This window comes from Lolium perenne, chromosome 5 (assembly GCF_019359855.2).
Source record: "Lolium perenne isolate Kyuss_39 chromosome 5, Kyuss_2.0, whole genome shotgun sequence".
Taxonomy (NCBI): Eukaryota; Viridiplantae; Streptophyta; class Magnoliopsida; order Poales; family Poaceae; genus Lolium; species Lolium perenne.
The window spans coordinates 121,282,060-121,354,148 of NC_067248.2; the positions used below are offsets into that span (position 1 = coordinate 121,282,060).

A 72,089-nucleotide genomic window follows, 5' to 3' on the forward strand; every position below is an offset into this window, starting at 1 on the left:
AGTCAAGAGGAAGAGAGAAAATGTGATACCAAATAGAAATGGCTTTTAACAACCACTTCTTGATGACACCGAGTGCATGCCCTCAAAGACAGTGGTCATCGATCAAGGATAGAAGGCGCCATCCAGGGTGCCCAGACCACTATACTCGGACTAGCTTACCCAAAACATCAAGTAATAAATCAACTCTTGAACTCTCTCTCTCCTCGAAGATCCTCGCCCTTGTTCTCCGCTATTTATGAACATGCCACTAATCTCTAGGAGGAAGTGGAGGCTATGTTCGCATCGCGAATTCGTTCGAAGGTGATGAACCTGAGAAACGTGATTGCCAAATCAAGAAATTAAACATGACAACCCCAGTTTTCTTCTCCAAGATGTTGAGCATTGCCGATAACCTGCGAATGCAGGAAATCCGCTAGATATATGATGAGGAGCTCGTCTCCTTCATATTAACTAGTCTCGGCTAGGATTATGACAATTTGGTCAGCACAGTTGGCCTCTTAAATACTCCCCCCCTCCATCAACGATTTGTTTAGTTTTGAGTCCTCTGCCAATACTGTCGTGCGCTCTCGCATGTTTTGAGTCCTCTGCCAAATATCGTTGATGGTGTTTTCAAGAAAATGGTGATGATGAGAAGGAGATGCATGCTTATGATGTGGACAATAACTGCTACTGTGATACCGGGGCTAGAAGCCACATTACTAGGGAACTCAATAATCTCACGTTTCGTGATAGGTACAAGGGTCGTGACAAGGTGAACACTGCAAGTGGACAAGGTATGCATATTTTTCATGTTGGTCATTAAATAGTTCGTACCCATGATCAAAACTTGCATCTTCGAAATAGCTTGCATGTTCCGATGCATCCAAAAGCCTTGTATACTGGAATCAGTTTCTATATGATAATCGTGTCTTCATATAATATCATCATTTATTCTTTTCCATCAAGGACCGGGTCATGAAGAAATAGTCCATATTGTACGATGTGTATGTGGTCTTTATCCGCTTATTTCGTCCATGGTGTTTCTTAGGAAGAATTCTTTTGTTGTTGTGAAGCCATCTCAGGCAAAGTGGCATAGTTGTCTAGGTCATCCCTCGATTGAAATTGTTAAGCAAACTATCCATAAAAATAAACCTCCATTTGTTAGAGATTTCAGCATAGAGTCTATTTCTCATTCCTGCCATCAAGCTAAGGGTCATCGAGTCATGAGTTACCATAGCATATTTCTGTGAGTGTTTCCAAAGTTTCTCTTCGGTTAATCTTTTCTTCCTGCTTCCACTTTTGTACGTTCAGCATCACAATTATTATGTAAGCTATATTGAGTACTATAGTAAGTTCTCATGGACATATCATATCAAAAATATGTATGGCATTTTTCATGCCTTTATCAATTTCCAAAAACTTGATAGAAAAATTGTTAAGGTTCAATTAGATTGGGGAGAAGGATATGTGAACTTAAACTCTTCCTTTAAAAAACATGGAATCTCACATCATGTCGCATCCCCCCACCCCACATGTATATCAACAAAATGGTTTCGCTGAACGCGCACACATATATTTGAGGTAGGTCTGGCTCTTCTTGCAACTGCTTCTATGCCTCTAAAACTCTAGGATAAGACTAACCCAACCACCTTGTTTATGGTGTAATAATTCGGGTGCTACCTAGGTGTCAGCAAATCCTTTTTGGTTCGCACCCTCTCCTCTACGGAAGTCCTCTTTTAATCTATTTATGTTCCTATGTATATCGCTATCGCCCTATTCTCTCTCAATTAAATGAGGGGGTGTATCTTTTCTTGTACCAAGTTAGAAGTACCGTTTCTTTTGCCCAAAGAAAAACCCACTCTCTCATTCCCGCTCGTGTTCCCGGTTTGGAGTATAGCCAAGTGGTAAGGCATTGGTCCGTCATGAAGCTCCTAAGGATGTGTTGATGGATAGGTTGGGCTAGGCCACGGCTCGAAACATCCCCCAATAGTCTCTTTTCTCGGCTTAAAACCAATATGGTAGGAAAGGGCCTTTCATTTCAATGTTATGTCCTATACCTCTCTTTTTTGCATCTTGTTCGACTAGCTTGCTTTCCTCATTGAAATTGTTAGATGGATTCCAATATTACTAGGTTTCTTCCTTGTTATGATGATGCTTTCAAGATGATGAAGAAATTTTAATAATGGAGTCATCACTCCAGACCTTGAAGCTATAAAGTCCAACGAATGTTGAATATCTCGAACTTTTGTGATCTTTGAATCCAGGAACCACGAACTGGTGGTATTTCCCTTTTTCTTATTGGCAGGGCTGAACATATTGAGATAGATTTTTCCTATAGGAGAGAAAGGATTTCAAATAAGAAACTAGAGATTCGTTTTGTTCCTTCAAAGGATTAAGTTGGAGATGGATTTACATAACGTCAACTTGACCAAGTTCTAATTGAGGGAGGGCGTTAGAAAGAGAAACAAATGTGATATATGTATATATGTACGAGTCGGTATAGCTCTCCTATATGTGTATGTTTCCTCCATCGACCATGTATCATGCCATTCCCCTCCTATACGCTAGTCCCGCAAAGGACACCTTATAAATAGAACGCAAAGACTCCCGGGTTGAACACTAAGTATCAAAACAATATTATCGTTTGACATAAATATCTAGTTATATTAGTTTGGTGTCAGCAAATACTATATTTGTCAAAGTTTACTTGTGGATATGGCCTATGGAACGATTGATTCTTCTTTTTTGAAAGAAAGCAAAGGACTTGCATGAGCCCCATGATTTCAACGCCTCGTCGGGAACAGCCGGCGCCCTCAGTCGATGTCGAGGGAGGTGGCATAGGTGGTGGTTTCGCCGCCCGCTCAGACGTTGAAGGAACCTCGTTCCTTGCCGCACATCTTCCTCGGAAGGCGAGGGATTGGCGCCAACAGAGAAGGCCCCTCAGATTTGTGCTACCATCCCTGATTTCTTTCAGACATGATTACTCATCTCTACCCCGATAACTTAATCGGTGTGCGGTGTTTTCTGTTCTTGCAACATCACACCGGAATCTTCCAATAAGAGGGCAAGGTTGGCCCCAGCAACATTATCCGAGGTATCCGGGGTGTCAAACTTGCTCCTCCTATCCTCTTTGGATGTTGGGGATGCCTGAGAAGTACCCGTGTCGGTTACCGCGAATGACTGGCGACAACAAGGTTCTCCCTCAGCAGCCCGGACAACCCTCGAAGATGCCAACCTTTCGTTATTCTTTTATTTCCGCCTTAGAGAGATTCTACCATAACACTATGCTTACTTTCCTTGATCTGTGGGCTCATTGGGCATCCGGCTCCAAGGACTTGGACCAGGACCCCTCGAGTAGCGATGCAAGTGGTCCATTGATACGTCTCCGACGTATCGATAATTTCTTATGTTCCATGCCACATTATTGATGTTATCTACATGTTTTATGCACACTTTATGTCATATTCGTGCATTTTCTGGAACTAACCTATTAACAAGATGCCGAAGTGCCGATTCTTTGTTTCTGCTGTTTTTGGTTTCAGAAATCCTAGTAAGGAAATATTCTCGGGAATTGGACGAAATCAAAGCCCGGGGGCCTATTTTCTCACGAAGCTTCCCGGTAAGTCCGAAGGAGAGACGAAGAGGGGCCACGGAGGGGCCACACCATAGGCGGCGCGGCCCCCCTTGGCCGCGCCGGCCTGTGGTGTGGGGCCCCGTGCCGCCTCTTGACCTGCCCTTCCGCCTATAAAAAGTCTCCGTGACGAAACCCCCGCACCGAGAGCCACGATACGGAAAACCTTCCGAGACGCCGCCGCCGCCGATCCCATCTCGGGGGATCCAGGAGATCGCCTCCGGCACCCTGCCGGAGAGGGGAATCATCTCCCGGAGGACTCTACGCCGCCATGGTCGCCTCCGGTGTGATGTGTGAGTAGTCTACCCCTGGACTATGGGTCCATAGCAGTAGCTAGATGGTTGTCTTCTCCCCATTGTGCTTCATTGTCGGATCTTGTGAGCTGCCTAACATGATCAAGATCATCTATCTGTAATTCTATATGTTGCGTTTGTTGGGATCCGATGAATAGAGAATACTTGTTATGTTGATTATCAAAGTTATGCTTATGTGTTGTTTATGATCTTGCATGCTCTCCGTTACTAGTAGATGCTCTGGCCAAGTAGATGCTTGTAACTCCAAGAGGGAGTACTTATGCTCGATAGTGGGTTTATGCCTGCATTGACACATGGGACAGTGTGAGAAAGTTCTAAGGTTGTGTTGTCTTTGTGCCACTAGGGATAAAACATTAGTGCTATGTTCAAGGATGTAGTCACTAGTTACATTACGCACCATACTTAATGCAATTGTCTGTTGCTTTGCAACTTAATACTGGAGGGGGTTCGGATGATAACCTGAAGGTGGACTTTTTAGGCATAGATGCAGTTGGATGACGGTCTATGTACTTTGTCGTAATGCCCAATTAAATCTCACTATACTCATCATGATATGTATGTGCATGGTCATGCTCTCTTTATTTGTCAATTGCCCAACTGTAATTTGTTCACCCAACATGCTGTTCGTCTTATGGGAGAGACACCTCTAGTGAACTGTGGACCCCGGTCCAATTCTCTTTACTAAAATACAATCTACTGCAATACTTGTTCTACTGTTTTCTGCAAACAATCATCTTCCACACAATACGGTTAACTCTTTGTTACAGCAAGCCGGTGAGATTGACAACCTCACTGTTTCGTTGGGGCAAAGTACTTTGGTTGTGTTGTGCAGGTTCCACGTTGGCGCCGGAATCACTGGTGTTGCGCCGCACTACATCTCGCCGCCATCAACCTTCAACGTGCTTCTTGACTCCTACTGGTCCGATTAAACCTTGGTTTCTTACTGAGGGAAACTTGCCGCTGTGCGCATCACACCTTCCTCTTGGGGTTCCCAACGGACGTGCCAACCACACGCATCATCCATCATTAGGGTACCCACTACGCTCTTTAATCTAAAAAAATGAACTAACTTTTATCAATGACATCATCAAGTTAGTTCATCTTTTGGACCAAAAGGGTAAAGGGCGTACCTCAATAGTGGACCACTTCCATCTGTACCCTCCAGGCTCGCATGAAACGAAAGGGTCCGGCACCCCTCAGACACACCACCGCCAGCGGGGACCACACTAGCCCCGGCTACTCTTGGAGCAATTTAAGGCTCCGCTGGTGAAGATGCACCGAATGAGTGATCCATGTTTCTGCAAAAGTTTTAGCAAGGAAAAGAGCTCATCTTTGTGAAACCTCGGATGGACATGTCTCTGCATAAGTTTCTCCCGTGCCAACGCTCCTGTGACGAACTTAGTAGGTCATTGGTTCACGATCACCGTACAACTAGTGTTACAAGAGTTGTCACATGTTACTTAGAACACTTAGGCCTTGTTTACTTATAGTGTATTTATGTAGATTGGAGGGGATTATTTCAAATCCAGGAAAATCCCCACTTGTCTATTACTTCTCGGTTTGAACAAAATAGTCCCAAGATATCCCATCTCATCTCCACATTTTTTCCTAGATTAGAAACTCTCCATCATACTAGTGTATTTTTGAAGAAGAATATTTGAGGGGAAGTGAGGGGATGTGGTGAACACTAAATCCCCTATTATATATATCCCCATATCCATTGAAGAGAAAAATACGAGAGAGGTAAACAATGCCTTATTGTAGTACACGGTGGGGTGGCTTTCCTTCGCGGGTGTAGACGTGGTGGGTTAACGTCGGATGTGAGGTCCATTCTGCTTAACAAGGACAAAGGCATTAGGTATTGTTAGCAGAAAAAAGCAACATTCCATTGATAGCATAGATTTGAACATCCCTAAATGAAGTAGAGCGTTTACTTGTAACAGAATACTAACAATTGATAGAGCCAAGATTAAATAATTTTGCAACCCACAATGATTTAAGAAATCACTTAAATTTCCGGTAATCCCCATTTGCAAAATTGGTATTGATATGAATATATCACCTAATTGGCAAGCCGTTGTTTTGTGCAGGACGTGGCTGAAGTCGCGGCGGCACGGTGACAATGCCAATTCTGCCATGAAGGTGGAGGACTAAAAAAACAACAACATAGGCGTAGTTAGGCCTCGAGGTCAAGGGCTAAATGGCAAATTTGTGGAGATGTTAAGCGCTAATTTTTTTTAGTGCGCTCAACTTTGAACTCCCCTAGGGCGCTTGATGGGCCGTTTGAATGGTGTCATGATTGTTTGAGGTCTGTGTCTTTTAATATTAGCGGAAATACAGATGGAGACTAATAAGTTACAATATGACTGCACGGTCGTGTTGTTTTGCAAAATGCCGCCGAGGAGTCTGAAAATTAACCCAAAATTTGGTAAATTTCAAACGGTCCTACGTCTTACATCATCACAATGTTTTTAGTTTGGCACCTCCAAAATTCATAAAATAACCCGCAGTTCCCATCGTTCTACATCCATCACCACCCGATCCCCTCTTCTCTCCTCTGAGAGACGGTTCAAACATTAATCGCAGGAGACTCGCACCAGCGGCCGACGTGCGGCAAGCGAGGTCGAATTTGAGGATGCCATGCACACTAGTAGAAAATAGGTCTTTTCTTCGGACCTGCTTGGAGCACTACTCCCTGTTTAAACGGCTAGGACACCGAAAAGTTTTAGTCCCGGTTGGAGACACCAACCGGGACTAAAAGGGTTGCGGCAGGCCCCGGTGGTGCGAAACCTTTAGTCCCGGTTTGCGAGACACCAACCTGGACTAAATGTTTTCTTCGGTTTTTTGGCCCCACCCCCTCCCGCACCTCGATTTCCTTTTTAGCATTGTAAAATACAAAATGAAATGATAGCAAATTCAAAATTCAAAATCCTTTTAGATGTACGTAGGTTCGCTGATCTAGTTGTTATGAAAAATAAAAAACATGAACTTTGATTTATTTTGCAAAACACTATATTTTTTTTTTGGTAAAATGGGAATATCTTTTGCATACGAACTCGAAAAAACATATTTATTCAAGATTATTATTACATCATTATTTTTGTTTATTAAAAGAATTATTTGGAATTCAAATAATAAAGAAGTATGACATCGTGATCAAGAGGTTAATAGGATTGGTATGATAGTAATATCAATAACATGCGTGCAAAGCACTTAGAAATGGGACGGGAGGAACTCGGCAGTTAAGCTTGTTAGTGATTAAATTTTGAATAGAGATTAAGTGTAGTTAGAGACTAAATTTGTCAAATAACTAAAATACTATAAATTCTGGAAAAAAAGAGTGGTAAAAAATAGAACAAAATTAGAAAAAATGGATATAAAATAGACGTAATGGCTTTTAGTTCCGGTTGGTGTTACAAATTGGGACTAAAAGTCCTCCGCCGATGGGCGCCAGCAGCCCACGTGGAGGGCCTTTAGTCCCGGTTCGTAAAAGAGTGTGGCTTTAGTTCCGATTTCGTAGTCCCGGTTAAGAAACCGGAACTAAAATCTCTTCCTAACCAAGACAATAGGACCATTTTCTACTAGTGGCAGGTGCCGGCATTGGAGCTGCAGCACCACCTGGGCTTCTCTTCTGTATTGTGTTTTTGAGCTTGCTGGCAGCTTAAAGATACGGCTTGTACACTGCATTTCAGATTGCTAATTCTAGGTTTGTTAATCTTCAGTTCATTTAGCTATACGTTGTTTTTAGGATGCATTGGTTATGCTCTACGATTATGCTACAATTTTTGTCAAATTGATGGTGATTCTGCTATACATTTTGCTACTGCTTTATTCAAAACAATTAAGGAAAACTCAGTCATTTTTCATTCTTATTGTGGTTATTGCGTTCGTTTTTTGTTCTATATTTCAAAAAAAAATTGAGCTTTTGGTATGAGTTATCCGAATTTCGGCCAGTTAAGGTCAGGCCCAGTAAAAAACACAAAACGGAATCCAAAGTTTTGGTCACACTACTCTAATAGGAAGGAGCACTTTCATATAGGAAATTAATCATATATATTTCGTTGGATGTTTTACCTTTGAGAGGGATATGTGACGGTACACTACACTAAAAAGAAGGTGCACTTTCATATAGAAAATTAATCATATATGTTTCTTTGAATGATTTTTCTTTAAGAGGGGACATGCGATGTTGAGCGAGGTAGAGGAGGAGGATAGCATGTTCTCTTCTTGCATAGGTGTTGGACGAAAATGGAGGAGTACAGTGAAATCCGAACGCCGTCCGTGAAATAAACGGCGTAAGATATATTTGTATGCCTTTGGGACAAGCTAGTATATAAATAAATAATAAGAACTCCTTTGATTCATAGGATTTGTATATGAATTGCGTAGAATTAGGATACTATGAATTTTTTTCTACAGAAGCTATTTAATTTAAAGGAATATATCTTATAGGAACAAATTTCTATAGAAATCTTACGGTGTAAATCCTATAGGAAAAAAACATTATGCCAGATCCTCATACAAAAATCCTTTATCACAATCAAAGGCACTTAATTTTTCCACAAAATTCATGTAGACATCATTCCAAGCTAGGTCTTTCCTATTCGTATGCTCTTTTAATCCCATATATTAAAGGTACCCTAAAGGTATATAACTATAGATACACATTGATATCAAGTGTAAGACGGCATCATATTGAAGCTTGAGTGGGTGGCCGGCTTCTCGTCGCCTGCCTGCGCCGCGGACCCAGTGTCCTCGAACACCCCATCGGTGCCGGATGTTGAAGTCGCGCCGGCGAGGGGCGCCACGACCATAGCGGCAGCCAGCAGCAGAACAGCCAGGACAAACGCGCGAGACATGTCGATCGTCCGTTTAATGTTAGCTCGCGGCACTCGTGGATGTGGTTTTATTGTTGGCTGCGCGGCCGGGAGGCAGGAATAGCATGTAGTCGCGCGCGATCGGAGGAACCTATCGTCTTGTGTGGTGGACATCACACACACACGCATGGATGCTTCGACAGTGATTAGACTACCCACAATGGGAGTATCATAGGTAGTATCATGCATTCCATGCATGCAAAATGCTGATGTGGCAGTGCAATTAAGGATGGGAGAGAGGATACTAGTATCATAGGTAGATACCATATCATAGCACATACTACTAGAAAAATTAATGTCAAGTAAATCTTGTACATATATTTGCATTGAGATTCTACAAAACAATTAATATATAGAGACTATGATACTAGTATATGATACCATGCATTGTGGAGATAGTAACATGTAGTAGTATCATACGCATGATACTTCTATATGATACTATGCATTGTGACTAGTCTTAGACTAAAATTAGACACGGGGAAAAGATTTAAGCAAGTCGGATTTATCTTTTTCTTAAACACCGAGCGCATAGACGTATACAAACTAGAAACTATACATGAATATTATTATGCATGAGATGAAAGAAATATTATCTTCCAACTGAAACACAGGCTATGCCAACTAAAGCGGAGCTTTCAAAAGTGAAGCAAATCTCTGCGTTTTGATTTAGGTGGATTGTTGGTGTTCGCCACTCTCTGTGTACAAATCTTTCACTTAAGACTCTGATTGCATTCTAGACCTCGCTTCCTCTGTTTCTTCTTTTGTGCCTAAATCAAAGTAGTCATATATATTAGATAAAGATCCATTTGAATGTCTCTTTTACTCGGTTTTTAAGGGTGGCAAGATGGGAAAAATGGTTGAATTTGGTAGAATGTTTGATGCGGGTTCAACTTAGTGATCAACATGATATTTTCTACAGAAATTTAACGGCGTCTGAAAGTTTTCTGTTAAGTCTCTATACACAGATTTCATGAGTGGGCATGCTGGGTTTTCAAAAAATATTTGTGAAAGTTAAAAGTACCACTGAAAATTAGAATCTTCATGTGGTTCTTGTATAAAAATATTTTACTTACTAAAGATAACTTGGCAAAAAGGAAGTGGTCTGGGTGCACTAAATATGTGTTCTGTGATTCTAGGGAGCCGTTAGAACACCTCTTTATTACTACTTTACTTTGGAAAGTAATCTATTTTACTTTTAATATGTCTGCTCCAACAAATGATAAGAACATCTTTGGGAACTGGCTAAATGGTGTTGACAAACCATGTTAAAACGTGGATTCATGTAGGAGTCTGTGCTTTACTCTGGACAATATGGAATTGTCGAAATGATGTTGTTTTTAACCGTGGCGCTCCTTCTCAATTTTTGCAGGCTATCCATTGAACTATTTACTGGATCAACATGTGGTCCTACGTTCTGCTCGAGGATCAACATGGACATATGGATACTGGGTGCAATCGTTTGATGGCGGTCGTTCGGGCTATCTTCAACAAGGGTGGTTGACATCATTTTAATAGAATACAAGATGCATAGGCAGATTTTGTACCCCGGTTGATTCATGTTGCAACTTTAGTGGATCCATGATCTTTTTGTACGGATATCTGGATATTTGTTTTCACTTTCTTAAATGATGCAATAAAAGGCTGCGTGCATCCTATGGATGCAGAGGCTGGGATTTTACCCCCATTTCAAAAAAAAGATAAAATTCATTTTAGATTTTTGGAATAAATAATCATATATTGTATAAATCCTATGCCTAGGGTTGTTAGGGGATAATAGGCTTTGTGAGGTGGGTCTTATTCTCTTCAAGCCCCTGTTTTACCATGCTATTGAGGTCCTATTTTATTACCAAATTGGTCCAACTAGTGCTTTACAATTTGTGTCGCTCACTATGCGCCATCCTTGCGTGCCACTAGTGTCGACCCACTACTCGGCAGGCTGCATCGCCACCTCCCTGTCACGGCCAACACGCTGAGTACCGTGACCCCTCTATTGATGTCACGCCTACCTTTGCAGACTGCAGCAGCCGTCCCGCCGAGATCGTCTTCGCTTCATCACTGAGTACGCATGCTTACCACCGATTGAGCTACCGGGTGTCATTGTGTCGCCTCTTTGGGCTGCAGCGCCGCCAGCCTCGGTCCATGCCATCAGCTGCCAACACACTTCCCCAAGCATGTACGCCACCGGTGGTCTCCATCGGTTGCACCACTCGTACCCAGCAGCTATGCCACCCCCTCGGGTTGTATCGTCGTTGCATGCGTCCATCTTCGGTGTACCCACGCACCGGAATCTCGAGATACCACCACCCTGCATCCCTCGGTGCGAGTCACCACCGTCTTTGCATGGTCTTTGTCGCACCACCAGGTTCTTCCTCGGCTACTTCAAGTATTGTCGTCGTGTTTCTACAGGTTACTTGCATGGCCGCCTCAGGCTGTCATAGGTTCCGTCGAATACATCTTCGTCACCGTCAACTGCACCCCCGTTGTCAGCATCATTGCCTCGTCCCCGACTACACCTTCTTCTCTACTTCGACAACAACAGAATGCACTAGCACCTGTCTCTCCCGCTCTAGGCCACGTAGCCATCCGGGAGGCCTCCTATATATGCTAGTCTATTTAGCATGGCCAGAAGTTCGTACCGACATTATTCTATGCATGCTCGATGTTGGCAACACAGTCGTGTGCCTTCTTCCCCGACATGTCGTCGAACTAGGCAAACCATGTGTGGGGCCTCTTCCAGAATGACTTCGATAAGATCGTCTTCAACATTGACACCCTCCTCGATGACAGCCTCAATTGAGCCCCTGTATTCGTCACCAATGCACCCTTGCGCACACAACTCCATGGTGCTTCCCTGTGCCCGTTGCTTCATGTATGGCTACCTCGACACCGGCAAGCCCAACCAAGACATCGATCACGGTGACCCCTCGCATAGTCGCATCGCTACCTTGATTAAAGTTACAATGCCCATCGCTCTCGGCTACTCGACATCACACAAACGGACACCACCTCCCTTGAGCACCTCATCACCTTCCTGTATAGTCCAAGCATCCACGCCACGACATTACGATAATGTGTGTGCGGGCGCGGGTGGGGGGTCAGCCCGCTGGTTTCTACTTCGATTTCTCTCCAGTCTAATAGTTGCTGGTGTTCACAACACTACCACCACGACTGCAGGAAAGTGGGTAGTCAGAAATATTGTGGGACTTGTATTGAATTATAGTCCAGATACTACGTTACCTTTAGGAGATGCTTCTTATACTCCAAAGTGATGTATCCTATATTGTAACTAGATGATACCCTGCGCGTTGCTGCGGAAATTTAAATACATGATATTTGCATTTGGCAGTGTTACAACTGACATGAAAAATCTAAATGTGTATGTATTATAATTTAGAAGTACATATGCATGAAAAGTAAAAAAAATGTATTGAGCCCACATTTGCAACCTTCTCGAGCTCACTACGAGTAAGAGAAAAGAAAAAAAGAATATCCCAAATTTTCCATATGGTGGAACAAACAAACATCATGCTGATTAATATGTTCCATCCTCGCATAATACAAACTACAACATTCAGCGGCATATCCGTATAGTCATTTATGCAATTTTTTATCACATGGTAATTTTTTGTGTATGCCACTTGCCAATAAAAGAGCGCTCGGATAATTATGTGTTTCCTTCAATGTGGCCGTACTATTAACCATGCAAATCTGAAAGGAGAAAATGGTTTATCATGTTTGAGCAGGAAGTAAATAAATGGGCCTGAGGGCAAAAAAATAACATTAGTGCCAACATTAAAATGTTCATTTGATACAAAAGAATAGAAAGCAAAATAAAAGAAACTATGGAAAAATTGCTTGTAATTTTGTTCAGTGTTGGCTAAAAATGTTTGGAATAAAGCACGTTAAAGAGGAATGTAAATGAAAGATTAAATGGCATGACTCCCTGCGTGTTGGTTGAAGGAAGAAACAACTCACCTTTTCTGTTACCAAAGGCGTCTGTGGTGACTTCGTCAATTTCAAGATCCAATCCGCCGGCTCAGTCTTCCGGAGGTGCTCATAGGGGTAGGGTGTGCGTGTGTGCGTTCATAGGGGTGAGTGTATGCGCGTGTATGTGAGCGTCTGCGTTTGTACTGTGTTTCTCAAAAAAAAAAAAAACTTGCTAAATATGGTAAGATAGAAATATGCATCATGAAAATAGACTCCTTGAAAAAAATAAGCAGAAGGTACAAAAAATTATATAGGGAAGGTTGAGAACTGCTCATGGTACAGTTATCTTCTAAGAGCTCTAAGCTCCCAGGGTTCCGAGCCTTTGTGGGCGTTCTGAACGTTGCTGTCATGGGGCCTACCGGATGGTGAATTAGCGTTTGCCTACGATGGAGCTTTCCTACCGACTCCAGCCGAACAGACTACAGAGAACCGATTGGATTGATCCCAAAAGGAAAAACTCGATGGATCCCCTCATCCCTTCACCCTATCCTTGTCGGCGCTGCTGCCTAGGGGCAACTTGATCTGGCCACCATGGCTGGGCATCGGCAGAGCAATTGGAAGAATCTGGAGCTCGGCAAAACGGACAGCCGGCTCGGCACTTCTACAGACGTGAAGAGGGCATGTCATCGACAACAATTCGTCGTCGTCTCCCTAGACCCCCCACGACCTCACCAAGCGGAGGTATGCCCTGCTAGCGCGTTTCTCATTTTTTTACTACGCCGCTACCGGCGGAGCGCCCCTTCTCGATGCGCCGCCACTATTTGCAGATTCTGGTCGGGAGAGGAGGCATAGAGGGGAGGTCGGAGATGGGGTAGGCTGGAGGGAGAAGGAGGAGGGGGAGTGTCTGCTGATGAGAGAGAGAGAGAGAGGGAGGGAGGGAGGAGGACTGAAATAGGGGAGGGAGATGGGAGAGGAGGCTGGCGCAGGACGTGCAGGTAAGAAGGGCCAGCGGTGATGGGGAGCTACCGCTAGGGGAGGGGATGAGAGGATCGGGAGAGACATAGAAATTGGAGGGGTGCAGCCAGAGTGAGGAGAGAGAGCTGCAGCTTTGATGATGCTTGCTTCTGATGCTACTACTTGCCGATGCGAGTCTGCTTCCTGTTTGCTTGTTAATGCTGCTATTGCTCACTGTTTGCTGATGCTGCTATTGCTTGTTGTTTACTGATGTTGATCCGTGGGTGGTGAGGTGACCCTCCACGGCAGGCTTTGCCTGTAAATTTTCCTAGTTGTGGTGGCTATTGGGCGGGTGCTTTGACTGAGATTTGGCTGTGTGATTCTCACCAAGTTAGCCGGCATCGACGCTCCTTCTGCGGTTCTGCCTCCTTTGCCTTTTCGTCTTAGGTTTATTTATTTTCTCTGGTAGAATATTTGAAGAGTAATTCTAGGTATTTTTTGAATCATATGTACAAGTTACAGTAGATCTAAATTGATGAAAACCAAATCCAATTCTATATACCATGGTTGAAAAATATTTTGTTACCTGATCCAATTAATTGCATGCAAACAATATTCTGAAACTATAATTGCAATAGGTGCTCACTCACATACCTTTATTTTGCTGCACATATTTGTCGCATAGATAGCAGTTTTCGTACTATTTTTTTAACACGTCAAGTACCTCAGGATGTATTTTCGCTCACATGCTTTCTATATAATTGTATGCCTCCAAATTATTCATTTTAGTTTTGGTTTAGTGCTATTAATCAAACTGTGGCACATGATGATTAACTTGCTTACACCCTGACCATAAGTGAGCTCAAGTGTGGAGGTGCAACCAGAAGTGAAAAGGAGGGAAACAACAATTTAGATAGTGCATGCTGACACAATACAAAGAGGAATTGAGTAAAGTGTACACTTTTTCTGCCCTCCTCCGTGAGCAGCGCTAGCGTATTCAGGGTACTTTTTTTGTCTATTGTTTGTGATTGATTAGAGTTCAGCTATTGAATTGATCTAAGACTGAGAGGTTATTTGTCACGTGAATATCAGTGGGCAAATTGTTGCCACAACCAATATGATTGGTCTTGGTTGACTTTTCTAAAGACATCACTCACTTGTCGTGCGAGGATGTGTTTTGAAATATCACGACCAATTAAATTATGGCAAAGCCAGTATAGACATTGGCAGTTCTCTTTAATAGTTGGCTTCAAATATTATATCTGAGTTCACTGCAGCATTCACTAAATTATTACACTTATATTTACCACAAGTGAGTTATGTTACTTCTGTTGAGTAATACTGAATGTAGGTTTAGGCGCAAGTTTTTATTTTTAATTTCTACCCAATTTTAATCCATAGGCATCATCTGCTTTTAATGATCTATTGTTTTGCTCCCCTTTTGTTGTTCTTTGGTTCGGGTTTTTTTCTTCAAAAAACTTTCAAAGTCATAAATGGTTAAGGCATTTTTAACACGGTCATGAACGCGCAAGTTTGTAGTTCTTTTTTACACATCTGGATAATACAAGTTACTTCTAATCTCCTCAAATGCATGGGGTTTTGAGGATGCACCCAACTCATTTCAATTTCTTCGACGCGATTCAATCAAAACTGCCTGGAAACAAAAGATGCTTCTTTTTTATGAAATTGGCATATGTATGCTATGAAGTATATATGATCCCATTATTTGACATCTCATTGTAATTGGTATGATCTCTAAGGTAAAGTCGACAGCTTATGAGAATCATTTTTGTTGTGTTGTGAATGTAGAAATATTGGTGAAAGCTTCATAAGGAATTACTCACTTAGTTTTTGCCATTTGTGTTGTTGGCCCCGTCGTTGATTTCGTCCGTGCAGTCGGTGTCGTTTGTGCTGGTTCGTCCTCTCACTGCTGCTTCTTTGTCCCTATTTGGATGCATCTGGTTTTCATGAGCGCAGTGGCCCTGATGTTCTTCCCGCTCGTGGTCGGTTCTTTTTTTTCTTTTGCCCGTTGCATGTTCTTTGGTTTTCGCTCTCAATTTACATCATGGTTGCGCTGAACTGTTCCTTCCTTATGTTTCGCAAGTCATGTCAACAGAGAATCGTTGGAAATGTGTTTGTGTTTGCAGGTACACCACGATCATGGCACTGTGGGATGCAGCCGCTGAGCAGTTTGATGCCGATGCTCTTATCCAGAGGAGTTGGCAAGAGCCTGTGATTGTGTTGGCTATTGGGTGCACCTTCAAGCTGCAAGATTGTATATGTCCCCATATTAGCCATTTTGTGCCTTTGGTTTGTGGCAATGCTTAGAGAAGCCTATCCAGGATACCTGATTCTTATTTGATCATTTGTTTTATCTTCTTTCCGGCGATGCTTCCACTGACTGCTAGCTATGGATTGTTGAAGCTTGTTCTAAAGAAACATGGTATGGTATCTAAAACTGCATATTTGAGCTGGTGGTTCCAGTATAACAACTGCTTTGAAGTTGTTACCTATGATACACTGATGATATGGTAAGGTGGGACTTACTAGGCAAATGGGTAAACTAAAGCAGACATGAAGTAGTGACATGGTAGAAATGATATTTCTACTATATAAGTACCATGTCTACATTGTTGGCTAGCTTATTAACTTTGAATATATTGCCCTTCAATCACACGAATGAGTTTCTTTCTTTCACTATTGTTGGTTGTTACTACGCACATTTACAACATGATCCCGGTTGCTCAAGGGATTATATACTGTCCTTATACTGAAGGATTATTGTTTCTAAAGAAGAGGTTAGCTTTCTGCTGAAAATGCATATCTCAGATAGATAACTAATCCCTTCAAATGATAGCAGGGTAGTTTGCTCTTTACTTGCAGGAAAACAAATAATAAATAGACTATCCTGTTGGTTCTTGTCCTTTTTATTTTAGATTTTGGTTTCAGTTTTTTATGATTGTGTTGCTAATCTATTTACATGCACTAGATTTTTCATGTTGCAAAATGATCTGAAGTTGACTTCGATGACATCCAAGCTAGGGAGGTAGAAGCAACAAAGGTAATATGACGGGCAATATTAAACAAATCCACCACCAGTCTTTCTTGGCACTGCCATCTTAGAATATTTACTTTAACCTTTGGATATAAAAGGGACTCATAGAGATGATGATGCGGAAGACACTTGTTGTTATAAAAAGAACCATTTGTCTTAGTGAAGTTAGAGTTTCATGCAAATTTTAGAATATTTCCCAGTTTGTTGCTCCTTTTGACGTTGTATATTGAATTGGTTTGGAAAATAATTGCAAATGAAACTGTAAACATTGTATGATATTGTACTGCCATTTTTTGGGCAATTATTGTACTGAACTATGACTTATGAGCTGAATAATTCTATTCATAAACTATGTGACAAATATTAGCCTCATAGCACTCACAAGCTGGTTATGATGAAGAGAAATAACAAAGGCTCTGTCTATCTATTAAACTGGAGAATGCTCGGGCTGGCTTACCAATCACCCTGTTGGCATAAAGAAGAAGTTAAACTCTTCACTCAATGTAATTTAACGCAAAAAACTAAAATGGTGCGGCAAAGCGCGCTAGGTCTTCTGATTTAAAGTGGAAAGCGAGAAACTACCCACAAGATGAGCTCTTGCAGTCTATGAGAATTGTCTCACGATAACTTCATGGCACGCCATTCTGTTCGTTGATGTAGAACACCAGAAACGTTTTTTTTCCAAAAAGAGATGATCATAGGCAAAGATTCTTGATTTACGTGTAACAAAGAAGTGTATCAACGACCATCTTAAGTGGAGATGAGGCTGGGTGTAAATGCTTGACACTTCGAGTAATAAAAGCGCCCTTTATTGAGAAAAAAAAAACTAATATATGCCTCTTTGGCTGCCACCGGGCCATTCGTGCACGCTAGAGAAAAATAGAACTGCCAGGCCCGAATGGCGGCCCAGCGCCCTGGCTCGCTGGTCCCTGCTGCTCCTCCTGTCCCGACGCAGGAGAGCCGACGCACGGGAAGCAGGCGGCGCTAACCCTACTTCACCGGGAGCGCCGGCGCACCACCTCCGCGCCCCTACGCCGCCCTGCCCGCTGCCTGCCGCCCGCCCGCAAGGTCGCAAGACCCCGCGCCGGCTCTCCCGCAGCCCCGCCCCGCCCGCACGCCACGGCCCCGCGCCCCTGCTCATCGTCGGCCGGCGGCAGCTCGTCAGTTGGCACTTGGGTAATCGGCAGGAGGCACACGGCCAGGACTTGCCCACCACTGACTATAGCGAACGGTGGCACGCAAGCATTGTGAGTGTTTCAGTTTACATTTCTCTTCTCATTTTGTTTTTGTGATTGATTCCCCTCCCCAGTCTAGAATAGAGGACGATCCTTGATTAATTGATTGATGCAAGTAAAAGAGAATGCCATCGTTCTCGATTTCAAAAAGAAGATTGCAGAGTTGAACTGTAATTTTGGTCTTGCTCTTGCAAGTATAGTAATGGGGACGTTGTCCATACTAAGAATAATTTGTATTCCGTTGTCCTTACTGTGAACTATCATGTCTCCGCCAAGTTTCATCCATAAGCTATACTTGGAACCAGAGATCCCGCCTCCGCCAAATTGCTATTTATCTTAAATGTGAATGTGTTAATGTTGGCTGCTAAATAGGTGTGCATGGGATGATAACTGTCTGCATAATTCTGGTCGGACTAAATCTGGATCTGCCACTGTTGGTAGATGATTGTACAATGAATTATATAAACCCAGTATAATACCATCATGAAATGATATGTTAGCACTCAGCTTCTATATTACAATATTTAGTGATGACGTGTGTCTCGTGGAAGAGAAATTATTATGGTCCCATGTTTGAAGTTCTTCATACTATCCCTTTGTTGTTGTTTCCTGCGTGTACTGTGTATGCTGCTTCATTTAACAGGGTCTTCTCCTCAGTTGGTAGCACCCAGTTTGGTGCCAATGGGCAAGAAGAAGAACAAACCTGATGGGCCAATCAAGTCGCTGAAAGATGCTGAACAAGCGTACACTCTTTGCCCTGTTGTGTTGTTAGTTACCTTTGTAGGTACGCTCCTTATTTGTCTTTAAGTATCTTTTTGGTTCACGGGCCACTTTGTATTTCACTGTACAGAGTTTCTTCAGATTACATTGGAGGAGATACCCTGGATGAACTGCTGTTTAAGCTTATCAGGTTAGTAGGTAACCACAGTTGACCTGTCAACATTTCTTTCTGTTGATTGATTCTAGTATTCAGAAGTTATACATATTCTCTAGGAGCGTTGAGGTTGCAAAAGCTTCAAGGGGAGGATTGCCAGAAAAGATATGGATGAAGGTATTGCCATTGCTTCGTTTCACCTTGCTCCTACTGTTGTTTTCTGCTGATGGAGTAATTCTGTTATCATGAGCATATTCAAAAATATTCTGATGTTTTTTTGTATTTTTGACTTTTTTCTCCCTTGTAGCAACAATTTTGTGTCGGGGTCAATGACGTGACAAGGGTCCTTGAGAGAATGCCTGCTGCTGTTGCTTCGCATTCTGGCTGTTCTAGTGAGGCACCGACCCACAAAGTTTTGCGGAGAGCTCCTTTGGTGCCACTTCAGGTTACTTTTGTTTCTTCACATGCGCTGTGCCTTTAGAGACAACATTTTTTATGGGCTTGGAGTTATATTTTGTACATATGTTAAGCCGAAGCAATTGAATCCTTAGTTGCAGCATGTATTTTCTCTAATGCTGTCTGTCTGCATTAGCTTATGCAAATGTCGTGGATGTAATGTCTGTAATATCAAAAAAAAAAAGTGTTTAGTCCATCTCTAGTCACGGTTTCACCCCCATTACTTTATCTGGTCAAATATTCTTGAATGGCTAAAACTCTCTTAGTCACGATTACATACGGCTTTGAAAGACATTAGTATCAAATGATGCACTAAATACCAAATCAGCTGCAAAGTGTAAACACTGCCTTTTATTGAACAATAATTTTCTGTAAGCTGTGCAAACAACAATTAATTGACTTCTGAATGTCACGTCAACAAATATTGACTTAAATAATTAGGGATTGTTTACCATCAGGTTAAGTGAACAAAAAAGGGGGGAGGGGGGATATAGCGTGTACAAGTGCACTAGAGACATAATTAGCATTTCTAATAATTATGAAAAATTCTAAATTATTCACAGTTCTGATATCATTCTCAAAGTAAGGTGATATCAAGAGTTATCTGCACTACCTGTATGGAGAAAACTAAAATTGACAGCCGTTTCTCATCTTTCGTGGTAATGAAGGCTGTCCTTATAGCTGCTTATTGCAATCCCAAATGGCTAACGAAGCATCTTCTTTCGTGGTACTGTAGGCTGTCCTTATAGCTGCTGATTGCAATCCCAAATGGCTAACGAAACACATACCAACCCTGGCAAGCACAAGGCAAGTTCCTGTATTGTGCCTCAAGGACAACAGAGGAAGTTCACTGAGGTTAGGTCAAGTGGCGAATGTCAGAACAGCGCTGGCCATCGGAATAAAGGTCAGCTTCCTCTCTTTCCTTGTTAATTGCAATTTCCTATACTGCCTCTTGAAATCACTCATGAAATCTTTCTTTTAACGCATATTAGGCCAGAAACAGCATAATCAACAAGATCATTGACGAAGTGCTAAAGGGTAGTAAGCTGGTCGCTGATGAACAGAAAACTAGCGCACCCATTCCCATTCCCATTCCCAGTCCCAGTCCCAATCCCAGTCCAGTAACATGATGGGATAGATGTGAACCTCTGTGTCCTCATCATTCCAGGAGCATCTTCAAGTGAGAGGGTTTCCCAAGGAGATCAAGCGTGTTTCTGAACTGTAGCATATCAGTCTAAACTTCATTTTGGTTAACATCTTATGCTGCCAATACTCATGAAAAATAGGCATGTGGCTGGTATGTCAGTTTGGTGTAGGAGATGATGAATGCCTGTAATTTTTTCTGTAGTTGTTTCCGTGCACACAAAAGCAACTTCATTCGTGCAGATGACTATTTTTGTTTGTAGCGGCTTTGTGGGTAATTCGTGTTCACGTTTTATAAAGGAGCTCACTGAAGGACGGAATCATTCGTGGCAAAGGAGGTATAACACAATGTCCCTGCAAAGGAGCTCAAGTACTGCAAGTGATTGACACCAGTTAGCTTGTTTTCGTTCTTGCTGACGACGAAGCAACATTTCGACAATTAATATGTTTCACTTTTTGGTTATTGAGGGTTCGGCAATCTGTTTTACGAAGTTAAGGTTATAAGTATATCACACGTGAAGTATGAGTTTTCGAGTCATCCTTAATAATATACAATCCAGAATATAGTTTTCGAGTCATCCTTAATAATATACAATCCAAAGCGGAAGAAGTGCTTCTTCATTGCCATTAAACTAACTCAAAAATGTGTCTTTTACCTTTGAAAGGACCCAACTCAATGTTTTTAGCCTATACATATAGTTTCTTTTTACGAGAGTTCCTCACATCCCATCTTCGTGAGAAGTTTGTTGTTTGTCTGTCACCTTGTTTGGTACTTCACTGCTTAGAAATTTGTTTATTGTTACTCGTACTACCTATTAGATGGTGTTGCTACCTAAACCGACTTCGATTCGCTAACTCAAGTCAAGTGGCCTTGGGTTAGTGATACGCAGGGCCATCTGACTAAGAGTCGCGAGTAAAGTCAGCGTGGCAGGCATTGTTTGCATCGCTCGTTACCAGCATATGACACACTAATAATTAGGGCGAACCATCCTTGTTTCCAGTTGTTTTGGAATTTTGCTAGGCATGATTAAACAATGTGAAGAAGTTTTTTTCTTTCTCATAAAAAGAGGAAATGAAGAACAAATCTTACATGCTAGCTTTCGTGTATTAAGGAAATAGAACAAACATCATACATGCTTCTCCCCTCCCCTCCTCCAAGGGCGACTCGGGCGAACCCTAGCCGCCGCCGCCTTCCCCTCCCCTCCCCTCCCCTCCTCTTCGTCCCCGGAGGCCGCCGTCGGCGAAGCTTGGCGCGGCCGGTGATGGGGGTGGCGGGGATCCTCGCGTGGTCCCCTGGTGCGGCGGTAGGAGGCACGCCTCCGCGCCGGGGGGATGGTCCTGGTTCTGGTTGATGGCGGCGCGGGCGGTGTTGGGGGCGGCGGCGCGGCCCTGGCCGTGGCGGCGCAGCCCTCTCCACCGTTCCTCGCGGCCTCGCCGGGAGGGCGGTGATGGGGGCGGTGGCGCGGTCCTCTCTTCCTCGCCTTGGCATGGCCGGGCGGGTGGGGATGGGGGTGGATCTCGTGCTGCTCCTCCTCAAGAGCTGGGATCACGGCACCAAGGGCGGCGGCCCTGGATGGCGATGGTGATGACAGCGTCGACCTGGTGGCAGGTGGCGGGCGTTAGGTGCCGCTTGAAAGGATCGTATGCCGCACCTAGAGGGGGGTGGTGAATAGGTGCTACCCAATTTTTAGTTCTTTTTCAATTTAGGCTTGACACAAAGGTAAATTCTCTAGATATGCAACTAACTGAATTTACCTATATGACAAGGTTAACAACTAAGCAAGATATAGCAACGCAATATATAGGAGATAGAATAGGATAGAGGTAACCGAGAGTGGAGCACGCGGAGACACGGAGTTGATTCCCGTAGTTCCCTTCCTTTGCAAGAAGGTACGTCTACGTTTGGAGGAGTGTGATTGCTACGAAAGCCAAACCAACGCCACGAAGGCTTCACTCAGGTCTCCTGTGAGCAACGCCACGAAGGCCTAGCCCACTTCCACTAAGGGATTTCCTCGAGGCGGAAACCGGGCCTTTACAAGGTTCTTGGGGCACACATCCACAACCAAATTGGAGGCTCCCAAATCTGTAACAACACAACAATCAACAACAATACATCAACAACAAACAACTAGAGATTCCAAATAGGAACACTAGCAAGAGGGCCCTCAATCATATGAGGGAGAAATGAGAATCGCTTCGGTGAGGATGTAGATCGGGGTCTTCTCATTCGAATCTCCAAAGATCAAGAGCTTTGGTTAGGTGGAGGAGATCTTGCAAATCTTGTGTTCTTGAGGTGGCTCTAATGGAGGTGAGGCTTGGCAGGATTTTGTGCAATGATTGAGCAAGCTTGGGAGGAAGAAGAAGGGGGTATAAATACCCCCCCAAAATCCAACCGTTGGTGACTTTCGAGGGCTGGATAATCCGGCCTAAGTTAGGGCCGGATAATCCCCCCCCCCCCCCAAAAAAAGTCCGGCCCAGGGGAAATTCCGGTCAAAAGTCCGGCCAAAAATCCGGCCTCATGCCAGGGTAGTACTGACCCACATCGCCTCGAGTCCTTAGCCGATTTTGGAGGGCCGGATATTTTGCAAATATCCGGCCCGGATTATCCGGCCTGGTGAAACTTTGTCAGCTTCCTTTTGTCTTGTATTTCCACACAAGACACTCACATACATGTATCTATATAATCTCTGCACCACTTCATCAAACATTAGTGTATCACATGCATTGACATCAAACACACAAAACATAATGTGAGAGATGTTTTTTCAATCTCCCCCTTTTTGGTGTTTGATGACAATATACGGATTTGCAAAAAAAGACACTATAGAGAACAATCATGTTGGCAAAACATAGAGGCACTCCCCCTACATGAGACAAGGTGATAGAGATCATACCCATATGGAGATATATAATACCGGATATATAAGTACCACACCATATTATAAACCTTGGTCTCAACATATAGAAATCCGAAGACCTTAACATAAAGTCTCACAACCACACATAACACATAGTTTTAAACGAACAAACCAAGCCAAATAGTTCACATGAATGACATAAAAGAGGACACAAGCAATAAAAGAATGGTAAACGCATATGCTTGTGCCCGACCCTAGCAAATCCCGTAGATAAGGCCTAATAGAACATTTCTCCCCCTTTGGCATCGAGACGCCAAAAAGGGGAAAAGCGCGATGCTACACGCCCCATGGAGATCACTCGGAGTCCGTCTCGGAGACATACTCCTCATCGCTATCAGCGGCAGGAGGAGAGCCGCGAGCAATGCTAGCTCTCTGGATGCTCTGCTCAAGATCAGCCCACGAAATCTGGGAAGAGTGCCACCCATTGTAAGCTGGGTGAACTGGAGGCTGAGGCGGGGGTCCTTGCTCACCACTGAGCCTGTGAAGGATGACGGCCTGTGTGTGCTGAATCTCAGATCGCTGATGGCTGGCCTCATAGTTTTCCTTGTGAATCTCAATGTTCATGCACAACACATTGCGCTGGAACCAAGTTAGCTTCTTCACATTCCTCTCAATCACCGGGGTAGCAACAGGGCGTCCAGGTGCATAGCCACTAGAGCGGGCATCTCCCATGAAGGAACCAGAAGCAGGAGCAGCACTGGGAACTAGCTTCTTCTTGTAGGCTTTCTTGACAGTGTGGCTCTCAGTAGGGAAACGACCCAAGTCTTCAGTAAGGGAAGCAGTGTTGTTGATAAGAAGCTGAATATATGGAGCATAGGGCATAGTCGTCCGGGAGACCATATCATCACGAATCTCATGAAAAATGAAGTCCATGATATCAAGAGTGAAATCCATTTCCTCATCACTATCATGAGCACACTGAAAGGCTAGATGCATAAGGTCCAAAAGAGCTCCACGGATAGCATCATTGTTTCCACCACTTGGAGAGATGGTGGCTCTAAAGAAGCGGAGGAGCTGACCATAGATAGGAAGGAGCCCCTTGGAAGAATCAACTGTCCCAGACTGGTCATAGCAATCATATAACACCATCTTATCCGTCTTCTGAGGGCCATGAAGGTGGTGACCACCTTCTGAGGGAAGACCAAGAATAGCAGCAAACCGGGCCAAAGTTGCCTCACAATGGGTGGAGCCAGTCATCCACTGCAAAGTCCGAGCATCATCCTTCTTGAAAGCAAGGGTAGCAAAGAATTGCTCAACTCCGGACTGAAGTCACATTGAATCTTCATAAGGTCCTGTAGACCCATCCTTCCTATGACCCAGATGGCATCCTCAAAGTGATTGTTCACAGCCAGAAACTCCACATTGATTGCTTGCATAGGTCTCACTTTCTTCATAGGTTCATATATATCCTTGAAGATGTACTCTTGTTCCATGCACCAGAAACGCTTGTCCTTCATATCATGATCCCTCTCAAGGTCTTCATACCAGTTCTTCTGACGGATAGCAACATAAGAGATAGTATCCATGGTCTTGTAGTTGTCCCTAGTAGCCTTGCCTTTCCGCCTAAGAGTGGCAGACTTGCGAGGAGAATTCTGAGCAAACTCATCGTTCGACCTTGAAGTTCTAGAGCCTCCGAGAACCACCTGTGATAGACAATGATGGATAGAAAGAGAAGGTAATGCTCATAATGTAGGGATTCGTTGCATAGAAAACAAAAAATTTCCTATCGCGAGAACGCAATCCAAGCCAAGATGCAATCTAGAAGACGGGAGCAACGAGGGGATGATCAAGACTCACCCTTGAAGATTTCCAAAGCCTACAAGAGTAGGCTCTTGTTGCTGCGGTAGACGTTCACTTGTCGCTTGCAAAAGCGCGTAGAAGATCTTGTTCACGGTGCCATGATCAGGCAGCACCTCCGTACTCGGTCACACGTTCGGTGTTGATGAAGATGACGTCCTTCTCCCCGTTCCAGCAGGCAGAGGAAGTAGTAGCTCCTCCTTGAATCCGGCAGCACGACGGCGTGGTGGCGGTGGTGATGGAGAACTCCGGTGGAGCTTCGCTAAGCGTTGCGGGAGAGGTGGAGGAGAGGGGGCGGCTAGCTAGGGTTTGGGAGAGGGGGAGGTGGCCGGCCACTATGAGGGGTGCGGCCACAATGGCTTTGGTGTGGCCGGCCCCCTCCCCTTGCTCCTCATTATATAGGTGGAACCCCCAAGTGTTGGACTACAAGTCTTCGAATAAGACCACAACCCAAAACCTTCCATGTGTAGGGAAACCTACCCAAGGTGGGACTCCCACCCAAGTGGGATTCCCACCCTTCCATGAGGGGGGGTGGCCGGCCACCTAGGTGGAGTCCACCTTGGACTCCCCCCTCTAGGGTTGGCCGGCCATGGGAGGTGGAGTCCCTTCGGGACTCCGCCTTCCAAATTGATTTCTTCCGGACTTTTCTAGAACCTTCTAGAACCTTCCATAAATCTTCCGTATCATTTTAAATCTTATAAAATGACTTCCTATATATGAATTTTATTCTCCGGACCATTCCGGAACTCCTCGTGATGTCCGGGATCCCATCTGGGACTTCGAACAATACTTCGAACTCCATTCCATATTCAAGTTCTACCATTTCAACATCAAACCTTAAGTGTGTCACCCTACGGTTCGCGAACTATGTGGACATGGTTGAGTACTCTCTCCGACCAATAACCAATAGCGGGATCTGGAGATCCATAATGGCTCCCACATATTCAACGATGACTTTAGTGATCGAATGAACCATTCACATACGATACCAATTCCCTTTGTCACGCGATATTTTACTTGTCCGAGGTTTGATCATCGGTATCACTCTATACCTTGTTCAACCTCGTCTCCTGACAAGTACTCTTTACTCGTACCGTGGTATGTGGTCTCTTATGAACTTATTCATATGCTTGCAAGACATTAGACGACACTCCACTGAGAGGGCCCAGAGTATATCTATCCGTCATCGGGATGGACAAATCCCACTGTTGATCCATATGCCTCAACTCATACTTTCCAGATACTTAATCCCACCTTTATAACCACCCATTTACGCAGTGGCGTTTGATGTAATCAAAGTACCTTTCCGGTATAAGTGATTTACATGATCTCATGGTCATAAGGACTAGGTAACTATGTATCGAAAGCTTATAGCAAATAACTTAATGACGTGATCTTATGCTACGCTTAATTGGGTGTGTCCATTACATCATTCATATAATGATATAACCTTGTTATTAATAACATCCAATGTTCATGATTATGAAACTAATCATCCATTAATCAACAAGCTAGTTAAGAGGCATACTAGGGACTCTTTGTAGTTTACATATCACACATGTATCAATGTTTTGGTTAATACAATTATAGCATGGTATATAAACATTTATCATAAACATAAAGATATATAATAACCACTTTTATTATTGCCTCTTGGGCATATCTCCAACAGTCTCCCACTTGCACTAGAGTCAATAATCTAGATTACATTGTAAGGTACCTAACACCCATGGCATTCTGGTGTTGGTCATGCTTTGCCCTAGGGAGAGCTTTAGTCAATGGATCTGATACATTCAGATCAGTGTGTACTTTGCAAATCTTTACTTCTCCATCTTCGATGTACTCGCGAATCGAGTGATAACGCAGCTTGATATGTGATACGTCCCCGACGTATCCATAATTTCTGTTGTTCCATGCTTGTTTTATGACAATACTTACATGTTTTGCTTGCACTTTATGATGATTTCATGCGTTTTCCAGAACTAACCTATTAACAAGATGCCACAGTGCCAGTTCCTGTTTTCTGCTGTTTTTGGTTCCAGAAAGGCTGTTCGGGCAATATTCTCGGAATTGGACGAAATCAACGCCAAACCTCCTATTTTTCCCGGAAGGCTCCAGAACACCGAAGAAGAGTCGGAGAGGGGCCAGAGGGCCACCAGACCATAGGGCGGCGCGGCCTGGCCTGGGCCCGCGCCACCCTATGGTGTGGAGCCCCCAGGTGCCCCCCTGCGCCGCCTCTTCGCCTATAAAATCCCTTTCGACCTAAAAACACCGTACCAATTGACGAAACTCCAGAAAGACTCCAGGGGCGCCGCCGCCATCGCGAAACTCCAATTCGGGGGACAGAACTCTGTTCCGGCACCCTGCCGGAACGGGGAAGTGCCCCCGGAAGCCATCTCCATCAACGCCACCACCTCCATCATGCTCCGTGAGTAGTTCCCCCATGGACTACGGGTTCTAGCAGTAGCTATGTCGGTATACTGTCCCCCATGTACTTCAATACAATGGTCTCATGAGCTGCCTTATATGATTGAGATTCATCTGATGTAATCGGTGTTGTGTTTGTTGGGATCCGATGGATGATACATTATGATTAGTCTATCTATAAAGTTTGTTAAGTTATTGTTGCTGCAATCTTGTTATGCTTAATGCTTGTCACTAGGGCCCGAGTGGCATGATCTTAGATTTAAGCTCTATATTGTTGCTTAGATTGTATCTACAAGTTGTATGCACATGTCACTGTCCGGAACCAATGGCCCCGAAGTGACAGAAATCGGGACAACCGGAGGGGATGGTAGTGATGTGAGGATCACATGTTTTCACGGTGTGTTAATGCTTTGCTCCGGTACTCTATTAAAAGGAGTACCTTAATATCCAGTAGTTTCCCTTGAGGCCCGGCTGCCACCGGCTGGTAGGACAAAAGATGTTGTGCAAGTTTCTCATTGCGAGCACGTACGACTATAATTGGAAAACATGCCTACATAATTAATAAGCCTGATGTTCTATCTTAATGCTTTGATTCCTATCAATTGCCCAAGCGTAATTTGTTCACCCAACACTTGTCACTTATTGGAGAGTTACCACTAGTGTAGATCATTGGGAACCCGGTCCATATTTCATCATCAAATACTTGTTCTACATGTCATCATATTACCTCTCGTGTTACTATTACTGCTGCTGTGTTACTATTACTACTGCTCTCATATTACTGCTACTTTCACATCACCCCTGTTACTAGTGCTTTTCCAGGTGCAGCTGAATTGACAACTCAGTTGTTAAGGCTTATAAGTATTCTTTACCTCCCCTTGAGTCGAATCAATAAATTTGGGTTATACTACCCTCGAAGACTGCCGCGATCCCCTATACTTGTGGGTTATCAAGACTGTTTTCTGGCGCCGTTGCCGGGGAGGCATAGCTCTACTCATAAGTTCACCTGGGGAGTACACTTTACCTCTCTCTCTGTTTTATTTTATTTTGTTTTGCTTAGTTTACTTTTGTCTAGTTTATTTGTGCTTAGTTTATTTCTGTCTAGTATTAGTTTGCGTAGTTTACTTTTGCTTAGTTTATTTTTGTCTTGTTTTATTTGTCTCATATACCCAAAAATCCATAAAAATTTGAAAACCCTAAAAATTAAAAACTGCTGTTATGGGAGAACCAACAACCTACTTGGAGCTTATAGAATGTTATAATAATTATAGGAAATCAAGAGCTGGTGAAGTAATGAGTGCTATGATAGAAAAAGTGAATACAATTGCTAAAATCTTGCTTAAACGCCATGATATAAACTGTTGCTCTCAACAGGATACTAAACATCTTAAATTTCAATGTGGCTTTAGTGAGGAATTTTTAATTAAGAACTATAATCGGAATTGCTATATTCATTATGGGTTCGAAGAGGTAGAACAATTTGTCGTGTTTATGGGAGCCTCTGAGATCGAATCCTTCATGGTTGAGAATTATGAAACTTGTGTTGTTTGTAAGGACCTTAAAGATTATGTCTCTTCTATCCTTAATTGTTGCATAGAATGCTTCGGTAATAATCCTTATATCATTGATTATAAAGAGAGACACATTAATGCACAAGAATGCACTCACAATTTGCAGGAACCGGTGGAAGAAGAAACTGATGAACCTGAAAGCGCATTGGATGAAAAAGAGGAGGAAATTGATGAACCAGAAAGCTCATTGGATGAAAAAGAAGAGGAGAGCGACGAACAAAAGGAGGAAGAATGGATTAGCTACCCATGCCAACCTTCTAATGAGAGTAACTCTTTATCTCTTACATTATTTGATTGTCCTCCATGCTTACCGAAAGAGGTTGAATGTTATGTTCCTGTGGATTCTCTTGAAATAGTACCTATGAGTAAAACTTGTGAGAATAATTATGCTACTGTCATATATGATAATCCATGCTACTTTGATAAATCTTATGATAATGCTTTGTTTGTGCCTGATGTCGAAATGCATGGTACTAAAGAATTTTGCTTGGCAAATGTTTATGATAAAGCTTTAGATGATGGTCCTATGTTACTTGATAATATTAATTGTACTACTAATGAAAATGGGATTGGAGAGTTCTTGACTTTATCTATGTGTTCCATATCTCTTGAGATTGATCAACTACCTTGTTATATTATTAATAAAAGAAAGTTTGAAAGTTTTAATTCCACTATTCTTGAACTTGGTAAAAATTATATGTTTGTGGATCATGAAAAGTATGATGCATGTGATAGTTATATTGTTGAGTTTGTTCATGAAGCTACTGAAAATTATTATGAGAGAGGAAAATATGGTTGTAGAAATTTGTATGGTACTAAAACACCTCTCTATATGCTGAAATTGTTGAAATTACACTTGTTTTATCTTCCTATGCTTGTTACTTTGCTTTTCATGAACTTGTTTATTTACAAGATTCCTATGCATAGGAAGCATGTTAGACTTAAATTTGTTTTGGATTTGCTTTTTGATGCTCTCTTTTGCCTCCAATACTATTTCTTGCGAGTGCATCATTAAAACTGCTGAGCCCATCTTAATGGCTATAAAGAAAGCAACTTCTTGGGAGATAACCCATGTGTTATTTTGCTACAGTACTTTGTTTTATATTTGTGTCTTGGAAGTTGTTTACTACTGTAGCAACCTCTCCTTATCTTAGTTTTGTGTTTTGTTGTACCAAGTGAAGCCTCTAATCGAAGGTTGATACTAGATTTGGATTTCTGCGCAGAAACAGATTTCTATCTGTCACGAATCTGGGCTGTTTTCTCTGTAGAAAAATTAGAAAAATATGCCAATTTACGTGCGTGTTCCTCAGATATGTACGCAACTTTCATTAGTTTTGAGTTTTCTGATTTGAGCAACGGAAGTATTTTATTAAAATTCGTCTTTACTGGCTGTTCTGTTTTGGCAGATTCTGTCTCTGTTTTTTGCATTGTCTCTTGCTGACTTTAAGCGAGCTTTTCTAGACGTAGAGAGCTGTAGCTAATGTTTTATTGAGTTCTTGCAATGTGCCACTACAGGACCAAGGTGGATTCAAATTTTTTGAGTACTAACCCCTCTAATGAAGTTTATGAGAAGTTTGTTGTGAAGGAAGTTTTCAAGGGTCAAGAGAGGAGGATGATATATGATCAAGAAGAGTGAAAAGTCTAAGCTTGGGGATGCCCCCGTGGTTCATCCCTGCATATTTCAAGAAGACTCAAGCGTCTAAGCTTGGGGATGCCCAAGGCATCCCCTTCTTCATCAACTTATCAGGTTCCTCCCCTGAAACTATATTTTTATTCAGTCACATCATATGTGTTTTACTTGGAGCGTCTGTGTGCTTTTATTTTTGTTTTTTTTGTTTGAATAAGATCGGATCCTAGCAATCCTTGATTGGGAGAGATACACACTCCGCTTTTTCATATGAACACTTGTTCTTCGTTTTACTTTTAATGTTCAATGATAAAAGTTGGAAGCTACAATACTTATCTTTATTTGGTTGGAAAAGGAAAATGCCTCATATGTCTTGGATAATTTGACACTTGGCAATTGTTTTGAGCTCTCAAGTAGATCATAAGTTTTTGCATGTAGTTTAAACCTATTAGTGGAGAACTACCGTAAAGCTTGTTAAAATTGGTTTGCATAATTGATCTCTCTTAAGGTCTAGATATTTTCTGGTAAAAGTGTTTGAGCAACAAGGAAGACAGTGTAGAGTATTATAATGCTTGCGATATGTTCTTATGTAAGTTTTGCTGTGCCGGTTCATACTTGTGTTTGCTTCAAACAACCTTGCTAGCCTAAGCCTTGTATCGAGAGGGAATACTTCTCATGCATCCAAAATCCTTGAGCCAACCACTATGCCAATTGTGTCCACCATACCTACCTACTATGTGGTATTTCCTGCCATTCCAAAGTAAATTGCTTGAGTGCTACCTTTAAACAATTCAAAATTTATCACCTCTGATTTGTGTCAATGTTTTATAGCTCATGAGGAAGTATGTGGTGTTTAGCTTTCAACCTTGTCATTTACTTTTGACGGACTCTCATATGGACTAGTGGCACATCCGCTTATCCAATAATTTTGCAAAAAGAGCTGGCAATGGGATTCCCAGTCCCGAATTAATTAACTTAAATAGACACTCCTCCATGGTTTGTGATTGATGGACGGCACCCGAAGGATTCGGTTAGCCATGGCTTGTGTAAGCAAAGGTTGGGAGGAGTGTCATCATCATAATAAAACTAAAATAAAAAGGCACTCCTTCATGGTATGAGATTATTGGCAGGCACCCGAGGATTCGGTTAGCCATGGTTTGTGAAAGAAAGGTTGGAAGGAGTGCCACACAAAAATTAAATAAAATGGGAGCCGCTCTTAAAAGTCCGGTTGGCGAGGTAGTTAGTGTACCCATTACCATTCGTTGACAACAACAAACACCTCTCAAAATTTTACTTTTTATGCCCTCTATATGTTTTCAAAACCAAAGCTCTAGCACAAATATAGCAATCGATGCTTTCCTCTTTGAAGGACCATTCTTTTACTTTTAATGTTGAGTCAGTTCACCTACTTCCTTCCACCTTAGAAGCAAACACTTGTGTCAACTGTGCATTGGTTCTTACATACTTGCATATTTGCATTCATCATATTACTTTATGTTGACAATATCCATGAGATATGCATGTTGAAAGTTGAAAGCAACCGCTGAAACTTATATCTTCCTTTGTGTTGCTTCGATGCCTTTACTTTGAATCTATTGCTTTATGAGTTAACTCTTGTGCAATCTTTTGATGCTTGTCTTGAAAGTACTCTCCATAAAAAGTTTTGCTATATGTTATCTACTTGTTAGTAACTATAGATCATTGCCTTGAGTCACTTCATTCATTTCATATGCTTTGTAATAGTATGATCAAGGTTATGTAAGTAGCATGTCACTACAGAAATTATTCTTTTTATCGTTTACCTGCTCGGGACGAGCAGGAACTAAGCTTGGGGATGCTGATACGTCCCGACGTATCCATAATTTCTGTTGTTCCATGCTTGTTTTATGACAATACTTACATGTTTTGCTTGCACTTTATGATGATTTCATGCGTTTTCCTAACTAACCTATTAACAAGATGCCACAGTGCCGCCTCTGTTTCTGCTTTTTGGTTCCGAAAGGCTGTTCGGGCAATATTCTCGGAATTGGACGAAATCAACGCCAAACCTCCTATTTTTCCCGGAAGGCTCCGTAACACCGAAGAAGAGTCGGAGAGGGGCCGAGGGCCACCAGACCATAGGGCGGCGCGGCCTGCACAGGCCCGCGCCACCCTATGGTGTGGAGCCCCCAGTGCCCCCGCGCCGCCTCTTCGCCTATAAAATCCCTTTCGACCTAAAAACACCGTACCAATTGACGAAACTCCGAGAAAGACTCCAGGCGCCGCCGCCATCGCGAAACTCCAATTCGGGGACAGAACTCTGTTCGGCACCTGCCGGAACGGGGAAGTGCCCCCGGAAGCCATCTCCATCAACGCCACCGCCTCCATCATGCTCCGTGAGTAGTTCCCCCATGGACTACGGGTTCTAGCAGTAGCTATGTCGGTATACTCTCCCCCATGTACTTCAATACAATGGTCTCATGAGCTGCCTTACATGATTGAGATTCATCTGATGTAATCGGTGTTGTGTTTGTTGGGATCCGATGGATGATACATTATGATTAGTCTATCTATAAAGTTTGTTAAGTTATTGTTGCTGCAATCTTGTTATGCTTAATGCTTGTCACTAGGGCCCGAGTGGCATGATCTTAGATTTAAGCTCTATATTGTTGCTTAGATTGTATCTACAAGTTGTATGCACATGTCACTGTCCGGAACCAATGGCCCCGAAGTGACAGAAATCGGGACAACCGGAGGGGATGGTAGTGATGTGAGGATCACATGTTTTCACGGTGTGTTAATGCTTTGCTCCGGTACTCTATTAAAAGGAGTACCTTAATATCCAGTAGTTTCCCTTGAGGCCCGGCTGCCACCGGCTGGTAGGACAAAAGATGTTGTGCAAGTTTCTCATTGCGAGCACGTACGACTATAATTGGAAAACATGCCTACATAATTAATAAGCCTGATGTTCTATCTTAATGCTTTGATTCCTATCAATTGCCCAACTGTAATTTGTTCACCCAACACTTGTCACTTATTGGAGAGTTACCACTAGTGTAGATCGATGGGAACCCCGGTCCATATTTCATCATCAAATACTTGTTCTACATGTCATCATATTACCTCTGTGTTACTATTACTGCTGCTGTGTTACTATTACTACTGCTCTCATATTACTGCTACTTTCACATCACCCCTGTTACTAGTGCTTTTCCAGGTGCAGCTGAATTGACAACTCAGTTGTTATTTGTTAAGGCTTATAAGTATTCTTTACCTCCCCTTGAGTCGAATCAATAAATTTGGGTTATACTACCCTCGAAGACTGCCGCGATCCCCTATACTTGTGGGTTATCAATATGCTTCAGCCTCTTGTGTGACCTTGGTTCTTGTGCATTGGCGATGTCACCCACGTTGTCACAGTAGATGACTAGTGGGTCCAATGCACTAGGAACCACACCGAGCTCTACAATGAACCTCTTCATCCATACCGCTTCTGATGAAGCCTCTGAAGCCGCTATGTACTCTGATTCTGTTGAAGACTTCGCCACCGTGCACTGCTTCGAGCTTGGCCAGCTTACTGCAGCACCATTCAATATAAACACGTACCCAGACTGTGACTTAGAGTCATCAGGATCAGTGTTCCAACTTGCATCGGTGTAACTTGTTACAACGAGCTCTTGGTCACCTCCATAACAAAGAAACATATCCTTAGTTCTTTTCAAGCACTTCAGGATATTCTTGACCGCTTTCCAGTGTTCCATCCCTGGATCACTTTGATATCTGCTAGTCAAACTAACAGCATGTGCTATATCCGGTCTAGTACATAGCATGGCATACATAATAGAGCCTACTGCCGAAGCATAGGGGATCTGACTCATCCTTTCTCTTTCTTCTGCCGTAGCCGGTCCTTGAGTCTTACTCAAGACCTTGCCTGGTAACATAGGTAAGAACCCTTTCTTACTTTCGTCCATTCTAAACTTCTTTAGAATCTTGTCCAAGTATGTACTCTGTGATAGCCCTATTAGGCGTCTTGATCTATCTTTATAAATCTTGATGCCTAATATATACGATGCTTCACCAAGGTCTTTCATTGAAAAACTATTATTCAAATAACCTTTTACACTGCTTAATAGTTCTATATCATTCCCAATTAATAATATGTCATCTACATATAATATCAGGAATGCTACAGAGCTCCCACTCACTTTCTTGTAAATACAGGCCTCTCCATGACACTGTATAAACCCGAAGTCTTTGATCACCTTATCAAAGCGTTGGTTCCAACTTCTCGATGCTTGCTTCGGTCCATAGATTGAACGCTGAAGTTTGCATACTTTGTCAGCATTTTTAGGATCGACAAAACCTTTGGGTTGTACCATATACAACTCTTCCTCAATGTCTCCATTAAGGAACGCCGTTTTGACATCCATCTGCCAAATCTCATAATCAAAAAATGCAGCTATTGCTAACAAAATCCTCACAGATTTTAGCTTCGCTACAGGTGACAACGTCTCATCGTAGTCAACTCCTTGAATTTGTCGGAAACCCTTTGCGACAAGTCGAGCTTTATAGACAGTAATATTACCATCAGCATCTGTTTTTCTCTTGAAGATCCATTTATTCTCGACAGCCTTGCGGCTATCAGGTAAGTCTACCAAAGTCTATACTTTGTTATCATACATGGATCCCATTTCGGATTTCATGGCTTTTTGCCATTTGTTGGAATCTGGGCTCATCATCGCTTCTTCATATGTCGCAGGGTCCTCATCATTGTTGTCCACAATCATGATATTTAGACAAGGATCATACCAATCAGGAGTGGCACGTTCCCTTGTCGATCTGCGAGGTTCAGTAGTTTCCTCGTTCGAAGTTTCATGATCATTATCATTAGCTTCCTCTGTTGCCGGTGTAGGCGGCACAGAACGAGTTTCCGATCGCGCTACTCTGATCAACGAGTAAAGATTCATCAATCTCATCGAGTTCTACTTTTCTTCCAGTCACTTCTTTAGTGAGAAATTCTTTCTCAAGAAAGGTTCCGTTCTTAGCAACAAAGATTTTGCCTTCGGATCTGTGATAGAAAGTGTACCCTATAGTTTCTTTAGGGTATCCTATGAAGACGCATTTCTCCGCTTTGGGTTCTAGCTTGTCCGGTTGTAACTTCTTTACATAGGCTTCGCAACCCCAAACTTTAAGGAACGACAGCTTAGGTTTCTTATTAAACCATAATTCATACGGTGTCGTTTCTACGGATTTTGATGGTGCTCTATTTAAAGTGAATGCGGCTATCTCTAATGCATAACTCCAAAAAGATAACGACAAATCAGTAAGAGACATCATAGAACGAACCATATCTAAGAGAGTTCAATTACGATGTTCGGACACACCATTTCGTTGTGGTGTTCCCGGCGGTGTCAATTGTGAAAGTATTCCGCATTTCTTTAAATGCATGCCGAACTCATAACTCAGATATTCACCTCCGCGATCAGATCGTAGAAATTTAATCTTCTTGTTACATTGATTTTCTACTTCACTTTGGAATTCCTTAAACTTCTCGAAAGTTTCGGATTTATGTTTCATGAAATAGATATACCCATATCTACTCAGATCATCTGTGAAGGTTAGAACATAACGATAACCACCGCGCGATGCTACACTCATTGGTCCACACACATCGGTATGTATGATTTCCAATAAGTCAGTAGCTCGCTCCATCATACCAGAGAATGGAGTCTTAGTCATTTTTCCCATTAGACATGCTTCGCATCTATCAAGTGACTCAAAGTCAAGTGATTCAAGTAATCCATCGGTATGGAGTTTCTTCATGCGTTTCACTCCAATATGACCAAGACGACAGTGCCACATATAAGTAGAATTATCATTCAAATTAATTCGCTTTAGCATCAATGTTATGTATATGCGTATCACTACTATCGAGATCTAACAGAAATAAGCCATTCTTTTCAGGTGCTCGACCATAAAAGATATTATTCATAAAAATAGAACAACCATTATTCTCAGACTTGAATGAATAACCGTCTTGCATTAAAAAAGATCCAGATATAATGTTCATGCTCAATGCGGGTACAAAATAACAATTATTTAGGCTTAAAACTAATCCCGAAGGTAGATGTAGAGGAAGTGTGCCGACAGCGATCACATCGACTTTGGATCCGTTTCCAACGTGCATCGTCACTTCATCTTTCAGTAGTCTTCGTTTATTCTTTAGTTCCTGTTTCGAGTTACAAATATGAGCAACCGAACCAGTATCAAATACCCAGGTACTAGTACGAGAACCAGTGAGATAAACATCTATAACATGTATATCAGATATACCTTCTTTCTTCTTCTTAACAAGGCCGCTCTTCAGATCAGCCAGATACTTGGAGCAATTACGCTTCCAGTGTCCCTTCTCCTTGCAGTAATAGCACTCAGCATCAGGCTTAGGGCCGTTCTTAGGTTTCATAGGAGGCGTGGCAGCTTTCTTGCCACCCTTCTTGAATTTTCCCTTAGACTTGCCCTGTTTCTTGAAACTGGTGGTCTTGTTGACTATCAACACTTGGTGCTCTTTCTTGATCTTAATCTCAGCAGCTTTTAGCATGCCAAAGAGTTCAGGTAACTCTTTGTTCATGTTCTGCATATTGTAGTTCATCACAAAGTTCTTGTAACTTGGTGGCAGTGATTGAAGGACACGATTAATCCCCAGTCTGTTAGGAATCACTATTCGCAAGTCACTGAGTTTCTTCGCATGCCCGGTCATGGCGAGCATGTGCTCACTAATGGAGCTGCTTTCTTCCATCATGCAGCTGAAGAAGTGTTTCGATGCTTCATAGCATTCCACGGCCACAAGAGTTTCAAATATAGCTTTCAGCTCATTGACCAACTCATGAGGATCGTGGTGCTCAAAACGTTTTTGAAGATCGGCTTCCAGACTGCACAGGATGGCACACTGAACTTGAGAGTACCGAGCTTTCCGAGTCGCGTAAACATTTTTTATTTCATCGGTTTCAGTTTCTGCAGGAGGGTCACCTAGCGGTGCATCAAGCACGTATTGCAGATTTCCGCCAGAGAGGAAGATCCTCACATGACGGAACCAGTCGGTGAAGTTGCTACCGTTGCTCTTAAGCTTTTCTTTCTCTAGGAACTGGTTAAAATTGATTGGGGACGCCATCTCTACAACATATATTTGCAATAGTTTAGACTAAGTTTATGACAAATTGAGTTCAAATTTTAATTCAACATAATTAAAAATCTAGGTGAACTCCCACTCAAAACAATATCCCCCGCATTGTCTTAGTGATCACACGAACCAAATCCACCACACCTAAGTCCGATCATCACGAGACAAGGTGTACTTTCAATGGCGAACATTCAAAGTGTTCATCATATCAATCATATGATTCATGCTCTACCTTTCGGTATCACGTGTTACGAGACCATGTCTGTACATGCTAGGCTCGTCAAGGCCACCTTAGTATCCGCATGTGCAAAACTGTCTTGCACCCGTTGTATGCACTTGTTGATTCTATCACACCCGATCATCACGAGATGCTTCGAAACGACAAGTCTTGGCAACGGTGCTACTAAGGATGAACACTTTATTATCTTGATAATTTAGTGAGGGATCATCTTATAATGCTACCGTCGCGATCTAAGCAAAATAAGATGCATAAAAGGATTAACATCACATGCAGTTCATATGTGATATGATATGGCCCTTTTGTCTTTGTGCCTTTGATCTTCATCTCCAAAGCACGGACATGATCTCCATCATCTTCGGGCATGATCTCCATCATCGTCGGCGTAGCGTCAAGGTCCATGGCGCCGTCTTCATGGTTGTTCACCTCATGTAGCAACTATTACAACTACTTTGAAATACTACTCAACATGAAATTTAAAGACAACCATAAGGCTCCTGCCGGTTGCCACAATACAATAATGATCATCTCATACATATTCATCTCACATTATGGCCATATCACATGACCAAACCCTGCAAAAACAAGTTAGACGTCTCTAATTTGGTTTTCATATTTTACGTGGTTTAGGGTTTTCGAGAGAGATCTAATCTACCTACGAACATGAACCACAACGGTGATACTAGTGTTGTCAATAGAAGAGTAAATTGAATCTTCACTATATTAGGAGAGACAGACACCCGCAAAGCCTCTTATGCAATACAAGTTGCATGTCGAACGAGGAACAAGTCTCATGAACGCGGTCATGTAAAGTTAGTCCGAGCCGCTTCATCCCACTATGCCACAAAGATGCAAAGTACTCAAACTAAAGACAACAAGATCATCAACGCCCACAAAACCATTGTGTTCTACTCGTGCAACCATCTATGCATAGACACGGCTCTGATACCACTGTAGGGATTCGTTGCATAGAAAACAAAAAATTTCCTACCGCGAGAACGCAATCCAAGCCAAGATGCAATCTAGAAGACGGGAGCAACGAGGGGATGATCGAGACTCACCCTTGAAGATTTCCAAAGCCTACAAGAGTAGGCTCTTGTTGCTGCGGTAGACGTTCACTTGCCGCTTGCAAAAGCGCATAGAAGATCTTGATCACGGTGCCACGATCGGGCAGCACCTCCGTACTCGGTCACACGTTCGGTGTTGATGAAGATGACGTCCTTCTCCCCGTTCCAGCGGGCAGCGGAAGTAGTAGCTCCTCCTTGAATCCGGCAGCACGACGGCGTGGTGGCGGTGGCGATGGAGAACTCCGGCGGAGCTTCGCTAAGCGTTGCGGGAGAGGTGGAGGAGAGGCTGCGGCTAGGGTTTGGGAGAGGGGGAGGTGGCCGGCCACTATGAGGGGTGCGGCCACAATGGCTTTGGTGTGGCCGGCCCCCTCCCCTTTCTCCTCATTATATAGGTCGAACCCCCAAGTGTTGGACTACAAGTCTTCGAATAAGACCCCAACCCAAAACCTTCCATGTGTAGGGAAACCTACCCAAGGTGGGACTCCCACCCAAGTGGGATTCCCACCCTTCTATGAGGGGGGTGGCCGGCCACCTAGGTGGAGTCCACCTTGGACTCCCCCCTCTAGGGTTGGCCGGCCATGGGAGGTGGAGTCCCTTCGGGACTCCGCCTTCCAAATTGATTTCTTCCGGACTTTTCTAGAACCTTCTAGAACCTTCCATAAATCTTCCGTATCATTTTAAATCTTATAAAATGACTTCCTATATATGAATCTTATTCTCCGGACCATTCCGGAACTCCTCGTGATGTCCGGGATCCCATCCGGGACTTCGAACAATACTTCGAACTCCATTCCATATTCAAGTTCTACCATTTCAACATCAAACCTTAAGTGTGTCACCCTACGGTTCGCGAACTATGTGGACATGGTTGAGTACTCTCTCCGACCAATAACCAATAGCGGGATCTGGAGATCCATAATGGCTCCCACATATTCAACGATGACTTTAGTGATCGAATGAACCATTCACATACGATACCAATTCCCTTTGTCACGCGATATTTTACTTGTCCGAGGTTTGATCATCGGTATCACTCTATACCTTGTTCAACCTCGTCTCCTGACAAGTACTCTTTACTCGTACCGTGGTATGTGGTCTCTTATGAACTTATTCATATGCTTGCAAGACATTAGACGACACTCCACTGAGAGGGCCCAGAGTATATCTATCCGTCATCGGGATGGACAAATCCCACTGTTGATCCATATGCCTCAACTCATACTTTCCGGATACTTAATCCCACCTTTATAACCACCCATTTACGCAGTGGCGTTTGATGTAATCAAAGTACCTTTCCGGTATAAGTGATTTACATGATCTCATGGTCATAAGGACTAGGTAACTATGTATCGAAAGCTTATAGCAAATAACTTAATGACGTGATCTTATGCTACGCTTAATTGGGTGTGTCCATTACATCATTCATATAATGATATAACCTTGTTATTAATAACATCCAATGTTCATGATTATGAAACTAATCATCCATTAATCAACAAGCTAGTTAAGAGGCATACTAGGGACTCTTTGTTGTTTACATATCACACATGTATCAATGTTTCGGTTAATACAATTATAGCATGGTATATAAACATTTATCATAAACATAAAGATATATAATAACCACTTTTATTATTGCCTCTTGGGCATATCTCCAACACATAAGTCATGTATTGATACAGTGGTGTACTCTAGAAACATACTATGAGTCGGTACAAGTTTAGAATTGGTAGATTGAATCAAAACTGCAGCAGCAACGTAGCTCCAGGCCAGATAATCCGGGGTCCCCGAGGGGCGGATAATCCGGCCGGGCCGGATAATCCGGCTAGCGCGGGGGGCGGATAATCCGGCCCTGCAAATTTGCAGAAATTTCAAGCAAAAACTTGTCTAGAACCAGATCGGCCTCATAGCATGCAAATGGAGTATACTAAACATGATTTGGAATAACTAGACACCATCTCCACCAAGAAAATAGCACATTTAAATCACAACACCTAGGGTTAGGGATTGTGAGCCATACCCTCATCCTTTGGAGGAGCCGCTTGGAGGAGATGAAAGCTAGGGAGGAGGAGCACCCGATCCACCCAAAAACTCCGAGAGGGAGCGGACGGGGCGGCTCCGGCGAGGAGAAGGAGCTCCGGCGGCCTTGAAGGAGAGAGAGGGCGTGTGGGGGAGACTGGTTGCTGTTGCAACCGTCCACCCCGCGGCCCATCTCAAATCCCCTCGCAACCTACCCAGGCCGGATAATCCGGCCCTACGTAAGGGCGGATAATCCGGCCGGGCCGGATATTCCGGGTCGCCAACAGGCCGGATTATCTGGTTTTCTGGAAAAATCCAGAACACTGGAAATCCTGCCTATTTTTTGTTGGTTATTTGCATAAGCCCATATGTGGTGCAATGAAGCATCACGTCACATATAAGATGCATATTGACCAATAAGATGGGTCAACCTAGATCATCCGACCGAAATTCCTCAAACTCCAAGTTTTTACCAAAACATGACATACGAGCAAGATGGAAATGGCTTATAGATGAGTGCAGGCTTGGGTTTAGAAAGCTCAAACTGTTAATGGTACATGATCACTCAAGTTTGCAAGATACGAGCAAATAAGGCCAAACTAGAGTGATTTCCCATAAGAACAAGAAGATGTCAAATAAAATCCAGTTTAGATCCAAATAACTCCAACTCTTCACAAAGAATAGTGTGGTGGCCTAGGCCACCATATATGAGTGTCATGGCATCGCACCGCGAAGATATATCTTGGGCCCAAACCACTACTCATCATTGAAGCTCACATATCAACATATGATATAACGAGAATGATTTCTTAATGTTGGCATTATGGGGGGAGGGATAGCTCAATAATTTAAACCACACTCCCCCTATTTCCATGCCCACATCTAAACCAAATAAAGTTTTGAGACAAAGGTGTGTTTGCAAGGTGGTCAAGCTATACTCCTTGAATCAATGATATTTAGCTCATTCCTCAAATAGCAAAACCTTGCTTCATCAAGAGGCTTCGTGAACATATCGGCAAGTTGATCTTTGGTAGGAACATAGATTAACTCAATATCACCACGGACAACATGATCCCTAATAAAATGATTCCGGATCTCAATATGCTTCGTTCTTGAATGTTGCACCGGATTATAGGCAATCTTGATAGCACTTTCATTGTCACATAATAGAGGCACTTTGTCACAAGTGACACTGTATTCCTTTAAAGTTTGCCTCATCCATCACAATTGAGTGCATCCACTTGCGGCGGCAACATATTCGGCTTCGGCGGTGGAGAGAGATATACAATTTTGCTTCTTAGAAGACCAACACACCAAGGACCTACTAAGGAATTGGCAAGCCCCGGAGGTTGATTTCCTATCATCCTTGTCTCCCGCCCAATCCGCATCGGTGTATCCATTGAGAAAGAAACTTGAGCCTTTAGGATACCATAGACCATATCTTGGGGTATCAACTAAATATCGAAAGATTCTTTTGAGAGCCATCAAGTGACTCTCCTTAGGAGAAGCTTGATACCTTGCACACACACCAACACTCAACACTATGTCCGGTCTAGATGCATAATGGTAAAGCAAGGATCCAATCATGGAGCGATATACCTTTTGATCCACCTCTTTACCATTGGGATCAAGTGCAAGATGACATTTAGTAACCATAGGAGTGGCTACACTCTTCATCTCGGTCATCTTGAACCTCTTGAGCATGTCTTGGAGATATTTTGCTTGATTGATGAAAGTCCCTTCTCTGAATTGCTTGATCTCAAAACCAAGAAAGAACCTCATCTCTCCAATCATAGACATCTCAAACCTATCGGTCATAAGCTTTGAAAATTCATCATTGAAAGCTTTGTTAGTAGATCCAAAGATAATATCATCAACATATAATTAGCAAACGAAAAGCTCCCCATTAACCCTCTTAGTAAAAAGAGTGGGATCGATTAGCCCAACATCAAACCCTCGGTGTATCAATAATTCTTTAAGGTGCTCGTACCAAGCTCTAGGAGCTTGTTTGAGACCATAAAGTGCTTTATCAAGCTTATAGACATGATTAGGAAAGTTAAGATCCTCAAACCCGGGGTTGCTTAACATAGATCTCTTCATGCAAAGGACCATTAAGAAATGCACTTTTCACATCCATTTTTTTTAACTTAAGGTTATGATGCGATGCATAAGCAAGAAGGATACGGATGGACTCAAGGCGAGCCACGGGAGCTGATGGCGTGTATTTCACACGTTCGTTGGGCAACCCCAAGAGGAAGGTATGATGCGCACAGCAGCAAGTTTTCCCTCAGAAAGAAACCAAGGTTTATCGAACCAGGAGGAGCCAAGAAGCACGTTGAAGGTTGATGGCGGCGGGATGTAGTGCGGCGCAACACCAGGGATTCCGGCGCCAACGTGGAACCTGCACAACACAACCAAAGTACTTTGCCCCAACGAAACAGTGAGGTTGTCAATCTTACCGGCTTGCTGTAACAAAGGATTAACCGTATTGTGTGGAAGATGATTGTTTGCAGAAAACAGTAGAACAAGTATTGTAGTAGATTGTATTTCAGTAAAGAGAATTGGACCGGGGTCCACAGTTCACTAGAGGTGTCTCTCCCATAAGACAAGCAGCATGTTGGGTGAACAAATTACAGTTGGGCAATTGACAAATAAAGAGAGCATGACAATGCACATACATATCATGATGAGTATAGTGAGATTTAATTGGGCATTACGACAAAGTACATAGACCGCCATCCAACTGCATCTATGCCTAAAAAGTCCACCTTCAGGTTATCATCCAAACCCCCTCCAGTATTAAGTTGCAAAGCAACAGACAATTGCATTAAGTATGGTGCATAATGTAATCAACAACTACATCCTTAGACATAGCATCAATGTTTTATCCCTAGTGGCAACAGCACAACACAACCTTAGAACTTTCATCACATGTCCAGGTGTCAATGTAGGCATGAACCCACTATCGAGCATAAGTACTCCCTCTTGGAGTTACAAGCATCTACTTGGCCAGAGCATCTACTAGTAACGGAAAGCATGCAAGATCATAAACAACACATAAGTATAACTTTGATAATCAACATAACAAGTATTCTCTATTCATCGGATCCCAACAAACGCAACATATAGAATTACAGATAGATGATCTTGATCATGTTAGGCAGCTCACAAGATCCGACAATGAAGCACAATGGGGAGAAGACAACCATCTAGCTACTGCTATGGACCCATAGTCCAGGGGTAGACTACTCACACATCACACCGGAGGCGACCATGGCGGCGTAGAGTCCTCCGGGAGATGATTCCCCTCTCCGGCAGGGTGCCGGAGGCGATCTCCTGGATCCCCCGAGATGGGATCGGCGGCGGCGGCGTCTCTGGAAGGTTTTCCGCGCCGCCCTAGGGTGTGGCCCCTCCGTGGCCCCTCTTCGTCTCTCCTTCGGACTTCTGGAAGCTTCGTGGAAAAATAGGCCCCTGGGCTTTGATTTCGTCCAATTCCGAGAATATTTCCTTACTAGGATTTCTGAAACCAAAAACAGCAGAAAACAAGAATCGGCACTTCGGCATCTTGTTAATAGGTTAGTTCCAGAAAATGCACGAATATGACATAAAGTGTGCATAAAACATGTAGATAACATCAATAATGTGGCATGGAACATAAGAAATTATCGATACGTCGGAGACGTATCAGCATCCCCAAGCTTAGTTCTGCTCGTCCCGAGCAGGTAAAACGATAACACAGATAATTTCTGGAGTGACATGCCATCATAATCTTGATCATACTAATTGTAAAGCATATGTAGTGAATGCAGCGATCAAAACAATGTATATGACATGAGTAAACAAGTGAACCATAAAGCAAAGACTTTTCATGAATAGCACTTCAAGACAAGCATCAATTAGTCTTGCATAAGAGTTAACTCATAAAGCAATAATTCAAAGTAAAGGCATTGAAGCAACACAAAAGAAGATTAAGTTTCAGCGGTTGCTTTCAACTTGTAACATGTATATCTCATGGATATTGTCAACATAGAGTAATATAATAAGTGCAATAAGCAAGTATGTAGGAATCAATGCACAGTTCACACAAGTGTTTGCTTCTTGAGGTGGAGAGAAAATAGGTGAACTGACTCAATAATAAAAGTAAAAGAATGGTCCTCCATAGAGGAAAAGCATCGATTGCTATATTTGTGCTAGAGCTTTGATTTTGAAAACATGAAACAATTTTGTCAACGGTAGTAATAAAGCATATGCATCATGTAAATTATATCTTATAAGTTGCAAGCCTCATGCATAGTGTACTAATAGTGCCCGCACCTTGTCCTAATTAGCTTGGACTACCGGATCATCACAATGCATTGTTTTTACCAAGTGTCACAAAGGGGTACCTCTATGCCGCCTGTACAAAGGTCTAAGGAGAAAGCTCGCATTGGATTTCTCGCTATTGATTATTCTTCAACTTAGACATTCATACCGGGACAACATAGACAACAGATAATGGACTCCTCTTTTATGCATAAGCATATAACAACAATTAATAATTTTCTCATTTGAGATTTGAGGATTGTTGTCCAAAACTGAAACTTCCACCATGGATCATGGCTTTAGTTAGCGGCCCAATGTTCTTCTCTAACATATGCATGCTTAACCATATGGTGGTAGATCTCTCTTACTTCAGACAAGACGGACATGCATAGCAACTCACATGAAATTCAATAATGAATAGTTGATGGCGTCCCCAGTGAACATGGTTATCGCACAACAAGCAACTTAATAAGAGATAAAGTGCATAATTACATATTCAATACCACAATAGTTTTTAAGCTATTTGTCCCATGAGCTATATATTGCAAAGGTGAATGATGGAATTTTAAAGGTAGCACTCAAGCAATTTACTTTGGAATGGCGGAAAATACCATGTAGTAGGTAGGTATGGTGGACACAAATGGCATAGTGGTTGGCTCAAGTATTTTGGATGCATGAGAAGTATTCCCTCTCGATACAAGGTTTACGCTAGCAAGGCTTATTTGAAACAAACACAAGGATGAACCGGTGCAGCAAAACTCACATAAAAGACATATTGAAAACATTATAAGACTCTACACCGTCTTCCTTGTTGTTCAAACTCAATACTAGAAATTATCTAGACCTTAGAGAAACCAAATATGCAAACCAAATTTTAGCATGCTCTATGTATTTCTTCATTAATGGGTGCAAAGCATATGATGCAAGAGCTTAAACATGAGCACAACAATTGCCAAGTATCACATTACCCAAGACATTTATAGCAATTACTACATGTATCATTTTCCAATTCCAACCATATAACAATTTAACGAAGGAGAAACTTCGCCATGAATACTATGAGTAGAAACCAAGGACATACTTGTCCATATGCTACAGCGGAGCGTGTCTCTCTCCCATAAAGTGAATGCTAGGATCCATTTTATTCAAACAAAACAAAAAACAAAAACAAACCGACGCTCCAAGAAAAAGCACATAAGATGTGATGGAATAAAAATATAGTTTCAGGGGAGGAACCTGATAATGTTGTCGATGAAGAAGGGGATGCCTTGGGCATCCCCAAGCTTAGACGCTTGAGTCTTCTTGATATATGTAGGGGTGAACCACCGGGGCATCCCCAAGCTTAGAGCTTTCACTCTCCTTGATCATGTTGCATCATACTCCTCTCTTGATCCTTGAAAACTTCCTCCACACCAAACTCGAAACAACTCATTAGAGGGTTAGTGCACAATATAAATTGACATATTCAGAGGTGACACAATCATTCTTAACACTTCTGGACATTGCATAATGCTACTGGACATTAGTGGATCAAAGAAATTCATCCAACATAGCAAAAGAGGCAATGCGAAATAAAAGGCAGAATCTGTCAAAACAGAACAGTTCGTATTGACGAATTTTAAAATGGCACCAGACTTGCTCAGATGAAAATGCTCAAATTGAATGAAAGTTGTGTACATATCTGAGGATCATGCACGTAAATTGGCTTAATTTTCTGAGCTACCTACAGGGAGGTGGACCCAGATTCGTGACAGCAAAGAAATCTGGAACTGTGCAGTAATCCAAATCTAGTACTTACTTTTCTATCAACGGCTTAACTTGGCACAACAAAACACAAAACTAAGATAAGGAGAGGTTGCTACAGTAGTAAACAACTTCCAAGACACAAAATAAAAACAAAGTACTGTAGGTAAAAACATGGGTTGTCTCCCATAAGCGCTTTCTTTAACGCCTTTCAGCTAGGCGCAGAAAGTGTGTATCAAGTATTATCAAGAGACGAAGTGTCAACATCATAATTTGTTCTCATAATAGAATCAAAAGGTACCTTCATTCTCTTTCTAGGGAAGTGTTCCATACCTTTCTTGAGAGGAAATTGATATTTAATATTACCTTCCTTCATATCAATAATAGCACCAACAGTTCGAAGAAAAGGTCTTCCCAATATAATGGGACAAGATGCATTGCATTCAATATCCAAGACAACAAAATCAACGGGGACAAGGTTATTGTTAACGGTAATGCGAACATTATCAACTTTACCCAAAGGTTTCTTTGTAGAATGATCAGCAAGATTAACATCCAAATAACAATCTTTCAGTGGTGGCAAGTCAAGCATATTATAAATTTTCTTAGGCATAACAGAAATACTTGCACCAAGATCACATAAAGCATTACAATCAAAATCTTTAACCTTCATCTTAATGATGGGCTCCCAACCATCCTCTAGCTTTTTAGGAATAGAGGCTTCACGCTCTAGTTTCTCTTCTCTAGCTTTTATGAGAGCATTTGTAATATGATGCGTGAAAGCCAAATTTATAGCACTAGCATTAGGACTTTTAGCAAGTTTTTGCAAGAACTTTATAACTTCAGAGATGTGGCAATCATCAAAATTCAAACCATTATAATCTAAAGCAATGGGATCATCATCCCCAATGTTGGAAAAAATTTCAGCAGCTTTATCACAGCGATTTCAGCAGTTTTAGCGATTTCGTGCGATTTTTCGCGCTTTGCATTAGAAGTGGAAACATTGCTAACACCAATTCTTTTATTTGTATTAGTAGGAGGTGCAGCAACATGTGTAGCATTAGCATTACAAGTGGTGGTAATAGTCCAAACTTTAGCTACATTTTCCTTTTTAGCTAGTTTTTCATTTTCTTCTCTATCCCACCTAGCACGCAGTTCAGCCATTAATCTTATATTCTCATTAATTCTAACTTGGATGGCATTTGCTGTAGTAACAATTTTATTTTCAATATCCCTATTAGGCATAACTTTCGATTTCAAAAGATCAACATCAGAGGCAAGACTATCAACTCTAGAAACAAGAATATCAATTTTATTGAGCTTTTCCTCAACAGATTTGTTAAAGGCAGTTTGTGTACTAATAAATTCTTTAAGCAGGGCTTCAAGTCCAGGGGGTGAACTCCTATTATTGTTGTAAGAATTCCCATAAGAATTACCATAGCCGTTGCCATTATTATAAGGATATGGCCTATAGTTGTTACTAGAATTGTTCCGGTAAGCATTGTTGTTGAAATTATTATTTTTAATGAAGTTTACATCAACATGTTCTTCTTGTGCAACCAATGAAGCTAATGGAACATTATTAAGATCAATATTAGTCCTATCATTCACAAGCATAGACATAATAGCATCAATTTTATCACTCAAGGAAGAGGTTTCTTCGACAGAATTTACCTTCTTACCTTGTGGAGCTCTTTCCGTGTGCCATTCAGAGTAGTTGATCATCATATTATCAAGAAGCTTTGTTGCTTCACCAAGAGTGATGGACATAAAGGTACCTCCAGCAGCTGAATCCAATAAATTCCGTGAAGAAAAATTTAGTCCTGCATAGAAGGTTTGGATGATCATCCAAGTAGTCAGTCCATGGGTTGGGCAATTTTTAACCAGAGATTTCATTCTTTCCCAAGCTTGAGCAACATGTTCAGTATCTAATTGTTTAAAATTCATTATGCTACTCCTCAAAGATATAATTTTAGCAGGGGGATAATATCTACCAATAAAAGCATCCTTGCATTTAGTCCATGAATCAATACTATTCTTAGGCAGAGATAGCAACCAATCTTTAGCTCTTCCTCTTAATGAGAAAGGGAACAATTTTAGTTTTATAATGTCACCATCTACATCTTTATATTTTTGCATTTCACATAATTCAACAAAATTATTAAGATGGGCAGCAGCATCATCAGAACTAACACCAGAAAATTGCTCTCGCATAACAAGATTCAGTAAAGCAGGTTTAATTTCAAAGAATTCTGCTGTAGTAGCAGGTGGAGCAATAGGTGTGCATAAGAAATCATTATTATTTGTGGTTGTGAAGTCACACAACTTAGTATTTTCAGCGTTGGCCATTTTAGCAACAGTAAATAAAGCAAACTAGATAAAGTAAATGCTAGTAAACTAATTTTTTTGTGTTTTCGATATAGCAAACAAGATAACAAGTAAAGTAAAACTAGCAACTAATTTTTTTGTATTTTGATTTAGTGCAGCAAACAAAGTAGTAAATAAAACTAAGCAAGACAAAAACAAAGTAAAGAGATTGAGAAGTGGAGACTCCCCTTGCAGCGTGTCTTGATCTCCCCGGCAACGGCGCCAGAAAATGTTGCTGGCGTGTAGTTGACGTGGGAGTTAGAAATCTTTGTGGTGTAGCTTTTCTTCGTTCCCCGGCAATGGCGCCAGAAAATGTGCTTGATGGCGTGTATTTCACACGTTCGTTGGGCAACCCCAAGAGGAAGGTATGATGCGCACAGCAGCAAGTTTTCCCTCAGAAAGAAACCAAGGTTTATCGAACCAGGAGGAGCCAAGAAGCACGTTGAAGGTTGATGGCGGCGGGATGTAGTGCGGCGCAACACCAGGGATTCCGGCGCCAACGTGGAACCTGCACAACACAACCAAAGTACTTTGCCCCAACGAAACAGTGAGGTTGTCAATCTCACCGGCTTGCTGTAACAAAGGATTAACCGTATTGTGTGGAAGATGATTGTTTGCAGAAAACAGTAGAACAAGTATTGAAGTAGATTGTATTTCAGTAAAGAGAATTGGACCGGGGTCCACAGTTCACTAGAGGTGTCTCTCCCATAAGACAAGCAGCATGTTGGGTGAACAAATTACAGTTGGGCAATTGACAAATAAAGAGAGCATGACAATGCACATACATATCATGATGAGTATAGTGAGATTTAATTGGGCATTACGACAAAGTACATAGACCGCCATCCAACTGCATCTATGCCTAAAAAGTCCACCTTCAAAGTTATCATCCGAACCCCTCCAGTATTAAGTTGCAAAGCAACAGACAATTGCATTAAGTATGGTGCATAATGTAATCAACAACTACATCCTTAGACATAGCATCAATGATTTATCCCTAGTGGCAACAGCACAACACAACCTTAGAACTTTCTGTCACTGTCCCAGGTGTCAATGTAGGCATGAACCCACTATCGAGCATAAGTACTCCCTCTTGGAGTTACAAGCATCTACTTGGCCAGAGCATCTACTAGTAACGGAAAGCATGCAAGATCATAAACAACACATAAGTATAACTTTGATAATCAACATAACAAGTATTCTCTATTCATCGGATCCCAACAAACGCAACATATAGAATTACAGATAGATGATCTTGATCATGTTAGGCAGCTCACAAGATCCGACAATGATAGCACAATGGGGAGAAGACAACCATCTAGCTACTGCTATGGACCCATAGTCCAGGGGTAGACTACTCACACATCACACCGGAGGCGACCATGGCGGCGTAGAGTCCTCCGGGAGATGATTCCCCTCTCCGGCAGGGTGCCGGAGGCGATCTCCTGGATCCCCCGAGATGGGATCGGCGGCGGCGGCGTCTCTGGAAGGTTTTCCGTATCGTGGCTCTCGGTACTGGGGGTTTCGTCACGGAGGCTATTTGTAGGCGGAAGGGCAGGTCAAGAGGCGGCACGGGGGCCCCACACCACAGGGCCGCGCGGCCAAGGGGGGGGCCGCGCCGCCCTAGGGTGTGGCCCCTCCGTGGCCCCTCTTCGTCTCTCCTTCGGACTTCTGGAAGCTTCGTGGAAAAATAGGCCCCTGGGCTTTGATTTCGTCCAATTCCGAGAATATTTCCTTACTAGGATTTCTGAAACCAAAAACAGCAGAAAACAAAGAATCGGCACTTCGGCATCTTGTTAATAGGTTAGTTCCAGAAAATGCACGAATATGACATAAAGTGTGCATAAAACATGTAGATAACATCAATAATGTGGCATGGAACATAAGAAATTATCGATACGTCGGAGACGTATCAGGAGCATAAGTTTCTCCAAAGTCAATTCCTTCAATTTGAGAGAAACCTTGAGCAACCAATCTTGCCTTGTTCCTCACAACATTTCCAAACTCATCTTGCTTGTTCTTGAAAATCCATTTAGTGCCTATAACATTGCGGCACTCCTTTGGCTTCTCTACTAAGGTCCAAACCTTGTTGCGCTTGAAGTTGTTGAGCCCCTCATGCATGGCTTCCAACCAATCCGAATCTTCAAGAGTCTCAAATACTTTCTTGGGTTCCACTAAGGAGATATACGCATGATGATTGCTAAAGTTGGACAATTGCCTTCTTGTGGAAACTCTTCCTCTTACATCACTTAGGACCTTATCATGAGTGTGTCCAAGAATTTCCAAGTTCCTATCTCTTCTTGCTAGACGACGGGCCTCGATCTCCTCCTTGGTTCTTCTTGGCCTTGGAGGTATCACTTGATCATTTGGGTCCCCGTCTTGACCTTCAACGTGAGCTTCCTCAATTTCTTGAGAGTGCTCAACATCATGTGCTTGATCTTGGACATCATTTGGTGAAGAGCAAATATCAAATGGATACTCATCGGAGCCATCATGAATTCTTGGTTGAGCCTTGATCTTGCACACAAGAGGGAGGGTCTTGTTCTTGTTCTTGGGTTGGTGCATCATAAGCTTCAATAGATGGGGTTTTTTTGATGTTGAGAAGATGAGGGATCCACCGTGGTAGAGCATAGTCCTTCCCGAGATGCCACACCGTGTCCCTCAATGGGGCAGAAAAATCCCACACCCATTCTTACTATGGCATCTTGAGGTATTTCATCACCTGCACATACATCAACTTGCCCCACTTGGGAGCCATCATTTTCTTCGAACTTCACACTACAAGATTCGATGATAATCCCGGAGGATACATCAAAGACTCTATAAGTGTGAGATTCGTCACCGTAACCAACAAATATACCCTCCAAAGCTTTAGGAAAGAATTTAGATAAACGAACTCCTTTGATTTTATAGAAACACTTACACCCGAACACCTTGAAGTATGAGATATTAGGCTTGTTCCCGGTGAGTATTTCATATGGAGTCTTGTTCAAGCCCTTGCGGAGATAGAGCCGGTTAGAGGAGTGGCAAGCGGTGGAGATGGCTTCGGCCCAAAATTTATAGTCAGATTTATACTCCGCCATCATAGATCTTGCCTTATCCATAAGAGTCCGGTTCTTCCTCTCCGCAACACCATTTTGTTGAGGGGTGTATGCAGCGGAATATTGATGTCGAATCCCCTCATCACTAAAAAAAATCATTGAGTGTATAGTTCTTGAACTCGGAGCCGTTGTCACTTCTTATTGCCATTATAAGGAGGTTGTGTTGGCGTTGCACCTCGGTGGCAAAGTAAATGAATATTTGTTGAGTCTCATATTTCTTTTTGAGAAAGTAGATCCAAGTGTATCTTGAGTAGTCATCAACAATCACCAAGCAATGTTTCTTCATACTAAGACTTGCATGAGTAACGGGACCAAAGAGATCCACATGAAGGAGCTCCAAGATCCTCTTGGAAGAGATGACAGTCTTGATTGGATGCGGAGAGTCATGCATTTTTCCTTCAACACAAGCCCTACAAATACGATCTTTGGAAAAAGACACATTTTCTATTAGTCCCACAATATGGTTCCCCTTGTGAAGACTTTGCAAAGTTCTCATGTTGACATGGGCCAAGCGGCGATGCCACAACCAACCCACATCCGCCTTTCCGAAAAGGCACATCACACTTGTCGTGGTGGTCCCCGAAAATTCGACCACATACAAGTTATGTTCGCGATACCCAACGAAAGCGACTTTTAGAGTCTTGCTCCACAAGAGGACCACAATATCATTATCAATAAAGATGGCGAAACCCATCTTGCCAAGGGCGGAAATGGAAAGCAAATTGTAACCAAGGGTTTTGACAAGCATGACATCCACAAGAGTAATGTTGTGTGCAACCACAACCTTGCCAAAACATAATACCTCGGATGTAGAATTATCGCAAAAGGAGACGGTGATATGATCTATGTTGGGCCTCAACTCCTTGACAAGGTTCTTGCCGCCGGTCATATGACTTGTACATCCACTATCAAGTACCCATTTTGACCCTCCGGCGGCATAGTCCTACATGAGATCAATTCTTGGATTTAGGTACCCATTTTTCAATGGGTCCTCTTTTGTTAGCAACAAGGGTCTTTGGGACCCAAATAGACAAAGCAATATAACCATCATATGGACCAACATATTTTGCATAAACATCACCATAATAATCTTTAAATAAAACATAGTGAGGGTTAACAATTCCCGCATCATCATCATTAATGATGTTGACCTTAGGGGCTTCATCATTAGTGATAACCTTATTTTGTGCGGGCTTGGCTTTCTTCTTGTTTGCATTCTTTGCATTGGCCTTATAGCCAATGCCCTCCTTCCCATTGTTTGACCTTTGCTTACTCAAAAGGTCATCCAAAGAAAGTTTACTTTGGGGAGAGGAGGCTTTAGCAAGTTCATCCTTTAACCTAGCATTTTCTTCAATAATGTTTGCATGTTCACAAGTTGATGTAGAAGAAATAGGAACATCATATTTAGCAAGCCTAATTTGAAGTTGCTCATTCGACTTGGAGAGGAGTGAGTATTCACTCTTCAAGGCTTTGTGAGCCTTGTCTAGATCATCTAAATCCTTCACAAGTTTCTCATGATCAACACCAAATTTGGCTTTTTCCTTTTTAAGCCCTTTTTCTTTAGTCCTAGCAAGATCTCTTTCTTTTGTAAGCTTATTAATTTCATCTTGAGGTTCTTCAAGAATTTATAGCCTCTCTTCAAGAGAAGCTTTAGTTTCTTGTCCTTCCTCAAGGGCATTTTTAAGAGCATAAATTTCAAGAGAGTCCTCTCTCTCTCTATTTAACATTTTTTCTCTAGAGTATCATCTAGTTGTGCTAGACGAACCATGAGATTAGAAACATGCTTTTTAGTGTCACCCTTCAAGTTAAGAATGAACTCATCAAACTCAAGCATTTATTGTTTCACTTTTAAACTAGCATGATCAACCCCTAGCTCATTTGATATGATAGGCATAGAGGGGTTAGGGGATGATACCTCGGAAGATTTAGCCATGAGGCAACTTTCTTCCTTCAAGTGAATACCTTCATTGGGGGATTAATTAGGTGATGAAGAGTTAGTGGAGAGAGAAGCAAGAGCAACCAATCCATTCAACACTCCATCTTCATCATCATCATCATCACCGGAGGTATATTCTTCTTGAGTTGATAGCACAATAGATGTGTCCAAGGAGGACCTAGCCATGAAGCAATGTGCATTCTTGATGTGAGGGTTCTCATTGGGAGATTCAAAGAGAGATGAAGAGGGAATATTGGTGGTGGCAATGGCGGCCACTTCTTTTGAGGTTTATTCTTCATCACTACTACTCTCAACTTCATCGAAAGAATACTCTTCCTTGGTCACTAGCACAATCCTTGAAGGCCTCTTGTCCTTCTTACCCTTGTTGTAGAATTTCTTGTTGGGAGCCTTTGACACTTTGCTCTTGTCCTTGGGAATGAGCCTTCCTCCACTAGTTTCCCTATGCTCATAGGGGCATTGGGCGATGAAATGGTTCTTGTCACCACAATTGTAGCAAGTTCTTGTTTTTGGTCCCAAACCCTTCAACTCACTTGAGTTGTTTCTCTTGATATTGTCTTCCTTGGCCTTGGATGGATCAACCCAAAAGGTTTTTGCATGGAATGCCATGTGGTCATTGTAGTGGTATTCCAAATCATCTGGATAGGACATACTCCAAGATGCCCTATATGGTTCTTAAGGGTTCACTTCTTCCACGGAATTGGCCACCAAGGCAAGGTTGGTCCCTCTTGACATTCCAATAGCACGATTGCGAGAATCGTGAGAGTTTTGCTCGAGCACCTTGAGAGATTGCAACTCGTGCACCGCTTGTTGAGAAGTGAGAGAGGCAAAGCATTCTCTCCCAACTAGAGTCTTGACATCAATGGGTTCAAATGGCATCATGTAGTCAATATACTTATCTCTGATCCAAGCGTCATCAATGTGATTGGCACCCACATTCCGGAACGAATCGGCAACAGTGATAAGTCTTCGATACATGACTTCATGATCTTCATCCGGAAGCCTCATGAATCCTTCGGCTTGATTCCGAAGAGCATTATACTTGTTCATTCTCATGCTTTCACTTCCAATGCAACTAGCGGCCAAACCATCCCAAGCTTCCTTGGCGGTGGAGAAATTCTGAACACGAGACAATTCCTTTGTCCCCACACTAGTTTGAATCATGTGCAAGGCAATGTCATTGAGTTCATTATCAATCGCTTCTCTTCTAGTCAACTTGTCAGGGTTGTAAGGCTTGAACCCTTCCAAGATGATTCTCCAAAGTTCATTGGAGGCACTGCGAACATGAGAGCGAAACTCAAATTGCCATGTATCGAAATCTTTATCATTAAACTTAGGTGGATTGCCCCTAGTGTTTATATGAGGATAGGGAACCGGAATGTCGGGGGAGAGGTAAGATGGAGGCACATTATGGTAGCTTCCACCATCACTTGTTGCTCTAGGAGAAGTAGTGGGGAGTTTATTAGTTTCTAAGTTATCACTCTCCAAGGGTGAGGTAGAGGAGGGTAAGCCCGAAGCATCTCCCTTTTCTAACCCACTCTTGTCCCGAACCTCTAGGACGGGGATGACGGGGGTAGCCCGCGACAAAAGCTCGGAAATCATTTTCCTCATGCTTTCCATTTGAGCTTCCATGGAGGACCTCAAGGATGTTTCCATCGACTTGAGATCATCAATAGAAATGGGCTTTGGGGTTCCTTCCGTAACATTATCGTCTGGCATACTCTTAGGCGGTTAAGCCCGAAATAAGAGCCGAGGCTCTGATACCAATTGAAAGGATCGTATGCCGCACCTAGAGGGGGGGGGGGGTGAATAGGTGCTAACCAATTTTTAGTTCTTTTTTAATTTACGCTTGACACAAAGGTAAATTCTCTAGATATGAAACTAACTGAATTTACCTATATGACAAGGTTAACAACTAAGCAAGATATAGCAACACAATATATAGGAGATAGAATAGGATAGAGGTAACCGAGAGTGGAGCACGCGGAGACACGGAGTTGATTCCCGTAGTTCCCTTCCTTTGCAAGAAGGTACGTCTACGTTTGGAGGAGTGTTTGTTGATACGAAAGCCAAATCAACGCCACGAAGGCTTCACTCAGGTCTCCTGTGAGCAACGCCACGAAGGCCTAGCCCACTTCCACTAAGGGATTTCCTCGAGGCGGAAACCGGGCCTTTACAAGGTTCTTGGGGCACACATCCACAACTAAATTGGAGGCTCCCAAATCTGTAACAACACAACAATCAACAACAATACATCAACAACAAACAACTAGAGATTCCAAATAGGAACACTAGCAAGAGGGCCCTCAAGCATATGAGGGGGAAATGAGAATCGCTTCGGTGAGGATGTAAATCGGGGTCTTCTCCTTCGAATCTCTAAAGATCAAGAGCTTTGGTTGGGTGGAGGAGGAGATCTTGCAAATCTTGTGTTCTTGAGGTGGCTCTAATGGAGGTGAGGCTTGGCAGGATTTTGTGCAATGATTGAGCAAGCTTGGGAGGAAGAAGAAGGGGGGTATAAATACCCTCCCCCCCCCCAAAAAAAAATCCAGCCGTTGGTGACTTTCGAGGGCCGGATAATCCGGCCTAAGTTAGGGCCAGATAATCCCCCCCCCCCCCCCCCAAAAGTCCGGCCCTAGGGAAATTCCGGTCAAAAGTCCGGCCAAAAATCCGGCCTCATGCCAGGGTAGTACTGAGCCACATCGCCTCGAGTCCTTAGCCGATTTTGGAGGGCCGGATATTTTGCAAATATCCGGCCCGGATTATCCGTCCTGGTGAAACTTTGTCAGCTTCCTTTTGTCTTGTATTTTCACACAAGATACTCACATACATGTATCTATATAATCTCTACACCACTTCATCAAACATTAGTGTATCACATGCATTGACATCAAACAAACAAAACATAATGTGAGAGATGTTCTTTCACCGTTCACCGTGGCACCGCGGTGGTGGTCTTCTCTCTCGCCGGAGGAGATCAGCTAGTTGTGTGGCTAGTCGTGGCGGATCTTGCGATCCGTCGCCTAGCTCCCGATGGCGAGGCGCAGCTACCGGTGAAAGCCGGCCCGACTTCGGTCATGACAGATGATGGCGGCGCCTTTCGTCGTTATCTTCTTGAAGGCATTGTCTCTGCAGTCTGCGTTTTGTTCGCCTGGGCTGCTCCAGGGGAAACCCTAGACCCGGGTCTCCCGGATCGGACGATAGCGGAGCGCAACGCCGTTCTCCCTGTTGGGGGTATCGTTTTCGGAGCAGACAACGAATGGTGGTGGTCCTGAGGTGGAGCGGTGTGCTTTTGCTGTGTTGGCGTCGTCGAGTCGCCGCGGCATGGTGCAGTGGTTTCTCGGGACGGATGCAGTGTGATGGACATGCGCAGGATGGTGGAGTCGTCTGGCGCCGTGGTGGCATCGATGGCAGGTCTGACATGGTCAATGCGATGATCTCTCTTGAAGATGGAGTCGAGGAAGACGGCGGTAGGAACTTCTATGACGTGTGCGTTGGCGTATGCTGAGAGTCTGCTTGACTGAATGTGCTTCTCATATGCTATTGGACGGCCTGTGAAGGCATTTGGTTTTTGGATGATATGAGTTGGTGAATTGTCACCCCCTTCATCCCTCTGTAGGTTTAGCGAGGTGGCTTCGAGTTTGATCTTTTGTATTGCTCTTGTAAGGTGTTGTGAATAATCTAATAATAAAAAGCCGTGTGCATCCTTTGGATGCAGAAGCTGGGACGATATCTCCCCCATTTCGAAAAAAATGCTTCTCTCTCCGTTCTATAATTCTTGCCGTGGCTTCAGTTTAAGTTTAAACTAAAACCACAGCAAGAATAATAAAATGGATTGATTATTAGACTACCACGAGAGAAATATAGTACCAAGTTATCAGGGACAAGTTCCTTTGTAAAACGCACCCCCAAAGCTCGTCTTGCTCCACGGTGTTCGACTCTGTTCTGAGCCATGGTTTGTCGTGGTTCCTTCTCTTTGTTTTCAGATGGTGAAAGAACCGGCATGATTGGTTCAGCCGCGATGCGTGTGAAGAATCATTAGTCAGTCAGTGAAGATAAACTAGCTATGGTAGTAACGAAAAGTATGTCTGACACATGAGCACGCTGCTTCTGATTTTACAAAAATCCAGTTTTTGGATTCTAAAAACATTGAAATTAAATACCCACATGCATATAAATATTTTGAAGGTATGGTAAGAATTTTGGAGAAAAATATGTGTTTTATTTTGAGCTATAAAAAAAGAAAAATTTCTGACAAATATCTACCCTTTATAGCCACAAATTTGTTTTTTTCTTCTGTAGATCAAAATATAATGCAATTTTTATCGAAACTTCGCACGAATATTCAGAACATGTTTATGTATTTATGAAATAAATGTGGCGAGACAGTTTTAAATGTTTAAAAAACTAAAAACACTGGTACTCATGTGCACCAAATCTGCTTTCTGATACTAACCTCATTGTTGTTTGGTAGGTGGTCAATTTGGGATAGGAAGACGGTGCGGTCATCCGCGGGAGTGCTGATAGAAGGTTCCCGTAGAACCTACCCTGCCCAAGAGGCGAGCATCTCTAACACATATTATAAAAACTAGGAAGTTTGCGGCGCGGCGCACGCCGCGCCCGTGTTGTCTGCCGTGCGGTATTTTTTTTAAAAAAACGGCGTTTTTTTAGGTTCAAGGGTGCGAAATTCTTTTTCAAAAATAGTTGAACAAACATCTAAAACTGGACCTCGCATTTGGTATCAAGACCGTTGGTCACACTTTTGTACAAATAATACAATATTTGGATTGCTGAAGTATCGCGGAAGTGCCAGTGAAATAGGTGGCGAATGGTTCAATGCTTTTGTTTCTAACTCGTTGGTTAAAATATTTTAGAAATAAAACAATATCAGGGTTACTGAAGTACCACAAAAGTGCCGATGAAATAGGCGGCGGATGTTGGAGTGATTTTATTTTCGGTGTTGCTACAACATGAAATGGTAGTATTTCTTCGGCCGAAAGAGGCAACGGGTGACGGAGTAAAAGGTAATCTCAGGTGAAAATGTGACGGATGGTGAAATAAGTATATTTTTTCGATGTTACCTTAGAAGAACATAACATTATTTTCCCCGAGTAAAAGAGGGGGCGGATGTTGGACTTTTATTGAATCACCATTGACAAATTATGAACTACTAAAGAAATATCTGCGGGTAATTACTGTCCAGAACCACGGTTGAGGTTGAAGGTACGTGTAAAAATTACTACCCTTGTGCGTCGTTGCGAAATGACCGGTGGACAAATATGCGGGCCTTCAAAAATTAATAAAAGGTATTTAAAGGCGTGTTTCATAGTTGACATCGGCAATGTTCTGAGAAATTGCTTTCTAAAAAAAATAGGTAGTTTCATCTCGTGGAAAATTACCTCCGAATTTAAAATTGAGGTTGAAATTACCAAGCTATTGCACCGTTGAGAAATTATTGTGGATGGAATATGCGCCCTTAAATAATTAAATATTAGGTACTTAATGATATATTTCATAGTGGACACCAGAAAATTACTGTTAACGTTTAAGGATTGCATCGATAATTCTTTTTTGGAAATTATAGGTAGTTACTGCTTTGCAAAAAATAACTGCTATATTGTTAACGCGACAAATTATTACGAAAGCTAACTAATTCAACGCTGCGAGAAATTACCATCAGAGCCTTTAAATATTATCAGCGCAGCAAATCATTTTTATGAGGGCATACCATGTTATTTTCGCAGCAAAAAGAGGCAGCGAACGGTGAAGTGTTTTTTGTTCACAGATAGTATTTCTCCCGGATGAAAGAGATGGCGGAGGGTGAAGCGAATATATTTTTTCAAAGGTACAATGTAAAAGGGTTGTAGTATTTTCCGGGTAAGAGATGGCAGTAGTATAGGGGACATATATATATGTGAAGTTACTATATATTTTCAAAGATAATGTAGAAGAAGGTAGTAGTATTTTGCTAGGTTAAAAAAGTTAAGAGATGATTTTGTTTAATGATCTATTTCATAGTGGACACCCGAAAAGTACTTTTGATGTTTAAGGATTGCACCGAGAAATTGTTTCTTGGGAAATTATAGGTAGTGCTGCTTTGCAAAAAATAACTGCTATATTGTTAACGCGACAAATTATTACGAAAGCTAACTAATTCAACCTACGATCTATTGCGAGAAATTACTATCAGAGTCTTTAAATATTGCTAGCGCGGAAAATCATTTTTATGAGGGCATACCATGTTATTTTCCCAGCAAAAGGAGGCAGCGGACGCCAAAGTGTTTTTTCCGCAAATAGTATTTCTCCCAGCTAAAAGAGACAGGGGACGGTGGAGCAAATATATTTTCCAAAGATACAATGTAAAAGGGTTGTAGTATTTCTCCGGGTAAGAGATGGCAGTAGTATAGGCGACGACCGATATATATGTGAAGTTACTATGATAACGTAGAAGAAAGTAGTAGTATTTTGCTAGGTTAAAAAAGTTAAGAGATGGTTTTATTTTTCCCAAGTAGTGGCAATTTGCATAAGGTACTGTTCATGTGCATCAATAGTAACCAAGTGAATGAGGTTGCAGCAATTTTTGTTTGAGAGGTAGATGTAGTTAGCTACAACCGGGAAGATTATTGATAAAAAGTTTTTGCGTCTAAAATTAGAATCGTAGTGTGTCAAAGAAGGAAGAAAAAAAACACATTATAGTATAGTCTACGTGATAGATTTTGATTGGAAGAAAATGGACATGAACAGTGCATGCACATGGAGCAATGTGGTGAAAGCAAACCCCTTTAGCTTTAATATATAGTATATTATGTCAACTTTTAATATTTTGGCTTTGGGTTTTTTTGTTTGTCCACAACAAATGCAGTAAAACTCCGCGAACCTATAACAGTTTAATGAGCCACCAAAAATCCAAGTCTCCGACCATTACATCTACAGATCCAGGGGTAATATTGAAGCCAACTGGCCGGATTTCCGACCTTTTCTCTCGTGCCACCGTTCGTATAACCGCCTCCTGCCGTTGACTTCTCGCGGCTCTGGAAAAGTCGTGCACCACCGTTCGAAGATCCCGCCACCGAGCTTCGATTTCGGCCAAGTCTTTGCAAACTTCCAGCAAGTCACCTCGATACGGACCAATTCCGGCGAGCCGCCATGATCTGGTGCGGGACAGGCGAACGCGAAGGTGAGCAGTTGGGATGCAGGAGGGGCGGCGCAGGCGAGCGGGGAGGGCGTTGGGGGTCTTGGTGGCTAGATAAAGTTTATATATTTAGTTCTGTGCGAGTCAATTTTACACCCTAAAAACGGTTTAAGATGTATTCTATATGAGTTTTAAGGGGTTGTGGAGATATGATTGCCCGGTGCTTCAGGGTCTTGGATATGATTGTGGCCGAGTGTGGGAGCGATGGTCCATTGGTGCCAAGGTATATGAGTGGTCCTCAAAATGCTTCGTAGATGGATGATCATGTCATCATATCTTTATTTTATGGTTATCGTGATCACTGTTAACGCATATCATAGATTTTCACTATAAAATCAAGTTAAGTCGTTCTGCCTTAATCATATGATTTGGAAGAAAGGAAGTGAGATACTAGTGTACCTTCTATGTGGCACTTTTCTTGGCAAGTTAGAGGATCCGGTTCTGTCGTGGCTGTGTGCGCGCAGCTGAAAGGAAGAAGCTAGCACTGCGGAATGGCTGAAAGCAGAATCATATCCTGGCCATCCGTAATAAATTTTCCTGGGTGGACCGATCCAGGATTCCTGCTCGCACTTCCGGCCGACCAACACAACGAAAGCCGCTTTTGCTCGCTGTACTGTCCGAATACTCTGAGCTCTGAAACCCATGCCCTATATACAGGTGGAAAAAAATATGAAACGGTTTTGCCAGGGCACATCATGTGATCAAGACGTCGGAGCAACTCGGTAGCCATTGAGGCCGGATGGCTTTGAGTTTGAGATGTGGGCGGTCGTCTCGTATGCCGTACCATGGTAGGCTCTCTGCTTTTCAGGAGCGTGCAAGGGAAGGATGTTTAGGGAAGTGGGGATCGGATTCGTACTGGCCCCATCGGATGTTTAAGTAAGCTGAGTAGTGAAATGTTCTTTGCATTAAGCAATGCTTTGTACTCTTCACAAACGTGCCACTAAGAGCATCTCCACCGATGACCTCCATATACTAGCCGGCATCACGTCTGCCGGCTACGTATTGGGACCGCCGGCAGCAAACGCCGGCTAAAAAGTTTAGGCTCTCCACCGATAGTTTTTTTTCGCATAGGGATCGGTTGGGCCTTGCCGGCTATTTTATTGGGCTCGTGACGACGTGGATTTTTATTGAGATCGCCGGTGTGAGTAGTTTCTCTCTCTCTAGACTCTCCAAACTGCTGCCGGTGATGATATGGGGCTCCCCGCTGGTGATGCTTTAACTTATCTGGCTACAGTTTGAATACAGTTTACCTTCGTTTTAAAATGATCGTCATAAATTTCTCTAAATATAAATGATGTATCTTGTGTGTATTTTGATTGCTATGCGTGATTTGGCGACTCTTCAGAAAGATATGGATGAGGCCAATAATCATTGTCTGGAGGTAGTGGCCTCTCTCAAGCTCAATGGGTACAGGTTGCGATTCTGCAGGCAACCATCTCAGTATGTTCTAGATCCTTGGTTTCGACCATTCTTCTCGAGGGAGGCTGGACATGGTGATGGCGATGGTACTGATGGGTATGGTGACGACCTGGCACATGAGCAGTCATCGGATGTTCAGCAGGACGGGGCTATGGATGTCGATGCCGTGCCGCAGGCTGCTGGTGGCATGGGCGGCAATTTGGCTCCGGTGGTGCAGAGGGTGGTGACTCTTTACAACCACTCTCCATCCACCCCGAGAGGGAAGGAGATATTGGCGAGAGTCCGGGCTAAGACTCCCTTGCTGAATGCTCCCATACCCTCGACGGTGGGCTCTCGTCCCGCCTCTCCTTCTCGGGTTCGCAGTTTTATGCAAGGGCGAACGCGCCCTTCTTCTTCGGCTATGTTGTCTCCATCACCGACTATACCGAGTTCTCCACGAGGGGCTGCAGAGGACACAACAACCATGCCACCACCTCCGGCCATGGCGCGGGTGGAGACGTGCGACGCTGCTGCGTCGTCCGAGGTGCCTATCGGGGAGGCTGCGGCCTCCGCACGGGTGGAGGATGCAGCAACAACAGCTACTGCAACTAAGGCGGTGGCTCCCGCCTCGACCCTTGGCCCCGATCAGCATGCATCGGGGGTAACTGCTGCTGTAGCTCTGCAGCAGGTGAAGCCGGACGCGGAGGTGGTAGCTTTGTCGCTAAGCGGGTCGGACAAGGACGCCGCGGATGCTGCCACGCTGCCATGCGGTAGCGACTCCACGGTCGTAGCCACGAGCACGCTGCCAGCATCGCCCCCCGTGTGGAGGCCAAGGACGCCAGGTGGACACGGCCGTGCCGCCACGAGGATGGGACGGGCCGCTTGATGCGGCTGGAACGCCCACTGCTGCGGGAGATCCGGCGATGGTGGCGTTGTCTGCGGCGTCTACGTCATCACCTCCGTCTTCACCAGGTGCTCAGATGGTGGTGGCTTCAGACCGAGTTCAGGGGGGTCTATGTCGACTTCTCCCCCCTCACCTCGGTCGTCGACGCCTTGTGTTTCTACGGTCGATGTGCCTCCCCTTTGTCCCCAGCCGACACACCCTCCTCCTATTCATCAGCCAGAGATTAGGAGGAGTGGGTGTCATGCGATGGCTGCGGACGGGGTGGGGGCTACGGATGACGATATGATGCAGAAGGCGATGCGTCGTAAGGCGGCAAAGAACCTTGATGCGCCATGTACGAAAAGTTCCTCCACGTCTTTTACTAGATTTTCAGATTCCAAAATTTCTTCCACGTTGGGTAGTGTAGGCGTTTCTTTGGGTCGCACTTCGGAGGAGATTTCGGTTTCAGCCAATGTCTTGAGGCATTTGTAATATGACCGCATTACGGTAAGAAGAAAGTCGACTTCTCGTCCTTGAACTTTTGAGGAAGTTCACATTTCATCCTAAAATTTATCTTTAGTTTAGAACGGGCCTTGAACTATCAGAAAAGTTCACTTTTCATCCTTTTTTGGTTTAATTGCGAAAATCGCTGACATGGAAGGAAGAAACAATCAACCAACCACAATTGTATTGAACTAGACCAAGCCCAAACTAGTTAGGATGTCGAACCCAACATCTTAATGAAAAAGTTGAAACCCTTGTGTCCCCGACACTAATAGTAAAATCATTATAGGTAGGAATGTATTCTGTGGCGCACCTACAAGTGTGTGTTCCACAAAAATATTTCTGTGGCCACAGAATCTTCTTCTTTTTTGTGGCGCATGGGGCAACATGAATTATGTGGCGCACCCGACATGCGCCACATAAATTATTTCTGTGGCGCATGGCATATGCATCACAGAAGCTGAAAACGGTGCGCCTGCCTATGTGCCCATGTTGTGTTACCTTGAGTTTTCTGTCACCCGTGGCAGATAATTGCCTGGCTCATCGGGATAAGGACTAAAGTCGAACTATTCTTACAGTATAATGGCCATTTTGAACCAAACAGAAGTTCTAGGACCAAAAGTGAACTTCCACTAGAATTTAAGGACCAAAAGTGAACTTTTTTCCTTACGGTAATTCCGAAGGATTCGGTTGGAGGCTGGACTATCTTCTCTAGAGGAGGAGGAAGACGATGTCATCTCAGATGGTCGTGTTCTTTCTACTCTAATAGGAGGTATTTCGGAGGTTGACTTAGAACAATCGGGATTAGAGTCATTTTATAACCAGAAAGCCTCTCGACGGTCCTATAAGTCTTCCACCGAAAAGAAGAAGAAACATAGGTCAGGTCTAGCTACAAAATCTAAAATAGTTTCTAAAATTGAATGACATGTTTAGGAATAGCAGAGGTCTTCGTGACTTGGCTAAACACTCTCATATTGTTGATTGTTGTAAGGACTATAATTTAGATTTTATTGCTATTTCTAAGGCGGGAAAGCGCGATTACTCTCAAAGTTTCTTAAACGAGCTTGTGAATCTTGCAAAGGACGATCCATACCCTATTCTCATAGGGGGTGATTTCAATTTTCTTAGATTCCTCCATGAGAAAAGTAAAGGCCCTTTTAATGGCCACTTGCCTTTCTTATTTATTGCTATCATCGTCAGCTTGGATTTGAGGGAGGTTGTGATGGCAGACCGACAGTATACATGGGCTAACAGTTTACCTGACCCAACATACGAGAAATTAGAGAGTGTGTTGATGGACACCACTTGGGAGGATAAATACCCGATGGTGTCAGTGCGTGCTCTAGAACGTATTGAAAAACTATCGGATCATGCTCCCATAATTTTAACTACCGGGTTAACAAGTGCGCTGTCTAAGAAACCATTTAAGTTTGAACTTGGATGGTTACAGCGCTAAGGTTTTCATGAGATGGTTAAAAATGTTTGGAAAAGACCAGTTTATGCCAACAATTCGATTCTAAGGTGGAATAAAAAGATGCGAGCAGTTCGCAAACACCTTTCTGGATGGGCGAGTCACACAACTACTGGTATTCTTAAGAAGGAGAAGCTTCACTTATCGACTATCATTGATGAGTTAGAAGCGCTTGCTGAAGCAAGACCGTTAGCGAGCATTGAATTGGATTTGAAAAATCAATCCAATACTCAACTAGCTGGTCTTCTTCGGGAAGAGGGGTTGAAATGGTACCACCGTTCAAAAGCCCAATTCATTCCGGAAGGGGACTCAAATACGAGATATTTTCATGGGATTGCCAATGGCCGTCAGAGGAAAAAGCGTATTCAATCCCTTGTACAAGATGAGGGTCTAATTTAAGGCCATGAACAACTCAAATCCTACATCACTAATTATTACAAGAGCCTATTTGATCCTCCATAAGAGAGTTCCTTTTCTCTCGATGAGTCCCAAATAGAAGATATACCCCAAGTGTCCCAGGAGGAGAACGTTGTTTTAACGGCCCCTTATTTGGAGAATGAAGTTTAAAAAGCGGTTTTCCAGATGGAACATAACAAAGCTCCGGGTCCAGATGGTTTACCTGCTGAATTATATCAGACTTTCTAGGATACCATTAAGGAGGATCTTTTAGAGATGTTCAGTGTTTTACACGCTGGACAGTTAGAATTATTCCGTCTAAATTTTGGTGAGGTTATCTTGTTACCCAAAGTTAAGGAGGCAGAAAGGATCCAACAATATAGACCCATCTGCCTCCTAAATGTAAATTTCAAAATTTTCATGAAAGTGGCCACCATCAGACTGAATAAAATGGCTGATCATGTGGTCAGGCGGTCACAAACCACATTCATGCAAGGACGTAATCTCCTTGATGGGGTTGTGGTTCTACATGAGGCGGTTCATGAGATGCATACCAAAAAGTTGAATGGGGTAATCTTAAAACTTGATTTTGAGAAGGCTTATGATAAAGTTAATTGGTCTTTTCTTCATCAGACACTTAGGATGATAGATTTTTCACCCGAGTGGAGAGCATTGATCAATAATTTTGTGTATGGAGGAAGTGTTGCGATCCGTGTGAATGACGACACGGGACACATCTTTCAAACACGAAAAGGCTTACGCAAGGGTGATCCTCTATCACCACTATTATTCAACATTGTGGCTAATATGCTCACTATCTTGATCGAACAAGCTAGATCTGATGGCCAAATTGAGGGTGTGATCCCACATCTTGTTAATGGGGGTTTATCAATTTTTCAATACGCCGACGATAAAATTTTATTTATGGAACATGACATCGAAAAGGCTCGAAATTTAAAGCTAATATTGGCAACTTTCGAGCATTTATTGGGTCTCAAAATAAACTTCCATAAAAGCGAATTATTCTGCTTTGGCAAGGCTCATGACTCAGTCGCCGAATATTCGGAACTGTTTAGTTGTGGGCAAGGCCAGTTTCCCATCAACTATCTGGGCATCCCGATTCATTATCGGAGATTAACTATAGCTGAATGGAAACTAGTCGAGGAAAGACTTCAAAAGAGACTTAGTAGCTGGAAAGGTAAATTGCTATCCCTCGGAGGAAGATTGTTACTCATTAGTGCAATACTAACTAACATGGTGTTGTATATGATATCCTTCTTCATCTTGCCAAAAGGTGGGTTACACAAGCTCGATTATTATAGATCGAGATTTTTTTGGCAAGGGGTGATGTCTACGGGTGCTTCTATTCTTGTAGACAGTATTGGGCCTCCAAGAGCAGAGGTTTGTAGAACAGCAGCAAGTTTCCCTTAAGTGGATCACCCAAGGTTTATCGAACTCAGGGAGGAAGAGGTCAAAGATATCCCTCTCATGCAACCCTGCAACCACAAAGCAAGAAGTCTCTTGTGTCCCCAACACACCTAATAGGTGCACTAGTTCGGCGAAGAGATAGTGAAATACAGGTGGTATGAATAAGTATGAGCAGTAGTAACGGCGCCAGAAAAGTGCTTGGCTGCCCAAAACTGGCGTGTGGTTGATGGTGGTAATATTGCGGACAGTACAGATGCAGTAGAACAATAAACAAGCAGCGATAGCAGTATTGGAAACAAGGCCTAGGGATCATACTTTCACTAGTGGACACTCTCAACATTGATCACATAACAGAATAAATAAATAGATGCTAGACTCTACACTCTCTTGTTGGATGATGAACACCACTAACTGTGTAGGATTACACGAACCCTCAATGCCGGAGTTAACAAGCTCCACAATATTCGATGTTCATATTTAAATAACCTTAGAGTGCACGACAGATCAACACAACCAAACCAAGTACTAACATAGCATGCACACTGTCACCTTCATGCTACGAAAGGAGGCATAGATCACATCAATACCATCATAGCAATAGTTAACTTCATAATCTACAAGAGATCACAATCATAGCCTACGCCAAGTACTACACGATGCACACACTGTCACCATTACACCGTGCAGGAGGAATAAACTACTTTAATAACATCACTAGAGTAGCACATAGATGAATTGTGATACAAAACACATTGCAATCATAAAGAGATATAAATAAGCACCTCACTATGCCATTCATAATAGTGAATAAGTATTCTGTGAAATATAGCCTAAGAGACACACACGGTGCACACATTGTCACCTTTACACACGTGGGACAAGGAGTCTCCGGAGATCACATAAGTAAAATCCACTTGACTAGCATAATGACATCTAGATTACAAGCATCATCATATGAATCTCAATCATGTAAGGCAGCTCATGAGTTATTGTATTGAAGTACATAGGGAGAGAGATTAACCACATAGCTACCGGTACAGCCCCGAGCCTCGATGGAGAACTACTCCCTCCTCATGGGAGACAGCAGCGTTGATGAAGATGGCGGTGGAGATGGCAGCGGTGTCGATGGAGAAGCCTTCCGGGGGCACTTCCCCGTCCCGGCGGCGTGCCGGAACAGAGACTCCTGTCCCCCAGATCTTGGCTTCGCGATGGCGGCGGCTCTGGAAGGTTTCTCGTACCGTGGCTTTTTCGTATCGAGGTTTTAGGTCGAGGGGCTTCTTATAGGCGAAGAGGCGGCGTCAGAGGGGGTCTGGGGCCACCAGACAATAGGGCGGCGCGGCCAGGGCCTGGGCCGCGCCAGCCCCATGTGTGGGCCCCCTGTGGGTCCACTCTGGCGACTCTCGGGTGTTCTGGAAGCTCCCGGGGATTCTAAGATGCTGGGCGTTGATTTCGTCCGATTCTGAGAATATTTCCTTACTAGGATTTCTGACACCAAAAACAGCAGAAAACAGCAACTGGCCCTTCGGCATCTCGTCAATAGGTTAGTTCCGGAAAACGCATAAAAACAACATAAAGTATGCATAAAACATGTAGATATCATCAATAATGTGGCATGGAACATAAGAAATTATCGATACGTCGGAGACATATCAGCATCCCCAAGCTTAGTTTCTGCTCGTCCCGAGCAGGTAAACGATAACAAAGATAATTTCTGGAGTGACATGCCATCATAACCTTGATCATACTATTGTAAGCATATGTAATGAATGCAGCGATCAAAGCAATGGTAAATGACATGAGTAAACAAATGAATCATATAGCAAAGACTTTTCATGAATAGTACTTTCAAGACAAGCATCAATAAGTCTTGCATAAGAGTTAACTCATAAAGCAATAATTCAAAGTAAAGGCATTGAAGCAACACAACGGAAGATTAAGTTTCAGCGGTTGCTTTCAACTTGTAACATGTATATCTCATGGATAGTTGTCAATGCAAAGTAATATAATAAGTGCAATATGCAAGTATGTAGGAATCAATGCACAGTTCACACAAGTGTTTGCTTCTTGAGATGGAGAGAAATAGGTGAACTGGCTCAACATAAAGATAAAAGAATGGCCCTTCGCAGAGGGAAGCATCGATTGCTATATTTGTGCTAGAGCTTTGGTTTTGAAAACAAGAAACAATTTTGTCAACGGTAGTAATAAAGCATATGTGTTATGTAAGTTATATCTTACAAGTTGCAAGCCTCATGCATAGTATACTAATAGTGCCCGCACCTTGTCCTAATTAGCTCGGATTACCTGGATTATCATCACAATGCATATGTTTTAACCAAGTGTCACAAAGGGGTACCTCTATGCCGCATGTACAAAGGTCTAAGGAGAAAGCTCGCATTGGATTTCTCGCTATTGATTATTCTCAACTTAGACATCCATACCGGGACAACATAGACAACAGATAATGGACTCCTCTTTTATGCATAAGCATTCAACAACAATTAATTTTCTCATATGAGATTGAGGATATTTGTCCAAAACTGAAACTTCCACCATGGATCATGGCTTTAGTTAGCGGTCCAATGTTCTTCTCTAACATTATGCATGCTCTAACCATTCTAGCGGTAAATCTCCCTTACTTCAGACAAGACGGACATGCATAGCAACTCACATGATATTCAATAAAGAGTAGTTGATGGCGTCCCCAGGAACATGGTTATCGCACAACAAGCAACTTAATAAGAGATAAAGTGCATAAGTACATATTCAATACCACAATAGTTTTTAGGCTATTTGTCCCATGAGCTATATATTGCAAAGGTAGAGGATAGAAATTTAAAGGTAGCACTCAAATAATTTACTTTGGAATGGCGGAGAAATACCATGTAGTAGGTAGGTATGGTGGAGACAAATGGCATAGTGGTTGGCTCAAGAATTTTGGATGCATGAGAAGTATTCTCTCTCGATACAAGGCTTAGGCTAGCAAGGCTTATTTGAAACAAACACAAGGATGAAGCGGTGCAGCAAAACTCACATAAAAGACATATTGTAAACATTATAAGACTCTACACCGTCTTCCTTGTTGTTCAAACTATTTACTAGAAATTATCTAGACCTTAGAGAGACCAATTATGCAAACCAAATTTTAGCAAGCTCTATGTATTTCTTCATTAATAGGTGCAAAGTATATGATGCAAGAGCTTAAACATGAGCACAACAATTGCCAAGTATCAAATTATTCACGACATTTTACCAATTACTACATGTAGCATTTCCCGTTTCCAACCATATAACAATTTAACGAAGAAGTTTCAACCTTCGCCATGAAAATTAAAAGCTAAGAACACATGTGTTCATATGAACCAGCGGAGCGTGTCTCTCTCCCACACAAGCATTTATTCAAACAAAAACAAAAACAAAAACACACAGACGCTCCAAGTAAAGTACATAAGATGTGATGGAATAAAAATATAGTTTCACTAGAGGAACCTGATAATGTTGTCGATGAAGAAGGGGATGCCTTGGGCATCCCCAAGCTTAGACGCTTGAGTCTTCTTGAAATATGCAGGGATGAACCAACGGGGCATCCCCAAGCTTAGAGCTTTCACTCTCCTTGATCATAGTATATCATCCTCCTCTCTTGACCCTTGAAAACTTCCTCCACACCAAACTCAAATCAAACTCATTAGAGGGTTAGTGCATAATCCAAAACTCACATGTTCAGAGGTGACACAATCATTCTTAACACTTCTGGACATTGCACAAAGCTACTGGAAGTCAATGGAACAAAGAAATCCATCCAACACAGCAAAAGAGGCAATGCGAAATAAAAGGCAGAATCTGTCAAAACAGAACAGTCCGTAAAGACGAATTTTATTGAGGCACTAGACTTGCTGAAATGAAAATGATCAAATTGAATGAAAGTTGCGTACATATCTGAGGATCACTCACGTAAATTGGCATAATTTTCTGAGTTACCTACAGAGAATTTTGCCCAGATTCGTGACAGCAAAGAAATCTGTTTCTGCGCAGTAATCCAAATCTAGTATGAACCTTACTATCAACGACTTTACTTGGCACAACTATGC

The 72,089-nt window shown here is 42.7% G+C and overlaps 1 protein-coding gene and 1 long non-coding RNA gene across 2 annotated transcripts; both read left to right on the top strand.

Annotated features, from left to right (window-relative positions):
* The first annotated feature begins 12,961 nt into the window (after positions 1 to 12,961).
* On the top strand, positions 12,962 to 17,089 carry LOC127299759 (uncharacterized). Its single transcript, XR_007850642.1, has 2 exons — positions 12,962 to 13,472; positions 15,833 to 17,089. It is a non-coding gene; the product is annotated as an uncharacterized lncRNA (long non-coding RNA).
* A 1,519-nt stretch (positions 17,090 to 18,608) lies between these two features.
* Positions 18,609 to 20,971, top strand: LOC127299760 (uncharacterized). Its single transcript, XM_051329807.1, has 6 exons — positions 18,609 to 18,718; positions 18,826 to 18,885; positions 18,969 to 19,026; positions 19,157 to 19,294; positions 20,042 to 20,209; positions 20,298 to 20,971. The coding sequence occupies exons 1-6, from the start codon at positions 18,657 to 18,659 to the stop codon at positions 20,433 to 20,435; spliced, it is 624 nt and encodes a 207-aa protein (XP_051185767.1). The 5' UTR covers positions 18,609 to 18,656; the 3' UTR covers positions 20,436 to 20,971.
* The last annotated feature ends 51,118 nt before the right edge of the window (positions 20,972 to 72,089 follow it).

Bases quoted from the DNA above. Each gene is read 5' to 3' on its own strand.
- LOC127299760 (XM_051329807.1), top strand. From the start codon at position 18,657: ATGGGCAAGAAGAAGAACAAACCTGATGGGCCAATCAAGTCGCTGAAA. The intron at 18,719-18,825 runs GTACACTCTTTG...TTCACTGTACAG, and splicing joins CTGAAAGATGCTGAACAAGC to AGTTTCTTCAGATTACATTG. The intron at 19,027-19,156 runs GTATTGCCATTG...TCTCCCTTGTAG, and splicing joins CAGAAAAGATATGGATGAAG to CAACAATTTTGTGTCGGGGT.